The sequence below is a fragment of the Myotis yumanensis genome, unplaced genomic scaffold (genome assembly GCF_028538775.1).
Source record: "Myotis yumanensis isolate MYYU_CA2020_CCGP unplaced genomic scaffold, mMyoYum1.0.hap1 SCAF_2, whole genome shotgun sequence".
Taxonomy (NCBI): domain Eukaryota; kingdom Metazoa; phylum Chordata; class Mammalia; order Chiroptera; family Vespertilionidae; genus Myotis; species Myotis yumanensis.
The window spans coordinates 67,313,904-67,385,992 of record NW_027223753.1 but is presented as its reverse complement, the minus strand read 5'-3'; the positions used below and the strand labels follow the sequence as shown (position 1 = coordinate 67,385,992).

Below are 72,089 nucleotides of genomic sequence, written 5' to 3'. Positions count from 1 at the left end.
TTAAGTATGAAATGGGCCGTGCAATACAAATATATACATATTGTTGTATACAATTGCTTCTTAAACCAGTTAAGAGGAGAAAGGAGAGAAAATCTGTATTTATACTGTCTTTTATAATTACACAATTCCCTTACTGCTGCTCTTTGTTTTTCTATATGGATTTGCATTACCATCGGGGGTCACTTGCTTCCTGCTGAAAACCTCCTTTTGTGTCTTTTCTAAAGTCGATTTGCTAAATAAAAGTTTCTTCAAGTCCCCACACTGTTTCAAATAAAGTGAGTTCTTTGGGGAAGAAATTCAGAGATCTCTGTGATTATGGGCTGCCTCTCTCCCTGGGAAAATATCTCTGAGCCACTGCCTCTCCCTGGACAGGGGTGGTAGCCTCTGGTCTACTCTACTTGCCTCTACCAGGTTGGAAACACCTTCCTAAAAGTCAGACAAGGGGAGGATGATCAGGCCAGGTGATCTCAGTCCCCAGCCTTCTTCCCACCTATGCATCAGCTAGAGCCTTCACTCTATGAGTGGGGCTGGGTGCAGGTGGGGAGCCCCAGCCTCCAGGAATTTGGTCTCTGCAACTCAATGCTGGAGGCCATGAGAAATACTGATGGCCTGCCTCTCCCAGTGACACACCTTATCCTGCTTGAAACAGGGAAGAGGGAGCCACCTTTTGTTGACCACACCCACCAGGAGCAGAGCTTTTGTCAAACTGAACTAGTTAAGAAATTCTGTGAAGTCCAGGTACCCTTCTGTTTTTTTACAACTTTCAGAAATTCCTTTGATGGTTGTTGAATCAGTGCTCTGTACTCAGTGCTTTCAGTTTCACATTACTCTAAGTCCTTCACTTCTAATTAATGGGTCTTTAGGAATTCTGGAAAGTCACATGACATCAGAAAGGTGAATAAAAGCCCAACCATCTGGTGAAAGACAGAGAAGTGACAGAAACCACTCCGACCTACACTGAGGAGAAAAAACAGGTAAGAACTTTATTTCAAATACACCATTCATTTTAGTCACACATATGAGCTTTATTTTAGAGAGGATTTCTTGGTTTAGAAGTAACCCAGGTACTGGTTGCCAGGTGGAGGAAAGATGGGGCTGGGTGAAATGGGGAAGGGATTAAGGATACAAATTGGCAGTTAGAAAACTGTCACAGGAATATAAAGTACAGCCTAGGGAATGTAGTCAATAATATTGTGATAATTATGCAGACTGCCAGGTGGGTACTAGACCTATTTGGGGTTTCACTTCTTAACTTATAGAAATGTCTAACAGCTATGTAGTATGCTGAAATTTATACAATATTAAATGTCAACTGTAATTTAAAATAAACTCTTAAAAATAAAATAAAACATCGCCCAGATCCACTAGATCCAATTTCTTAGTGCCAACTGTTTTCTTAAGCCTTACAAGTAGAATTTGGTCCCACTATGTCTCTAAAAAATTTATCTTTAAAGAACTCATTGTGGTGCATCGCTAAAGCCAACATTTTGTTTACCTGACCTCTCTGTGCTCTCAAGCAGTTTTGTTCCTGCTTTCTGGAAACGCTGCCTCTGAACTCCTTGGCTTGGCATGAATTTCATTCCTCACCTACTTCTCTAACAGCAAAAAAGCAGCGTCCTTTCCATTTTGATTTGGGTTCTAATCAACCTGACCCTTAAATGCTTGGATGTAATATCTTCATTATTTTTAGTTTCCAGTGAGAACAGTCATTATGGGAAGGAGCCAGATGCAGGAGGAGTGAGGGAGGGAAGAGCTAGGACTGCTGAGAACTTGTCCCCTGTCTGCAGCACCCAAGACATGTAGGTTCCCACTAAACTAACTCTTCCAGGCCCATGTTCATTAACAACAACAACAACACATGCCCAAGCATTAGCCTCACACTGGAAGTGCAGGCTTGGCACTGAAGGGCAGGGGACAGTGGGAGGCTAGTATTGGGCCTGGCTACCAGCAGCTCAGAGTCTCTGTTTGGATCAGAGGCCTCTCTGTGAAGCGACCAATGCTCATCCACCTTGTCTCCAGGGTGAGTTGTGCCTCTGGCACCCTCCCAGGGCAACACAAACAGCCCTCCATGGGGAGAGGAGGAACCCATAGTCTCTCAAATGCCAAAAAGGCTAAGTCCTTCCTGGGATGGATGGAGTAAACCCCATCTACTTGCAGAGGCTCCTGGTGGAGTCTCTCCCCCTCCATCTCCCTGTCCCTTTTCAGACTGTCCCTGCACCACAACCATCATCTCTGCCCCATCTCCAGGCACTGGAGAAACTGAGAGAAAAGGTGGTCCTTATCTTACAGACAATTTAATTCCTGAAAGGTTGACTCTGATTATTTTTGTATTTAATAATACTTAATATTCCAAAGAGAGCACAAAGCTCTGTGATATAGAATAACTTAATTAATCACCAACTGTTAGAAATAACTATAAGATCTAAGATTGTTTGTTTACCAGGCATTGTTTCTCATGTGTGGTCTATACAAGAACCATCTCAGAATGTCCCATCATACTTGCTGAGAAGTCATGGTTTGGGATAGTTTTCACCATCACTTCAGATGACTGATTCTCCTGAGGAGGAACTTTGGAAACCAACTAACTCCACACAGGAGAACTATTTCATTGTACTTATTCATTTGAACTTAACAGTTTGGGATTGGGTATTACAGTTTACTTACATTTTTTAAAAATTGTGTTAACTTATCTATTCCTACCCAAAATTTTAAATATTTAGTTTAAGGAATAATCTCTGTAATTCCTCCTGCTTATGTCACAGCGCTAGAAGATTAATGATTTATTCCCCAACTCTGTTCCCAATTACTTTAGAAGAAAAAAAAAAAAGAGAGAGAGAAATAGTACAGAGAAAGTGTGTTAAAAAATTGTTATTTTCGGAGAAAAATATTTTAGACACCTTATTATTTGGTGGCAATTTGCAGCTTACTGAACATATAAACACATTTCAACACAATGCCTAGCACTATATTAATCATTAATTTTTGAGACCCTGTGTGTTACCAGACCCTACAGGAATGAGTCAGACAGGAATTCTTGCTTTATCTATCTCACTAAAAAAATGCAGGCTCACAGAGGTAAGTTCCTTTTCCAAGGTCTCATTGACAGTCAGTGATTTGAACCCTGGTGGCCACTCCAGAATCTGTGCTTCAACATCCCAGGACTGCTCTGGATCAAGAAATGTCACTGTTCAGTCCAAATCCACACCTTCATTTAGAACTTTACCTCCCTACCCTCATAGACACTCACTTTTTAATTAATACTAACATAGGATTCAGCATGCAACACAATGATTTTAAGAGCAGTATAAATTTTATCATATATTTAATCTTTCTAATGACCTTAATGACCAATACATTGTGTTTGTTTATTTGTTTGTTTTAGTGCTGCCATTTTATGGAAAACAAACTAAGACAGAGAAATAACTTTTTCTAATGCACAGCTAGGAGAGCAGGGAACACATGAATGTTGTTTAGGATTGTCTTTGAGAAAGTGAAGGGACAGTCAAATCACTTTGCTTTCTGTCCCTTGATTGCATGAAACACCCACTGTGATGGAAACAGTAAAGTAGGACCTTTCTCAGCTGTGGGACTCTGGCAGCTCTGGGTACACCCTAAAACATCCTGATTACAGCCTCTCTTCCCTGCCAGCCTAGAAACAAAAAATGTCTTTTTATTCTAGATTAAATAAACAAATTCCTGCATTCATAACTGTATCTGGGTCCTATAAAGATCTGTATTGTGGTGTTTTGAGAGGGAATCTCATTCTTTGTCTTCTTCTTCCTCTCAAAGTCTCCCATCTTCCAACTGCAACAGCTTCCAGGATTTACTACAAATGTCCTCCTCAAGGTCACAGAACACATTTATTTCTCTTTTTCTGAGAGGCCTTTCCTGACCATCCTCTGTTTAAATTCAGCCCCTGTGCTCCCTATCTCAGTTCCTGTTTGATTTCTCCTGAGCACTTTCCATCATCTAATACACATACCACACATGCTGCTTATTTGTTTTCTGTATTGTCTGTCTTCTCCCACTAGAATAGAATCACTCTGGAACTCCACACATACCACACATGCTGCTTATTTGTTTTCTGTATTGTCTGTCTTCTCCCACTAGAATAGAATCACTCTGGAACTCCACGTATCTTCTCTGGCCACTTCTCATCTCCTGCATGTCCCATTCTGCCTCTACTTACCCTCAAATGTTAATGTTCTCAAAGCTCCATCATCAGTGTTTGTTTTGCTCATTCTATTCCTTTTATGCATTACATGGGCAAGGTTGTATTAGGGTTTATTTAAATATCAATATGATAATGTACATAAGGAATCTGTGCCAGGCCTTGACACACTAGGCTAAATACTTATCTTTTAGAAACATACAAAATGTAGAAATCTGACTTATAAGTTGTACACACACTGGTAGAGAGCTGACAAGCATGTGACTTGTGTATTAGATATGACTTCAGGACCTTGTGTTGTACTGAGTTGTTGCTCTGGGTTACAGCTCACCATGGCCTCTGGAAACACCATGATGGACCCCATCTGCCTGGTGGAAAATCAGAATAATCAGCTGACAGTAAATCCAACAGCACTGGAGATTCTAGACAAGATCTCTCAGCCTGTGGTGGTGGTGGCCATCGCAGGTCTGTATCGGACAGGAAAATCCTACCTGATGAACCGCCTGGCAGGACAGAACCATGGTGAGTGTTGTTCTGGGGCGGGGGCCATTAGCTTGGAGACTATGATAACACAGACTGATCATGCCTCCTTCAGGGTAATCTTTAAAAAAGCCTAACTTCTTCCACTGAAAAAAGGTTCTAACAGCCCAAATAAATATCCTAAACCCCACTGTTCCACAAAATCCCACTCTTTGAGCCAGTAACAATGGGTGCCCCAACTTAATCCAAATATCCACCCATTATTCTTGATGCCATCCACTCTTTCTGCTGAGGAGCTCAGCTCCAACAATTATTCCTTTCTCTCTCATCACTTTTGTCCTAAACTTCAGGGCCTTTTCAACTAGGACACAAATATTGTTCAACATGTCCTGTTTTTAAAAAGGGATGGAAGGAACAACAGACAGCAGTATATTCTATATATGCCATCTCTCACTTGTTCTAACCTCCAGTTTTTTTCATTGCTAAGCAAAACTTTGCTAAATAAAGCCCTCTTTTCTGTATCTAGTCTTTTCCAATATGTTAACTATACCACAGAAGAGTGCACAAAACATACACATATACAAAGTTAATAAACATAAAGTGATCCTCTGTGTAATCACTGTCCATATCAAGAAATAAAACATCACCAGCACCCAAAAGCCCTAGATGTACCCTCTGACACCTCACTAGAGCTCACCAATGTTTTGATTTTCATGGAGCATGCTTTCACTCTTTCTTTTAAAAGTGGTTTTACAAGCTGTGTATGCATTTGTAAGAATAGCTTAAATATTATATAAAGGAAAGTCCAATCAGATATTCTTTGGAATCTTGATTCTTTTGCTCAACAAAAAATTTAAGTTTTATCAAGTTTGTTATATGTATCTTTAATTTATTTATTTTCACTATTTTATAGTATGCTATTGTGAGAAGATACTATAATTTATTTATCCATTTTTTGTTGATGAACATTGGTTTTGTTTCTAGTTTTTTACTTTTTTGAATGATGCTGATATGAACCTCCTCAATTGTATATCCTGGTGCACAAATACACAAACTTACCTTGTGTGACAGACCCAGAAATAAAATTGCTCAGTCATGGAGTATATATGTTGTCAGCCTTTCTAGGTATTTTCAAACAGCTTTTCAAACTTTATATGTAATGCATACGTTTATTAGCAGTAATTGAGACTTCTCCACCATGTCATAAAAATTTAGTAAAAGACGTTTAAAATTTGATGATCTGGTGACTTATATAGGTGCATAATATTTTCCTTATTATAAAAAAGTTTGAGCATCTTTTCACATATTAATTTACTCTTTGCAGTTTCTATTTCTTAAAGTCATTTTTCTTTCTTATTAGCTTGCCCCTTTTGGTTCATACTGGTTTTTAGAGTAATCTGCCTATAACTCATTCCTGTACTTCATTTCTCTTTTTGAAGACCACACACCATTTTTAAAAAATATATTTTTATTCATTTCAGAGAGGAAGGGAGAGAGGGGAGAGAGATAGAAACATCAATGATTCAGAGAGTCATTGATTGGCTGCATCCTGCACACTGCCCCCCCTACTGGGGATCGAGCCCACAATGCAGACATTGCCCTTGACTGGAATCAAACCCAGGACTCTTCAGTCCTCAGGTGGATGCTCTATCCACTAAGCCAAACCAGCTAGGGCTACACACCATTTTAATTTTCAAATATCTTCCTCTGTGTCTCATAAGCTCAGCACCATTTTGGGTTAAACCTCAATACACTGAACTCCAACGATTCCTAGAAATATCTCTCATTGTCTTTCTCTCACTGTGTCTCTTTTGTTTCGTCTCACTCCTCGCCCTTTCCTTTTTTTCTCCCTCTCTCCTTTTTGCTTTACAATCTTTCCCATTTATTTCTCCTTTTCCCCCCATTTGTTTCTAACAAAACATTTTGTCTTGGTCTTTCCTATAGAGAAATTCTAGACCAATCATCAGGGGAGAACACTTCCCCATTGGAGGAAACATTGGCCTATAGCAGATGTTAAAAATGTTGAACTGTTAAACAAGATATATCAGGCACAGGTTCTTGGATATACCAATTGCATGCTCTCCACCTGTTGGTTTAAGCCTTTTGAAAGAGGAGCTAGCACCTTTCACAGTTATTTTCTGCCTTCACTTCCATTATATCCCCATCTGAGGCGGGGGGCGGGGGGGGGGGGGGCGGGTAGGGAACAAAACAAAATTCATCATTTCCTTGAAAAGGAGAAAAGAAATAAGAAAAATACAGGAATAAAAGGGAAAGAAAATCCAACAAAGCTAATTATTGATCTATGTCCTAGCAGGAACACAAGAACCTCTCAAGGGGTAACTGAAGAATGTTTAATAGAGGGATTCATACAAGGTCATAAGCAGGTCACAGAGAACTAATTAGAGATGAGGAAGCAATGAGAGGGTGGCAAAAGCAATGGCCAGAGAACTATAGTCACTCCTATAGCCTGAACAGCCAAGCAAAAAGTGAAACCAGACTGTGGCAAAGACCAGCACTTGTGGATGGAGCTAAATGAAAGGGCTGTGACCCACTGAGAGGCACTGGGACACCAAAGCTCACCAAGGAGAAGTGAGAGGACCATATTCCTGACCTCTAGTCTCATGTTGGCGCCTCCCACTGGTGGAACTCTACCAGAACCTGAAGGACAAGGGAACTCATGTCAGAAAAAAATACAAAGGTCAATAGAGGTTATAGTAATTCTGAAATGTGACATTGCTTGAACCATTGATAGTTTGAAGTGAATAGGGAGCACAGAGTGTTTCTTGAAAAGGTTCTGAACATGTATAAAGGTTGGATAGGCTGTCCTTGCTGAAATGAAAGCAACCTTCCTTCCAGCCTGGCACTCACACTCTGATAATTTTAACCAATGTAACCTATGGGAAGCCTGGACTATCTGCTGTTACTCTATACGCTTTCTCCTCTAACTTTGCAGGATTCTGTCTGGGCTCCACAGTGCGGTCTGAAACCAAGGGCATCTGGATGTGGTGTGTACCCCACCCTTCCAAGCCCAACCACACTCTGGTCCTTCTGGACACTGAGGGCCTGGGTGATGTGGAAAAGGTAAGGCAAAGAGTCTTATTTGTTTTTGATAATTCACATACATTTTAATTTTCAGCCTCAATTCATCTTTTATAAAATATTTCTGTAAACTACAGATCCAATTAAGAATAATTAGGTTAAATTTTGTTTTCTTGAATTTACTTTCTTGGAAACTCAATACTCTCCTTATTAGGTATAGACATTCTGATTTTTATAGTTGTTTAAAAGGTACAAGATAACAAACACTTACTGAGCATCTAAATTCTAGGGTTTTGTGTTAACCACTATAGATATGCATGATTGGAAAAGGCCCAGAGCCTTGTTGTGAGATAAGAAATAAGCAGTGTTATCAGTACCAGATACCACGGATACAAGGAGTGACATATTTAACCAGCCTTCAGGATACAAAAAATATCCAGGCGGTAGAAAATAAGTCCACCTATTGGTCATTGAAGTTACAGAAAGATGCTAAGCATTATTACTAAACTAAAAATACGACTTGCTCTCCTCTAAGTCAGCAAAGGAGAGTTGAAGCTGAGCCGGCAAGCAGCACTCACACTACCCTGTGCTCTTCGTAGAGATGCAAAGCACCTTGAAAGTGCAGAGGTTTGGTGGGATTTCTTCCCTTCTTTTCCCTTTTTCCCATATAAGGAACCTCTTGATGTTTGTGATTGATTGCATTGCCCAAATGCTGAAATATTAACGACCTTCTCGGACTGAGGACCCAAAGAAAGGAAACTGAAACCGATTCTGTCATCACAATTAAAGACTCCCCTGGCTTTAATTAGCCTGACCTGGGGTATATCTCCCCGTTGCTTGAGTTAAAGAGAAAAGAGCCCATTATAGTCCAGTCTGAGACCGATAGCTACTTAATTGAGCACCTAAAGCCTCGAGTCTTTTAAATCAAACACTGTCCTGGACAGTCCCCCTGGTTAGATAATTAACTCTCTAGTGCACAGAAACGTTGCTATAGAGAAAGAAAAAGAAACAACTTTTCAGAAAAAGGGTTGAATTTTAATGGTAGCCTTCGCCTCTGGTGAAGGGGATTAAAATGTATATAGACATGTATGTAAGTTGTTCTGCTCTGAGGCAGCCTTGAAGCTGTAGACATGGAAAGGTCTTAAACTCCATTAATAATGTCCAATAGCACATCAGTCTTAGGTGGATCTGGGTCATTTTCAAACTTTGAAACTGTAATTTTTGACTCTTTAGGAATGCCCTGATTTTGTGGCTGAATGTTCCCTGAAAGGTTATTTAAGTGGCATTGGAGAAAATAAGCTATATAAAAAGCTTTCGGATTACATACAGCTACCCTGATTATTAAAATACACTTAGATGTTGAAGACATACAGCTGACTTTACTCGGGGTGAATTGTTAAATAAATGAATACTTTTGGCTGGGTAATCAGATCGATACTGTGAAAGGGTATTTTTGAGAAGACGTGTCACTGTGTGTACCTGTTGGTAGTGGCAGCCATAATTACAGATTCCTATCCATTAAAATACTTCTGGGTTGCTGTAAGAGGATATTTGGTCCTTAGCTCTGGCAAGATTCTGTTGCCCACCCCTATTCTCTACACATACACCCCCCTTTATCCTCAGCATGTATTTGGCCACATTGACAGGTTTTTAACTTTATTTTTACCCAAATTATTTGAACTGGGTACCCCTCTTGGGGCTTGGACTAGCCCTGCATAATTCTACAGCACATTATCTGTATACTATATTGTGAGTTTACGATTTCAAAGTCAAGTGTCTGTCCATCATCATTTATTCCCCCTATACCCTCCTCCAAATTCTCTCAACCCACTCCACTGGCAATCACAACACTGTTGCCTGTCCATGAGTTATTTCTCTTTTTTTTCTTTTTTGCTCAATATCCTCATTTTTCTCAATACACCCCCCCCCACACACACACACACACACAAACACACACTCCTGTCAGCCTGCTCTCTATCTATGTGTCTGTCTCTATTTTTATATGTTTTTTTAATTGGTTTTTAGAGAGAGAGGAAAGGAGAGGGATGAAAGAGAAACTTCATAGACCGGTTGCCTCTTGCATGACCCCTACTGGGGGATTGAACCCGCAACCCGGGCATGTGTCCTGATTGGGAATCAAACCAGTGATCTCTTGGTTCCTAGGTCAATGCTCAACCATGAGCAATACCGACCAAGCAGTCTGTTTCTATTTTGATTGTTAGTTCATTTTGTTCATTACGTTTCACATAGGAATGAAATCGTGTGGTACTTGTCTTTCTCTGGTTGGCTTATTAGCATAATTCAAGTTTAAAGTACTCAATAGTCACCTCAGTGTAAACCCAAGATGATATATTGATTGCTAACACATTATAGTTTACATAAACATTCTTCTTTTTAGCTAATTACATTTTAAAGGAGCCAAAGTATAACTACTTGTCATCTGATAGAAGCCAAAGTACATACTGTCCTTGGAACTCTAGTGTTTTTAGCAGTATCCAATTCTATTGAAACATCATTCATGATTTACCCTGTATGTTATGTTCAGACTCATCATCTATTCCTACCACATACATAGCCAATGTTTCAATCAAATAAAATAACATGTTATACCTTTGTATGAACACACTTTCTGACTATTCTGATTGGCTTCTCTAGATCCTTCCATCTACATGATCTCTTTCTTTACACAGTTCCACATTCTGCACATTCTTTAAAGCCCAGCTACTTTCAACCTAATAGAATTGTATCTCATTCAGACATAATCCCTTCTTGCCTGAAATCAGAGAGTACATTTTCTGGGTTTTACATTCCCCCTTTGTATTTTATATTATAACATTGGGTTGTACTCCTGGCAGAGCTGATCACCTTGGATGCATTTACATGTTACCATGTATATTTGCACCTCTAGGAAATCATCTCTGGAGGTCAGAGATTGCCCTATGAAACTTTATATCCACAAAACTAAACATGGTATCTGGCATTTTTTAGATGCACAATGAGAAGTTAGTGAATTTAATTGACTAGCATTTGTGTCACCAATAAGCTCATGGTCAAGAGAAAGTTGCAAAGAAATCATTATGCACTTATCATTGCACACATGTATAGTGTCATTCACTTCTTTTAATTGCTAAAGAACTCAGACCTTGAGAGGGGTCAATGTAAAAACCCAAAAATGAGGTTTAAATTTAGCACTGTCATCACAGTATATGTTATTTGCCCTATTGTTCAGTTGTAGTATTGCTGACATAGTGCATGAACAACTGAATGGGTGATTGAACAGTAGGTACCTAATACCCTGCTGTAATACACTTTCTAGGGCGACTCAAAAAACGACTCATGGGTCTTTGCCCTGGCTGTGCTTCTGAGCAGCATGTTTGTCTACAACAGCATGAGCACCATCAACCACCAGGCCCTGGAGCAGCTGCAGTATCCTTCCAGGAACCCAACCACCATGTGTCATGGAGGCTATGGGAAAATAACTGGGACTCTTTTGTTGTTGCTTTTCCTTGTGTCAATATTCATGATTGAGGAAAAAGGGACACAGAGTGAATGATAATGTTAATAAAAATGATTTCTGGGTGAGATCTGGAAATTTTGGCATGGTGCATTTCTCATTCCTTAGCTAAGATCTCAGCTATGTGACTGAACTAACAAAGCTAATCAGGACAAAGTCGTCTCCCAGCTCTGGTGAAGTAGATGACTCAGCCGAGTTTGCAAGTTTCTTTCCAGACTTTGTTTGGGCCGTACGGGATTTCACGCTGGAGCTGGAGTTAGATGGACGCACCATCAGTGAAGATGAGTACCTGGAGAATGCCTTGAAGTTGGTTCCAGGTACCAGGGGATGGTCTGGGTGGTAGAGGGCTCAATAGGAGGTTGGATTAACTTAGCCCTGTCATTCAGCACTTAAGGTCAATATAATCTTTATTTTTTATTGCACTGAGGCCCATGCTAATGCTATTATGTGTATGACAGATGGGTATGGTTTCAATTGTTATTATTACTAAAAATTGTCCAGTGACCAGGATTTAAGCTGGCTGAGGAAAAGGAGAACCCAATATTAGACCAAAGATTTTAGGAAATTTGACACCATGAAAAAGTTTTGATGCTAACAACCAGTGCTAAGACTTCCTAAGGCTCAAATACTCGTGTTTCCGATTAAGTTTAGTGCTCCTTTGCTTCTATTTATAGAAAAATGCCCATCACTATGGATGATGGTTAATTCAGAATCACAAAGTTATCAAGTGACTTCATTTTGTAAATATATTTTATATAGTCTCTTTTAATAGCCTGTATAGTTACATCAAATGTATATATGTATGTGTTTCCCAAAATTTAACATATCCTTCCAGTAAGACTGCCAAATCCTTCCTTATCTCATTGTTATAACATCACTCTCTTCATTCCATAGCCTATTATCATGTTCATATAACACATTCATTATACAGAATACATTTAGCCAAGACGAAAATGAGTGGTACCTAGAAGCATGTCCATTTTTGCTAATTTAATCATTTATTTATTCATTCTAAAATCATTTATTGAACAGTTGATATATGCCCAGAATTACTCTATGTGACATTATCATGACCAATATAATCTGATATAGAGAGCAGGTGAAGTCTCCAAGTGACATTAGGTTAACCTTACTTGTTGATGTTATCTGCTAAAAAGTCTCTGAGCATAGTTATATTGTACTAGAGGCCCAGTGCACAAAATTCATGCATGGGGCAGATGTCCTACAGCCCACCCTGCCCCCTCTCCAATCTGGGACCCTTCGAGGGATGGTCAACTGCCCGTTTAAGCACAATCCTGGTGGAATCAGGCTTAAACAGGCAGTCAGACATCCCTCTCACAATCCAGGACTGCTGACTCCCAACCGCTCGCCTGCCTGCCTGCCTGATTTCCCCTAACCACTTCTGCCTGCCACCTGGTCACCCCCTAACTACTCCCCCTGCCAGCCTGATCGATGCCTAACTGCTCTCCTGCTGGCCCAATTGCCCCTAACTGCCCTCCCTTGCCAGCCTGGTCATCCCCAACTGCCCTCCCCTGAAGGCCTGGTCAGCCCTAACTGTCCTCCCCTACAGGCCTGGTCACCCACAACTGCCCTCCCCTGCTGGCCCAGTCACCCCTAACTGCCCTCCCTTGCCAGCCTGGTTGCCCCTAACTGCCCACTCCTGCCGGCCTAGTCATCCCCAATTGCCCTCCCCTTAAGGCCTGGTCCCTCCCAACTTCTCTCCCCTGCAGGCCTGGACACCCACAACTGCCCTCCCCTGCAGGTTTGGGTCCTTCCCAACTGCCCTCCCCTGCCAGCCTGGTTCCCCCCAACTGCCCTCCCCTATAGGCCTGGTCCACCCCAACTGCCCTCCCCTGCAGGCCTGATTACCCACAATTTCTCTACCCTGCTGGTCATCTTGTGTCCACATGGGGGTAGCCATCTTTGACCACATGGAGGTGGCCATCTTGTGTGTTGGAGTGATGGTCAATTTACATATTACTCTTTTATTAGACAGGCTTTTTTTCCTCATTCAAATCCATTTATTGGAGATATTCTGAACATTTGTGTGATCAAAGATTCCCTTGAAAACCATATAAATTCTCTCCAAGCAAATTTGTAATGCACACTCATTCTCTCTCTCTCTCTCTCTCTCTCTCTCTCTCTCTCTCTCTTCCCTCTCTCTCTCTCATATGCACACATCATGGAGTTTATGGGAGCACATAATTTTATCTGTCAATACCAAGTTAGGAATTTCTGCTTTAGTTTTTCTAATCTTTATTGTTGAAAGTATTACAGATGTCCCGTTTGTTTTTGTTTGTTTGTTTTTGCCATTGACCCCCTCCACCCCACACCCACCCCTCTATTGCCTTCACCACTCTATTGTCTGTGTCCATGGGCTATACATATGTGCATGTATGTAAATTCCCTGGTTAATCTCTCCCCACCCAAGCCCCACCCCAGTTGTGTGTATTTTTACTCTGATTATTAGAAGTTGTTCTTATTGTCTGTCCTCATCATCATATTTTTCCTAGCAATATAATAAATTTTCATATGTCTACCAGAAAATATTTTACTCTTACTTTAGAGCCCGCATTATATTTCTGACATAAGGACTATAATATCAAGAGTATTTCTGGCAATTTTAGGGATTAACCTATCATTCAAAAATATATAATAAATAGTCAAGCCATTGGAAATCATGGAAGTGCTAAGAAAAGCAATCATAAGTTTCTTCAGATGGAATAACTGCTTCCTCTTCTTCCTCAGAAGTACTTCTTTTAGTCCTGGTTCTGGATGGACACACACACACACACACACACACACACACTCACAAATCTATGTTTTGGGAAGATTATCATTATGTTGATTTTGATGATTAAATAGGAGATATGCAAGCACCATGGAAATGAACGTTTTTTTCTGAAGACTGTCTCACCAATCACTGTTCTTTTTTCTTCTCTACAGGGGAGGATCCCAAAATCCAGCAAGCCAACATCCCTAGAAAGTATATCAGGAAGTTCTTTCCAAAGCGAAAGTGCTTTACCTTTGACCGGCCTACAACTGACAAAAAATTATTACACCGTATGGATGGGGTATCAGAAAACCAACTAGAGTGCAGTTTCCAGGACCAATCCAAAAATTTCTGTAACTACATCTTCACAGAAGCAAAAACCAAGACTCTCAGAGAGGGAATCATTGTCACTGGAAATCGTGAGTCTCATTTGTTACAGCATGTTTCTCTGCAGTTCATTGTGTGTGATTGTACTCGAGGTTTTTCAGCAGTTTTGTTTCCTTCTCTATGTGATGTGAAAAGGCATAGATACATGCCACACATAAAAATGCATGTTTTTTCATTAAAGTTTCCCAATATGAAGGATTGTTGAAGCCTACTGTGTCTCATGAAACTAATACACCAATGACATAAGCACACGCTGCTGTTAAGGACAGGAATCTGCATGATGATGAGAAAGCCAATGAGATGAGTGTGTCCTGTTGAGGATACACAAGATATTTTGAGAATTTACACCAGATAGAAAAAATATATAGCAAAACATAAGGCTCTGAATGCTCATCAGAGTTTGAGAAGAAAAGTTAACTATAGCCTTATGTGCAGGACTAGCTTCACAGATATTCCACCTGGGCAGACATACAAATATTAAACCAAATATAGGGCTGAGATTCCTGGAATTCTTGAGGATTTTTTTAAATAAATTTTCATTGGAAAAATTTTCCCACAAATTATCTATTAACCTGTAAAATAAACTCTCTTTAATTTTATTTCAATTGGGAAATGTATCTAGGAGACTCTTGAAAATATTGGCTGAGATCTTTAAGTTTATGTTATCCTGTGATAAATGTGAGAACCATAAAAGGGAAAGTGTATAGGAGACATAGTGATGTTATTATAAAGAAGTGGATTTGTGGAAGAAAAAGGAAGAGGAAACAAAGATGAGGGTAAGGAAGAAGATAAGGAGAAAAAGAAAAAGAGAAGCCAGAAATTTTCATTTCAATAACATTTTTGTTACTGTTAGAATGCTGATCTCTAAAGTTTGTAAAGCATGAGTGAGAACCTCCTGTCCATTTCCTGAATATCATGTATCATTCAGGGCTAGGGATTCTGGGAAAGGCCTATGTGGATGCCATCAATGGTGGAGCAGTGCCTTGTTTGGAAAATGCAGTGACAACTCTGGCTGAGCGTGAAAACTCAGCAGCCATGCAGAAGGCAGCTGACCACTACAGTGAGCAGATGGCCCAGAGAGTGAACTTCCCCACAGACACGCTGCAGGAGCTGCTGGACCTGCATGCAGTTTGTGAGAAGGAAGCCCTTGAGATCTTCATGGAGTGCTCCATTATGGATGAAAAGCAGGGGTTCCAGGAAAAACTTATGGTAATATGCCTTAACATATATCCTTCCTAATTCCTGTTCTTCTGGATTGATGCCAGATAGTCCTTTTTTGACCCATAGTTCATGTATTTTCCATTGTAAAAGAGCTTAAATTCATGTGATTGACTGTAGTCTATAATGGTCTATAGACTAACATTCATTCTTTTTCTGAACAATTGGCTCCTTATTTCTATTATGGCAAAACAAATTAATGTGTGCTTATTAGCAGTTTGCAAAAAACACACATTTTTAAAAATATATTTTATTGATTTATTACAGAGAGGAAGAGAGAGAGATAGAGAGTTAGAAACATCGATGAGAAACATCTATCAGCCACCTCCCGCACACCTCCCACTGGGGATGTGCCCGCAACCAAGGTACATGCCCTTGACTGGAATCGAACCTTGGACCTTTCAGTCCGAAGGCCAATGCTCAATCCACTGAGCCAAACAGGTTATGGCAAAAATACACATTTATTAGTTCACAATTCTTCAGTTGAGTTTCTGTCACAAGATGTATGGGTGCTCTGCTCTGTGTATCAAAAGCTGAAAACAAGATGGAAATGTTATACACCTGAAACTAACATATCATAAGGAGACTCATGGGAACTGCTTGTACATATTCAAAGCAGCAATGATGCATTGTATCCTTATCTTGTTTCTAATATCTTTGACTATCTCTCTGCCACCAACTGGAGAAAACTTCTTTTAAAGAGCTGATGTATTTAGGTGTGCACACTTGAGTAATCTCCACTTCTTAATGTCAACCTGTGCCATATAATAATCTAATCATGGATCAATATTCAGCATATTCACAGCCCTAGGGACTGTAGTGTATGGAAACCAGGATAGAGAACTCTTGAGGACAACATAATTCTATTTAACATAAGCACATTCATCTTGTCTTTGAATTTTTCATTGACCATCCTATAAGTTACAAAACTCTCACTTCCCACCCTAGTCAGTCTGGCTCAGTGGATAGAGCATTCGTCCATGGACTGAAGGGTCCCAGGTTTGATTCCCAATCAATGTATCTTTCTAACATTGATGTTTCTCTCTGTCTCTTCTCCCTCCTTCCACTCTCTTTTTAAAAAATCAATGGGAAAATATCCTTGGGTGACGATTAACAAAAAAAAAAAAACAACGAAAACCTCTCACTTCATAAGAAGAAAACCAACAGGATTGTAATTTTTCAAGTATAACAAAAAAATTACTGTCCCTATAATTTTGCACAATTAAACCCTCATTGAAATAATTCATGAGGAGTTCAAAACTCTGTTCAGTGACCACTTACTTCATTACTGTACAGTTTATTTAATGTGTATGTATTTTTACTTATAGTAATCCAAATTTGCAGAGGAAAGACTACTTCCAGTCATATTGAACTTTCCATTGCTCATTGTCAATGGATGGACCACTGTTAATACTATGACTGATAAAGAAACCGTTGATAATACTGGATGGCATATTTGAAATTGGCTAACAGAGTCTAACTTAAAACTTCTCGTGAAAAGAAAAATAATTTTTTTACTACATAAGGTGACATATAATAACTAGACACTGGGGTGATCATTTTGCAATGTATGCAAACATCAAATCATTATGTTGTACATCTGAAATTAATATAATGTAATATCTCAATTATAACTCAATTTAAAAAATAAAGGAACCATGGAGTTTGTGTCTACAAACCTCCTCATCATTTCATAAATTTTCAGCCTGAACGCAAGAGAATTAAGGAAATTCCCACAGGTGACCCAAAGAATTGGTCTTAACTGAGACTAAATTAGTTTCTTGATGCTGCTCTATGATTCCATGCTCCAGACCACCTGTTTCTTCCAAGAGGATCAGAGTGGGGTCTTCTCTTTTAAGAGCCTCTTTTCTTTGTACTTCTCAATATTCCCTGGCAGGGCATCATAGAGAAAAAGAAGGAGTATTTCTTGCTGCAGAATGAAGATGCATCTGGAAAATATTGCCGGGCTCAGCTTAAGCAGCTTTCAGAATCCCTGATGGAAAGTATTTCAAGAGGAATGTTCTCTGTGCCTAATGGATACAAGCTCTACTTAGAAGCAATAGAAAAACTTGAACAGTCCTATAACATGGTGCCCAGGAAAGGAGTGAAGGTGAGCAATAAAAAGAGGGGGGAAGACCAGCAGAGGAGGTCACAGAGTGTTTGTGTATCCTTTTGAAAATCTAAGATCACAGGGCCATTTGTGAAGAGAGAGCAAAGCATGGTGATATCTGTACATCTTTATCTTCTATATCCACAATTAATTAAATACCTAAATAAATAAAAAGTCGTTTTCCCATATATAATATTTATTTTCAGGAATGTAGATAAAAGAGAACATGCCTTTCTTTAGGAAACAATATAATAGTTTTGCACTGTGTATAACAGACACATAATTTAAAAAACAATATTCTCAAGTAGCTTATGATATTACCTAAAAAGGAAATATAAATAGTCAATTGGATGTGGGGGATAATGGCTATCACACAGGAATACACTAATAGTGATAAAAATGCTGATGATGATGGCAAGTATATATTGAGCACACACTTTTTAAACCAAGTATATTCTTAGGTGCTCTGTTTTGATTATCAATTCAATCGTCAGAATAGTATGATTTTAGGTACTACTGCCATCCCTATCATACAATTAAGAAAGGATATGCACTGAGAAGCTAATAAGTGACCTAAGAACACACAGCCAGTAAGTGGTAGAGATGGCAGGGTAGGTATATGTACGTAGCATCCAGTCAAATCTCAGAAGGAAGTTTAGCAAAGCTTCCTGGAAGAGGTGGTAGAAGCTACAAGTTGAAGTATCAATAGATGATATGAGTGAAGAAAGGGTAGATGAGCATCCAGTCAGAAGAAAAAAAATGTGCAAATACTGGGAACAATTGAAGAGGAGTGTTTGTAGAACTGCACATAAACCTGGTCGTCTATAACCTGAGTTGGGTGGTGGCAGACATCATTAGGTCAGGACTGTAGAGCTGGGAAAGAGGTTGCCAAAAAGAGTTTTATTCTAACTAAAGTGATTGGATTTCTTACTGTGGCCATGGAATGAAGGGAACCATTGTGGGATCCTAAGGAAGATGAACACTGAACAGAGTCAATTTTTCAGTTTTGTTGAACAATAACTTCCCAACAAGAAGTGTCTGTGCTCCTTATTTCCTCAGGCAATGGAGGTCCTCCAGAACTTCAAGCAGTTACAGGCTGCAACAAAGGAATCCATCCTGCAGGCTGACAAGGCCCTCACTGCTGGGGAGAAGGCTCTAGCAGGTACAGGGCAGGGCTGTGATCACAGTGGGCAGGGGGTTTCTGCAGTGCCCCTCAATGTGTGAGAGCAAATCCTTCTTGAAACAAGGTGTTTCCACAAAAGCATTAGAATAACTAGGCTAAATCTAAAAATAACCAGGAGAGTTTTAATTGCTCCCTCAGGCAATCAGTGCCTTTCCATCACATTCTGAAACATGTTTTGCTGGTATTGTTAGTAAGAATATTCATAGATTCCTCTCTGCCATTATAAAACCATTTTAGGCTTAACCTTTGGAGGGTGCAGCTAGGTATACTTGTTATTTTCTTCTCTCTGTAAAACCACTGTGGAACAGCTGAGCAGGCCAAGACGGAGGCAGTGGAAAGGGAACAGGAGCTTCTAAGGCAAACACTGAATGAAACACAGCAAAAAATGGAGGCTCAAGAGAGAAGCTTCAAGAAAAACATAGCCCTACTGAAGGACAAAATGAAGATAGAAAAAGAAAATGAACAGAAAAACCGGGAAAAAATGGCGGAGTACATGAAGAGTGTAAGTCTGGGCGTGAGGTGGGCAAAGTCTAAAGGTAAATAACATGGTTTCTCATGAAAGGAAGAGCAAAAGTTTTAACTAAAGTTACAAATGATTCTGTGAAGTGTCGAGTTAATTGAATCATTCTAAAGCCCTAAGTCTTTAAGACTAAGCACCTTTTGTGGTATTAGAGTTTTGGGAGGTCAAATAACATGCTCCAGGCTTCCGAACTGCTGTTTGTGGTTATTATAGAGTTTCCTTGTGCCCCCAAGTGACTATGACTTCAGTTCTTAGGATGTTTGGTACACCCATCAAAAACACCTGATACAGTGCTAACTGGTCTCTAAGTCTCAGATTACACATGATATGAAATATGGGATGCTGTAAATTCTAAAATGTGCTGCATTAGTTTCCACATCAGCCTGCTTCTTTCTACATGTCCAGAGTAAATGCATTTTTTGTCCCTACCTGGAGTTTGCTTGCCAGTGTTCTCGAGTGTCAGCAGTTCCCATTATGGATAACATGTGTGTAGCCATCCTACTTCAGAGGAATTGAAAAATAGAACTAAACCTCCATCCTTCCCAAAGAACATTTCTAGGACTGAAACACATTCCTGGCATAGTTGTCAGGCCTGACCCAGCACCAACCCCTCTCCACTCCCAGTCAGATCCTGCTAAGGGCACATAAGTACAAACTCCTACTATCAGGACCAAAGGTTTAGAAATACCGGACAAAAACATCAAAGAGCTATTTGAATTTCACAATGATTGTTATTTGGGTGATAAAACTAAATTGAATTCATGCATGTATTGCTGGGTTTTGCTTAAACTCATAGTCTTTATTTCTTAATTCTAACTTCTGCTGCATCACTAGGTTGAAGAGTTATTGAGGAAACACCAGGAGGAAGAGATGCAACATGAGATTGAAGGTGAGAACAGCTAAAAACACCCTGAATATAAAAATAATAAATTGTACTTCAAAATTAAGAACTCTGCTCTTTGAAGCAGCAGATTTTTCATTGAATGAAAAGGCCAGACACATATTGGAAGTAGCTATTTTCAAATCACACATCGGATAAAGTACTTGTATCCAAAATATTTAAAGAACTCTTAAAATTCAGAAAATAGCTCACTAATTGAAAAAGCAAACATCCAAAGTATGAGGAAAAAATTATATAATTTGAACAGATACCTCATCAAAAACGTATATTTGGATGGCAATAAGCACATTAAACAGCATCATTAGTTATTAACATCATTACTTATTACAAAAGTGGAAGTTCAAGCCACAATGAGATACCACTGTGCACTACTAGAATTGCTAAAATTAAAAGGACTAAATATCTCAAGTGTTGGTGGGAATGTGGAGCAACTGGAACCCATATACCCTGCTGTGGGAATGTAAAATGGTAAATTGCTCTGGAAAAGAGTTTGTCAGTTTCTTAAAAAGTTTAACAAATACCTACCATGCCATCTAATCATTTGTTCCTAGATATATCCTCAGTAAAGTTGAAAGTTTATGTACATACAATATCTTGTTTGAAAATGATCATAACTGCTTTCTTGGTAATAGCCAACAACTGGCAACTAGCCAATGTCCATCAACAGGTGGAGAACAAAATTTAACATATCCTTACCAAAAATACTACTGAGCAATAAGATGGAATAAACTATTGATACATAAAACAATGTTACAAAAATAAATATGCTGAGTGAAAGAAGGCAGACAAAAAGTCTACATAGTGTATGATTCCACTTATGTAAAATTCCAGAAAAAGCAAACTATTCTCTAGTCACAGGAACTGGCCAGTGGTTTTGCCTAGTGATGGGGATGAGGTTTTATGTTCAGGAGGAGAACCAAAGGGCATGCGGAGATGTTTCAGTCATAGATATGCTCCTAACTTGATTGTGGTGGTTTATCAGGTGTACACATGTAACATAGATAGATAAAAATATATTTGGCAGTAAGTAGTGTTACCATTATACATCAGTAAAGCTGTTCAAAAAAATAAAATTCCAGATAGATGGGAAACCCTTGAAATGTTGTCAACAACATTAATGCACTGGAAATCATCACTGTCGTGCAAATAATAGCAAGTATACTTCATAATTCAAGAGGCTTTTTAACTGTTGTTTACAGCTTTCTTTTGCTTCCTCAGTGCAAAAGCTATCACAAGAGGTTTTCTCTCTGAAATAAGAATAAAACAAAAATGATGGGGTGAAAGGCAAAATAAGCCATAACTATTTCATCCTCATGTTTCTCTGCTTATTTTTCTTTGTCAGTGCAACGTATAAAGGCTGAATCTGAAGCAACTACAAGAAAAATATTGGAGGAAGTACAAAAGAAGAATGAACAGAAGTGGGAAGAGAGAGAAAAGAATTATCAGGAACATGTGAAAAGACTTGAGGAGGTGGAGAAGGAAAGGGCAGAGGAAGCGTGGAATGCAAAACATAAACTTCAGGTATTCAATTCTGTCATCACCATTTTAACTTCAACTGTACAGAATCAAAAACATTGCTTAGAAAGTAGAGCATTATGTCACTTTTCCAGCCCAATCACTAGTAGACACTACATTCTCTTACTGCTTCTACCTGTTATCATCTTTGGTTACTAAAGGGTAATACTTTCAGGATAAAATCTCATGGAATCCTTTATTATTAGGTCACTAATAAACAATAATTATTCATTACCAGGCACTGATCAATGACTTTACAGTCATTCTGTCATCTAATTGTTATATTATGTTGTAAGTACTATTATAATCTTATTTTTAAATGAGAAAATTGTAATATCATGAGAGATAAGCATCGTGTCTGAGTCCTGCCTTGTGGAAGTATAGCTGGTCTGTCTATCTGACTGAGTGGAGTTGAAGGTATTTTTGTTTCCTCAGTACCTGGTATAACTTTATCTCTGCAGGCAGCCTAATGAAGTAAGACTCTGTGACCAGCTACAGAATTAACCATGTAATTACATACCTAGGCTGCCTGTATCTTGCTGTTCTCCAGGCTCTACTATGAGTCATTGTTGAGTCCAGATGTCCTCCCAGAAATACAATATGGACTGGCACAGGCCCTGATCTCTTCAAATTATTTCTGTTACCTTGCCACCAAGTTTTGGAGAGTTGTATTAAGTTCCCTGATCAATCATCTGCCATGATTCTGAATTATGTAGGAAACTTCCCAATGGAATTCACTAATCTTTTTCACCTTCTTAGATATATATTTGAGAATCCATACCACCTAGATCAGAGGTGAAGGAAAAAATGATATATTTTCCAGGAACACTATGATGCATGTGGGTGAAGAAAGCCAAGAATAGGAACTGGGTCACTAATATTTTAGAAATTATAAGAAAGAACATTTCTGTAGCTAAATAAATCCCAGAAATATTATTGGTTGGCATAGGAGAAAGTGATATGGAGAAGTTAAGACAGGCACATAGTTAAGAATAAATTTGAAAAACTCATAACATAGTTTGGCAGGGGAAATAATTTCGCAAATGTGGGAAACATTTTAAGTTGTGTGAGTTCACTCTCCACTTTTTCTTTTAGATATCTGATCGGGAAATTGAGCGGCTTCTCGAAAAGAACAAGAAACTTGAAAATGAGTTACAGTCCAAGGGGTCATGTAACATATCCTAAAAATCCCAGGATCATAATTTCCTAACTGGCTCCCTCCACTCCCCACCCCCCAGAGGGAACAACTTGAATGAGCAACCTCTGAACGTCAAAACAGTTGCCTCTCAACTAAAATTAGAAGCATGATGTTTGCAATTTTTTTTTTTCTTAATCCTCACCCAAGGACATATTTACCATTGATTTTTAGAGAAAGCGGAAGAAAGAGGGACAGGCAGACAGAGAAACATCAATGTGTCTGTGAGCCAGTGCTCTATCCACTGAGCCAAATTGGCTAAGGCTGATGCTTGCAATTTTGTTGAACCATAAAGTTTGTAAAGAAGAAATAAACTGTTAAGACAATGTTTGTTTTTTTTGACCAAGTGATTCAATTTGTGCTTAATTATAGTAAGAGTGATTAGCATGATTCTTAACTGGATCCAATATTTGAAATCAGGCATATTGAATCTATAGACACATTAAATTGTATAATGGGATGCATTTTAAAATGAGGAGATTGCAGGCAGGTTCTGTTGAGGATAGACTTGCTCTCTCTCTCACATACCTCACCCTTCCAAACACCCTCAGTCCTATACTATTGCTCAAGGGTTTGCTTTGGTTTGGGGATAGGGTTGGGGTATTGTGAAATTAGGGCAGTGATGGAGAACCTATGACATGCGTGTCAGAGGTGACACGCAAACTCATTTTTTTGGTTGATTTTTCTTTGTTAAGTGGCATTTAAATATATAATATCAAAAATATAAATCTTTGTTTTTACTATGGTTGCAAATATCAAAAAATTTCTATATGTGACACGGCACCACAGTTAAGTTAGGGTTTTTCAAAATGCTGACACCCCGAGCTCAAAAGGTTCGCCATCACTGACTTAGGGCAAAGATAATGGAAGTGAACAAAGCCATGGGACACATTGATCATCATTCCTGCCAAGTAGCCTATTGCTCATGGGCTGGCTACAAATAAGGGAGACCTGGGACAATTGACTGAAAGGTGCAGACAGAGCCCAGTTCTTGGTGGCTGTACTTGATTGGATGGTGGCTAATGGTCTGTGGACACAGATGGGACTCTGGGATACTGGTAGAAGAAGTACTTGCCTCTGTGCAAAATGGATTTATGTGTGGATGCTTCACCCTCCCTCCCTACAAAATTTTTCTGGGTAATTACTGTCCTCTCCACAGGCCACTCATCTCTTTCTCTTCTACTCTCCTTCCTTAGTCTATTTTCCCTCCCACAGTACACAGAGTAGCTTCTACAGTCATACAAAGGGAAGTATTATCTCAAATTTGAAATAAATTTATTTTTATTCCTCTGACAACCTTAACTATAATCCTGTAAAACTGAAACTAGACTATTGTTCTCTCTGCCTTTCTGATTTTTTGTTTGAACAATATTTTGAGGGGAAAATTGAATGTTGATCCTCAATTCACACCATATTCAAAAATAAAATTGAGATGAATCATAGTCTTTTTAAAAATATATTTTTATTAATTTCAAATAGGAAGGGAGAGAAAGAGAGAGATAGAAATATCAATGATGAGAGCCTGCAACCTGGGCATGTGTCCTTGACCAGAATCAAACACAGGACCCTTCAGCCCCCAGGCTGACACTTTATCCACTGAGCCAAACCAGCTATGGCTGAAACATAGTCTTAAATGTTAAAGTTAATATCTAAAAGAAAGCTAAAAGAACAGAAGAAATTTTTCATCTTGGGGAGATAAAAGTTTCTTAACACCATATAAAATGCACTCTACATATAAGAAAAACAATTGTTAAATTAATCTTCATCAGATTTAAAATATTCCATGGCTATTATCAACAGTACAAGAGATAACAAATGCTGATGAAAAGGGAACCCTAGTGCACTGATGATGAGACCGAAATTGATGTCGCCACTATGAAAAACATGAAGATTCCTCAAAAATTAAAAGTAAAGCTACCATATGATTAAGCAATTCCACTTCTTGGTATTTATCCAAATAAAACAAAACATTAACTCAGAAAGATATATGTACTGTTATATTCATTGCAGCATTATTTACAATAGCCAGGGTATGAAAACACTCTAAGGGTTCATCAACAACTGAATGGATAAAGAAAATGTGACCTGACCAGAGTGGCTCAGTTGTTGAGAATTAACCTGTGAACCAGAAGTTCACAGTTTGATTCCCTGTCTGGACACATACCCAGGCTGTGGGCTCAGTCCCCAGTGCAGGGCTGCGGGAGGCAGACAATCAATGATTCTCTCTCATCACTGATGTTTCTATCTCTCCTTTTCCCTTACTCTCTGAAATCAATAAAAATATGTGTGTGTTTTTAAAAGAAAATGTAGCATCCTCTATTTAATAAAGAGCAAATATGCAAATTGACCATCATGCTGTAACACAAGATGGCTGCACCCACAGTGGAGGCTGATTCCCATAATGAGTCTTTTTTTTTTTTTTTAATATATTTTATTGATTTTTTACAGAGAGGAAGGGAGAGAGATAGAGAGTTAGAAACATCGATGAGAGAGAAACATCGACCAGCTGCCTCCTGCACATCTCCTACTGGGGATGTACCCGCAACCCAGGTATATGCCCTTGACCAGAATCGAACCCGGGACCTTTCAGTCCCCAGGCCGACGCTCTATCCACTGAGCCAAACCAGTTTCGGCCCCATAATGAGTCTTAACAAACAATCAGCAGGGACCTGAGGCTGTGCCCCCACCCAGTGGGACTTGACAGGGGACCTGAGGCCACGCCCCCCCGCCCGGCAGGGCTTGACAGGCACCTCCGGCTGTGCCCCTCACCCAGTGGAGCTTGATGGGGGACTTCAGGCTGCTCCCTCAACCCCAGCATTGGGGGACCTGAGGCTGTGCCTCCCCACCTGGCAGGGCTTGACAGGGGACCTGAGGCTGCACCACCCTCCGGGCACCAGGCCAGCAGACCCGAGGCTGCACCCCCCCCCCCTCCTAGCATCAGGCTGCAGGACCTGAGGCTGTGCCCCCTGCCCGGCAAGGCTTGATGGGGGGTCTCAGGCCACGTTCCCCACCCAGCGGTGCTTGACGGGGGATCTCAGGCAGCATCCCCCACCTGGAAGGGCTTGATGGGGGAACTCAAAGTGCAACCCCGCCCTGGCCCAGGCTGGGGAACCTCAGGCCGCACCACCCCCACCCGCCACTCCCGCCTTATGGGGCTTGACAGGAAACCTCAGGCCATGCCCCCGGCCAGGCAGGGCTTGCCAGGGCAGCTCAAGGTGCACTGCCTGACCTGGTGCCAGGGCAAGGGACCTCAGGCCGCACCCTCTGCCCCGGCACTGGGCCGGAGGACCTGAGGGTGCACTGGGGGACATAAGGCTACACCTCCTGCCTGGCAGAGCTTGACAGGGAACCTGAGGCTGTGCCCTCAACTCGGCGGGTTTTAACAAGGGTGGGGCCAGCTGGGTTTGGGTCTCACAAGATTTTGAGGCTCCATGGGTGGGCGAGGACTTGACTCTGGATTCTGCAGCATGCCCCAGACTCTGACAGGAGGAAGATTTTTCATATATATTTTACAAATTTTCTTTCATCTCTGACACTTCTATTATAGAGAAAGGGAAAATAGCAATATTAACATATTTCCTCTAATTAATCTCCTTTTGATGTGCATGAATTTCATGCACCGGGTCACTAGTCTAATCTAATAAATGACAAATAGGGTAATTAACTGTACCTCTGATATGCTTCCCACTGGCTAATCAGGGCGATATGCAAATTAACTGACAATCAAGATGGCGGCTGGCAGCCATGCAGCTGAAGCGAACAGGAGGCTTGGTTGCCCCGGTGATGGAGGAAGCCAAGGTTTCCCGCCTGCCGCAGCCGGCTCTGAGCTGCACTCTCAGCAAATATGTTTCAATTATAGAAGCTAAACAAATCTCAGATACCTACTTTCAGCAGCCGAGGTCTCAGAGCTGAAGCCGGGCCACAGAGCTAAAGCTGGCTCTCAGCTCCAGTGACAGCCATAGAAGGTAAATAAATCCCAGAATAAAAAAAAAAAGAAAAAAAGGAGAGGTTGGGTACTTCAGTCATCCACCAGCCTGAAAACGGCCCTCAGACCATCACCCAGACTGGCCAGGCACCCCAGTGGGGACACCCACCCTAAAGGGGGTGCAGGCAGCCTGAAAACAGCCATAAGCCCCTCACCCAGGCTGGCCAGGCACCCAAGCGGGACCCCACCCTGATCCGGGACACCAGTCAGGGCAAACCAGCCGCCCACCCCCACCCACCATGCATCAGGCATCTATCCTATATAGTAAAAGGGTAATATGCAAACTGACCCTAACATCAGAAAGACAGGGAATGATTGGTCACTATGACACACACTGACCACCAGGGGGCAGACGCTCAATGCAGGAGCTGCCCGCTGGTGGTCAGTGAGCTCCCACATGGAGGAGCTCTGCTCAGCCACAAGCAAGGCTGTGGCTGCCAGTACAGAGGTGGTGGTAGGAGCCTCTCCTGCCTCCTCAGCAGCGCTAAGGATGTCTGACTTCAGCTTCGGTCTGCTCCCCGCTGGCAAGTGGACATCCCCCAAGGGCTGCCAGTCTGCCAGAGGAATGTCTGATTGCCAGCTTAGGACCAATCCCCTGGAGAGCAGGCCTCAGCCAGCAGATGGTCATCCCCCAAAGGGGTCCCAGACTGTGAGAGGGCACAGGCCGGGCTGAGGGACCCCCCCCCCCCCAACTGAGTGCACAAATTTTTGTGCACCGGGCCTCTAGTACATATATAATAGAATATTACTTAGTCATAACAAAAAAAGAAAACCTTGCCACTTGCAGCAATATGGATGGACCTTAAGAGCATATACTAAGTGAAATAAGTCAGAACAGAGAAAGATGAATACCATATGATCTCACTTACATGTGGACTCAAAAAACCCAGCCAATTTTTTTAAAAACATATTTTATTGATTTTTTACAGAGAGGAAGGGAGAGGGATAGAGAGTTACAAACATCCATGAGAGAGAAACATCGATCAGCTGCCTCCTGCACACTCCCTACTGGGTATGTGCCCACAACCCAGCTACATGCCCTTAACCGGAATCTAACCTGGGACCCTTTAGTCCACAGGTCAATGCTCTAACCACTGAGCCAAACCGGTTAGGGCCCCAGCCAATTTATTTATTTTTTTTTTTTTTTTATTTTTTTTTTTATTTTCCTCTTAAAGTATTACAAAGGGTATTACATAAGTATCCTTTTTCCCCCCCCCCCGCCCTTGACAAACCACTACCCTCCCTTACCCCCCAGTGTCTTATGTCCATTAGTTATGCTTATATGCATGCATACAAGTCCTTCGGTTGATCTCTTACTCCCCTCCCTCCTGCCCCCCAACTCTCTCTGGCCTTCCCACTGCAGTTTGACAATCAGTTTGAGGCAGCTCTGCCTCTGTATCTATTATTGTTCAAAAGTTTGTAATGGTCTTTATTATCCATGAATGAGTGAGATCATGTGGTATTTTTCCTTCATTGACTGGCTTGTTTCACTTAGCATAATGCTCTCCAGTTCCATCCATGATGTTGCAAATGGTAGGAGTTCCCTCTTTTTAACAGCAGCATAGTATTCCATCGTGTAGATGTACCACAGTTTTCTAATCCATTCATCTACTGATGGGCACTTAGGCTGTTTCCAGATCTTAGCTATGGTGAATTGTGCTGCTATGAACATCTGGGTGCATATATCCTTTCTGATAGGTGTTTCTGGTTTCTTGGGATATATTCCTAGTAGTGGGATCACAGGGTCAAATGGGAGTTCCATTTCCAATTTTTTGAGGAACCTCCATACTGCCTTCCATAGTGGCTGCACCAGTCTGCATTCCCACCAGCAGTGCACAAGTGTTCCTTTTTCTCCACATCCTCTCCAGCACTTGTCGTTTGTTGATTTGTTGATGATGGCCATTCTGACAGGTGTGAGATGGTACCTCATTGTTGTTTTGATTTGCATCTCTCGGATGATTAGTGACTTTGAGCATGTTTTCATATGTCTCTTGGCTTTCTGAATGTCCTCTTTTGAAAGGTGTCTATTTAGATCCTTTGCCCATTTTTTGATTGGATTGTTTATCTTCTTTTTGTTAAGTTGTAAGAGTTCCCTATAAATTTTGGAGATTAAGCCCTTATCCGATATGACGTTGGTAAATATGTTTTCCCACGAGGTGGGTTTTCTTGTTGTTTTGTTGATGGTTTCTTTTGCTGTGCAGAAGCTTTTTATTTTGATGTAGTCCCATTTGTTCAGTTTCTCTTTAGTTTCAACTGCCCTAGGAGCTGTATCAGTGAAGAAATTGTTTTGGCATATGTCTGAGATTTTGTTGCCTTTGTATTCTTCTAGAATTTTTATGGTTTCCTGTCGTACATTTAAGTCCTTTATCCATTTTGAGTTTATTCTTGTGTATGGTGTAAGTTGGTGGTCTAGTTTCATTTTCTTGCATATGTCTGTCCAATTTTCCCAACACCATTTATTGAAGAGACTATCTTGGCTCCATTGTATGTTCATGCCTCCTTTGTCAAAAATTAATTGAGCATATTGGTTCGGGCTAATTTCTGGACTCTCTATTCTATTCCACTGATCTATATGTCTGTTCTTGTGCCAGTACCAGGCAGTTTTGAGAACAGTGGCTTTGTAATACAGCTTGATATCTGGCATTGAGATCCCACCTACTTTGTTCTTTCTCAGGATCGTTGCAGCTATTCGGGGTCTTTTTTTATTCCAGATGAATTTTTGGAGAGTTCGTTCTAGATCTTTGAAGAAGGCCATTGGTATTTTAATGGGAAGTGCGTTGAATGTATAGATTGCTTTGGGTAGTATGGACATTTTAATGATGTTGATTCTACCAATCCAAGAACATGGTATGTTCTTCCATCTGTTTATGTCTTCCTCTATCTCTTTTTTCAACGTCCTGTAGTTTTCTGAGTAGAGGTCTTTAACCTCTTTAGTTAAGTTTATTCCTAGGTATCTTAATTTTTTTGGTGCGATGGTAAATGGGATTGTTTTTCTGATCTCCCTTTCTGAAAGTTCACTGTTGGTGTATAGAAATGCCTCAGATTTCTTGGGGTTAATTTTGTATCCTGCTACATTGCCAAATTCATGTATTAAGTCTAGTAGCTTTTTGATGGAGTCTCTAGGGTTTTGTATGTATAATATCATGTCATCTGCAAATAAGGACAGTTTTACTTCCTCTTTTCCAATTTGGATGCCTTTTATTCCTTCTTCTTGCCTAATTGCAATGGCTAATACTTCCAGTACTATGTTGAACAGGAGTGGTGAGAGTGGGCATCCCTGTCTTGTTCCTGTTCTTAGGGGAAATGGTGTTAGTTTTTGTCCATTGAGTATGATGTTGGCAGTGGGCCTGTCATATATGGCTTTTATTATGTTGAGGTATGATCCTTCTATTCCCACCTTTCTGAGAGTTTTTATCAAAAATGGGTGTTGGATTTTGTCGAATGCTTTTTCTGCATCAATTGATATGACCATGTGGTTTTTTTCTTTCAATTTGTTTATGTGATGTATCACATTTATTGATTTACGGATGTTGTACCATCCTTGCATCTCTGGGATGAATCCTACTTGGTCATGGTGTATGATCCTTCTGATGTACTGCTGGATCCGATTTGCTAAGATTTTGTTGAGGATTTTGGCATCTATGTTCATGAGGGATATTGGCCTGTAATTCTCTTTCATTGTGATGTCTTTACCTGGTTTTGGTATTAGGGTGATGCTGGCTTCATAGAATGAGCTTGGAAGCGTTCCTTCCTCTTGAATTTTTTGTAGTAGTCTGAGGAGGGTAGGTTTTAGTTCTTCCTTGAATGTTTGGTAGAACTCCCCTGTGAAGCCGTCTGGCCCTGGGCTTTTGTTTGCTGGAAGCTTTCTGATGACTGCTTCAATTTCTTCCATAGTTATTGGCCTATTGAGGTTTTTAGATTCTTCCTGATTGAGTTTTGGAATGTTGTATTTTTCTAGGAATTTGTCCATTTCCTCCAGGTTGTCCAGTTTGTTGGAGTAGAGTTGCTCGTAGTATTGTTTAACAATCATTTGTATTTCTGTGGGGTCTGTTGTTATTTCGCCTCTATCATTTCTGATTTGGTTTATTTGGGACCTCTCTCTTTGCTTCTTGGTGAGCCTGGCTAGGGGTTTGTCAATCTTGTTTATCCTTTCAAAGAACCAGCTCTTGGTTTCATTGATTTTCTGTATTGTTTTTTTGGTCTCTATTTCATTGATTTCTGCTCTAATCTTTATTATCTCCTTCCTTCTGCTCACTCTGGGGTGTTCTTGTTGCTCTCTTTCTAATTCTTTGAGTTGTAGAGTTAGATGATTGACTACCATTTTTTCTTGTTTTTTGAGATAGGCCTGTAGAGCTATAAACTTCCCTCTCAGGACTGCTTTCATTGTGTCCCAGAGGTTTTGGATTGTTGTGTTTTCATTGTCATTAGTGTCCAGGATGTTTTTAATTTCTTCTTTGATGTCATCGGTAACCCAATCAATATTTAATAACATGCTATTCAGCTTCCAAGTGTTTGAGTATTTTGGGTTGTTTTTATTGTAGTTTATTTCTAACATTATGCCATCGTGGTCTGTGAAGAAGCTTTTTATGATTTCAATCTTCTTGAATTTGTGGAGACTTTGCTTGTGACCCAATATGTGGTCTATTTTTGAATATGTCCCATGAGCACCTGAGAGGAATGTATATTCCGCAGCTGTGGGGTGAAGTGTTCTGAAGATGTCAATTAAGTCCATCTGATCTAGTGAGTCATTTAGGATTGCTGTTTCTTTGCTGAGTTTTTGTCTAGCGGATTTATCCAGTGATGTCAGTGGTGTATTAAAGTCCCCTACTATGATTGTATTGTTGTCGATCTCTCCCCTGATATCTTCCAGAAGTTTTCTTATGTATGTGGGTGCTCCTGCATTGGGTGCATATATGTTTACCAGGGTTATATCTTCTTGTTGTATTGATCCCTTTAGTATTATGAAGTGGCCTTCCTTATCTCTGGTTATGGCCTTCACTTTGAGATGTACTTTGTCAGATATAAGTATTGCTACCCCAGCTTTCTTTTCCTTTCCATTTGCGTGAAAGATATTTTTCCATCCCTTCACTTTCAGTCTGTGTGAGTCCCTTCTAATGAGGTGGGTCTCTTGTAGACAGCAGATGTATGGGTCATGTTTTTTTATCCATTCAGCCACTCGATGTCTTTTGGTTGGAGCATTTAGTCCATTTACATTTAAAGTTATTATTGAAAGGTATTTGTTTGTAGCCATTTCTTTTTGTGTGTGTGTGTGTGGCTGTTTTCTTTCTGAGCTTGATATTTCTTCTTTTTACACCAGTCCCTTTAGCATTTCTTGCATGGCTGGCTTGGTGGTGATAAACTCCCTTAGCCCTTTTTTGTCTGTGAAGCTTCTTATTTCCCCTTCAATTTTGAATGATAGCCTTGCTGGATAGAGTATTCTTGGATTCAGTCCTTTGCTTTGCATCACTTTGTAGATTTCCGTCCATTCTTTTCTGGCCTGATGTGTTTCTGTTGAGAAATCATTTGATAATCTAATGGGAGATCCCTTGTATGTTACTTTCCGTCTCTCTCTTGCAGCCTGTAAGATTCTCTCTTTATCCTGAACATTTGCCATGGTAATTATGATGTGTCTTGGTGTGGGTCTTTTCGGGTTCACCTTGTTTGGGACTCTCTGGGCTTGTGTGACTTTTTTCTTCCCCACCTCAGGGAAGTTTTCTGATATTATTTCTTCGAATAGGTTTTCTAATCCATGTTCATCTTTCTGTTGTTCTGGCACCCCTATTATTCGTATGTTGTTTCGTTTCATGTTGTCCCAAAGCTCCCTTAGGCTCTCCTCCTGTCTTTTAATTTTTTTCTCCATTTGCCGTACAGTTTGAGTGTGTTTTGCTTCCTTGTCTTCTAATTCACTAATTCGGTCCTCCGCTTCTCCCAGTCTACTGTTGATACTTTCAATGGAGTTTTTTATTGAAGCTATGTCACTCTTCATTTCTTCTTGGGACTTACTTAAGTTGTTGATTTTTTCATCTGTTTCTTCTAGCTTCTTGCATAAGTAGTTGAGTTTTTCATCTGTTTCTTCTTGCTTCTTGAACATGTGGTGCATGTACTCTAGGAACCTTATTCTGAATTCTTTTTCCGTCATGTTGCATATCTCTGTCTCACTTAGCTGCTTTTCTGGCGAGTCCTCCTTTTCTTTCCTTTGGGGGTTTCTTTGCCTACCCATGTTTGATCTCGCTGACATATGTAGGTGTTGAGGTGTTCAGTGGCTGCTCCCTGGGTGGCAGGGGCTCCTTGGGTTGTGGTTGCTGCTCAGACGGTTGCGGTAGCAGCTGCTTTCCAGTTGGCAGCAGCTCCTCTGGTGGGTGTTGTTCACAGCTGTGTTGGCTCTTCTGGCTGGTGGGGGGAGGCTTCACGTACAGTTGCTGTTCCACAGACAGAGGGTGTGGTGATCAGGAGGCTGTGGTGATCAGGAGGCTGCGGTGATCAGGGGGCTGCTGTTGCTTGGATCTGCTGCGTTGATTTAAAGGCACAAAATACAACAGAGCAAGGCACAACGTACCAGGCACTGAACACAAGTATATTCACAATATTAATAACTCCAAATAAAGGTGACCACCCGAATTAAGAGAATTAGGGGATAAGGGAGAAAGAAGAGAAGAAGATAAAAGAGAGAACAGAAAAGAAAAATAAGAAAAAAACAAACAAAAAAGGAGTGCAAAAATAGAATTGGGAAAAAAGAGGGGGGAAAAAAAGAGAGCGAAAAAAGAGAATGAAGTAGAAGTGGGGAAGAGACTCCCCGTATGAGGAGCAAACTCCAATAGAACTGCCACTAATCTCAACAAATTCCAGCAACAGATCCCTGGAGATGAATGCAAACTACATACCACCAATAATATCCAGAGGGGTAAGGGAAAACAGAAGCACAAAAATAGCTGGGGTGGGGTGGGGGAGGGAAGGGAAAAACCAGCAGAAAAAAAAAAGAAAAAGAAAAAGAAAAAGAAAAACAACCTCACAACCAGTCCTAAAAAAGAAGAAAAAACACAAAACAAAACAAACAAACAAATTAAAAAAAAAAAAAAAAAAAAAAAAAAAAAAGCCCAATATATTCAACAATCAAGAAAACAATAGAAAGATAAGAGAGAAAAAAAAATGGTTGGAAAGTGAAGAAGGATAAAGAATAGGTGTATAAGGATTTAGAGCAGTAGATTGGAAATAGGATATATAAGTAGGGTGGAATTAGACAGGGGGTAAAAAGAGGGAATTGGGAAAGTCTGGAGCAGGAATAGGGTAAGAGAAACAGGACACCAAAAGGGGAAAAGTAAGGAAGAGGGTTTTAGCAAAGAGGTGGAATTGAGATAGGGAAAATTAATGCTAAAGGAACGATGAAAATAGAATGGAGAACACTAATCCCAAAAGAAAATAAAGAGAAAATAAAATGGCACTTTAAAAAATGGTAAAATGGTAGGAGTAATAATACTGGTTAAAAATAAAAATGTGGTAATTGAAAGGGTAAAATCAGGTGATGGAAAAAGAAGAAAAAGAGAAAAAAAAATTGGTTTCTTAGTAAAAAGGTGAAAAAATTAAAAAGAAAAAGAAAAAGAAAAAATTTGCAGTAGTGATGGTCTTTCGGTTCTTCTACTCTTCAGCCTGGTTCGCCTTGGTCCTGCCAGGTATTTAGGAGAGTGTTGCCTGCATTACACTGTTCCTCCGTGTTGTAAATCACAGTCCTGATTTTAAAGCAGGCCGTATTTGTGATCCAGTCTGCCTTAATTTGTATTCCCCTAAGAGTCAGTTTGTGGCTCAACCTCTGGGTGGCAGTGTTTTTGGGTTGGCCTCTGAGGCTATACAGCTTCTCTATCCTTTTTTAATCCTTACCCTGCTCTGTGTTGTTGGTGGGACTGAAAATCCCTCTATAGGCCAGACCCTGGTAACTCCCAGGGACTAATCAGCTTGTTTTAGTCCTTTATCTCATACAGGGTGGAATCTGGGTGTGGCTGTGCTCCTTGCCTGGGGGGCTGGGGGGAGGAATTCCACCCTCTGGAGGAATGGCTGCCCCAGTCCTGGGCCCAGGGGGGTCTCAGCACTCAATTGGCTGCCACCTCCTCCGGCTCCCCCTCTTTCCTCAGCCTCTCCCCAGATTCCCCTCGTCTGCACCTTCACCCTCTCTTCAGCACAGGTGAGTGTCTGTATCCGAACTGTCCTATGAGCAGGGTTCAGTGAAAACAAAGAAACAAACAAACGCCGGCCGGCCGCGGAAACGCTCCTCTTACCGGTCTGGGAAACGCTCCTCTTACCAGCACTGCATGGTCTGGGAAACGCTCCTCTCTTATGGGCACTGCACGGTCTGATCAGTTCCTCAGGATGCCCCCTTTAGTCTCAGTTCTCCGCAATCACAAAATCCAAATCTCAAATCTCCTGGCGCCAGCAAACCCGCGGAACTCCTTACCCTGGTCAGGGTCTGTGTCTGTCCCAAGAGACGCGGCTGTCTGCCATGCGGTCTCCCTCCGACCCTCTGGGCTCAGGTCTGGCAAACTTTCCTGCCCAGATCCCTGGTTTTTAACCTTTCCAGGGGAGGTCTGCCCTTCCAGGCTGCAAGCCGTCTCACCAGCTGAGTAAATTTGCCAATTCGGGGTGGGTGTTATTAGTTTCAGCTGCTTACTCCGTTTGCTCCGGGACAAGACCTGGGACGCGTCTGCCTATATCGCCGCCATCTTCCAATTTATTAATAGAATAGATTGTGGGTTGCCAGAGGCAGGGGGTAGAGAGTAGCATAAATGTGTAAAGTAAGTCAAAATTTCCCGGCCATCATGGCTCAGCAGTTGAGTGACGGCATATGAACCAGGAGGTCATGGTTCGATTCCCGGTCAGAGCACATGCCTGGGTTGTGGGCTCCATCCCCAGTATGGGGTGTGCAGGAGGTGGCCAATCAATGATTCATTCTCATCACTGATGTTTCTATCTCTCTTTCATACTCCCTTCCTCTCTGAAATCAATAAAAATATTTTTAAATGATTTTTAAAAAATAATTCATTAATTCAATGATTTTCAACCTTCTTTTCTAAAGGCATACATAAACTAATAACTAAGAGTGCTCTTTAAGTAATTAGTTTATGTGTGCCATGAGAAAAGAAAGATGAAAATCGCTGCCTTGCCCTGCTGGTGTGGCTCAGTGGTTGAGTGTTGACCAATGAACCAGGAGGACACTGTTCAATTTCAGATCAGTTGTGGGCTCAATCCTCAGTGTGGGCATGCAGGAGGCAGCCAATCAATGATTCTCTCTATCTCTTTCTCCCTCTCCCTTCCTCTCTTAAATCAATAAAAATATATCTTAAAAAATAAAATCATAGCCTTAAATCAATTTCACATACTGAAACTTTATGACCTTAAATAATATCTCAGCCAACCCTCCAGCCCCTGGCAACCACCAATCTAATCTCTGCTTCATTGACTTTCATTGTTTCTCATTCCTCATAAAAGTGGTATCATGTAGTATATGCGTCTGGCATATTTTATTTAACATAATATGAACCAGGTTCATGCATATTGCCACAAATTGCAGTATTTATTTTTTTAAGGCTGAATTACATTCCATTGTATGTAAATGCCAGGTTTTCTTTATCCAGTCATCCTTCAAAAGATGTTTAGGTTACCTCCAAGTCTTGGTCCTTGTGCACAATGCCTCAGCAAACATGAGAGTGCCGATCTCTTTTTGATGTTTTCATTTCCTTATATACATATCAAGAAGTGGGCTCACTGGATCATATGGTAGTTCTATTATTTTAAAATTATTTGTTGGGAAAACTTCATACTGTTTTCTGTAGTGATTGCACCAATAATCAATCCCACCAAGAGTGTAAAAGAATTTGCTTTTCTCCACATTCTTGCCAGCATTTGTTTTCTTTTTGTTTTATAATACACGTCTGGAAAGTGTGAGGAGATATCTCATTGTGGTTTTCATTTGCATTTCCCTAGTGATTAGTGATGTTCAACGCCTTTTCACATACCTGTTGGTCATTTGTATGTCTTCTTTGGAGAAATGTCTATTCAGTTACTTTGTTCATTTTTAAAATTGGTTTATTTGTTTTTTGGCTATGGAGTTGTAGAAGTTCTTTATATATTTTGTATATGAACCTTTTATCAGATAAATGGTTTGCAAATATTTTCTGCCATTCCAGAGGCTGCATGTTCATTTATTGATTGTATCTTATGGTGTGAAAAACCTTTTTATTTTTATAATCCTAATTGTCTGCTTTTGTTGTCTGTGCTATTGGTGTCAGATCCAAAACGGCATTGCCAAGGCCAATGTGAAGAACCATTTTCCCTGAGTTTTCTTCTAGCAGTTTTAAGATTCAAATCTTACATTTAAGTATTTGATCCATTTTGAGTAGTTTTGGGGTATGGTGCAAGATAAGGGTCCAATTTATTCTGTGGCATGCAGATATCCGGTTTTCCCAGCACTATTTGCTGAAGAGGCTACTTTTCCCCATTGTGTACTTTTGACACCCTTGTCAAAGATCGGTTGACCATATATGTATGGATGTATTTCTGGGCTCTCTATTTTGCTCCGTTGGTCTATCTGTCAATTTTCATGTAAGCATCAAACTGTTTTGATTACCATCATTTTGTAATATATTTTGAAATCAGTAAGTGTGATGGCTCAAGTTTTGTTTTTCTTGCTCAAAATATCATTGGCTATTTAGGATCTTTTGTGGATCTATGTGAATTTTAGAATTTCTTTTTATTTCTGTAAAAAAATATCATTAGGATTATGACAAGAACTACATCAAATCTTTAGGTTGCTTTGTGTAATATGACTATTTTAACAATTTTCATTCTTGAACACAAAATGTTCTTTCATTTATTTGTGTCTGCTTTAATTTCTTTCATCAGTGTTTTAGTTTTTATTGTACAAATCTTATATCTCCTTGGTTAAATTTAATTCTAAGTATTTTATTTTTGATGATGCTACTGTAAATGGGATTCTTTGCTTAATTTCTCTTTTGCGTAATTTGTTGTTAGTGTACAGATATGCAACTGTGTTTTTTTGTATGTTGATTTTGTATCCTGCAAAATTATGAAATTCATTTATTAGTTCTAACAATTTTATGTTGAGTTTTAAGGATATTCTACATATATTGCCATGGGCTTCCATTCTCTTAACTGGTAACTAATATTCACAACTCTCTCTCATGTGCTAGTTCATGATGGACATACTTTGCTGGAATCGCATATTCAAATAAAAACATTTCTCTAACTGAAACATGACATCTAAACTACTTGTTCTCCCCACACAGAAATGCAGGAATGATTCTCATGGTTTTTCTGTTACATTTGAGTGGTTTTCAAGGGCTAGCTGAGACCATGCTGAGTCATTGACTGATTCCTCCCAGCCATGACTTGTGAAGTCATGGCAAGGTGATTTCTCAATTTGGGGATGAAAATGCAATTAGAGATAGAGCTGGTTATAAAACCTCCTATAACACCCATGTGCCAATGCAAGACAATCCAAAAAGCACTTGTGAGTGTAGTAGATTTTACTGAAGATATAGGAGGCAGAAGATACCATTGTTAGTGCATCTTTGAGGTGAACCACAAGTCATTAACTCCACAGTAACCCAGTCCAGCCTTTTTCTACCTTGTTGGATACCCACTCTCTTCTCTAGTATTCTACTTTATTTATTTTGTGACAACTTTGCTTTTAAAATCAAACAAAATTTCTTTAACAAATAAATTGAGTGCTTTCTATTGCTTATGTGTGTGTTTGGGTTTTTTTTATAATGTGGAGTTTTTGTTAGGCTAGAAAACATAATTTACTTCATAAAAGTTTATTTTGTTACAATAGGAATGCTAACTGCTATTTATAGGTTGTAGTTTACAAGATAAACAGAGGTGAAATTAGGGCCATTCCTGCAGTTGTGTATCCCTCAGACATATAACCATGTCCACGGTCCAGGCAAGAGGTTCAGCCCTTTGCCCCCAGGAGAACTGCTCTCTGACCCCATCATCCTGAATCACCTTCCCTCAGAGGACCTGCAAGGAACTGACTCAGCTGTCTAGTTGCTGAGGGAAGAGGTACCAAAGGGCCCTAGGTCATCCAGGAGATGGGGAGGGTTAGCATGCCCTCAGAAGGAGCCTTTCCCCGGCTTCTAGATCCCAGGGCACTTGAAGTGAAGACAGAGGGAGAGTCACATAGAAGATACACCAACTGACCCTGTGAACTCAGAGAGGGCAGAAAACCAACCTCTGGATGTCTCAACTTTGGTCTCTAGGAAGGCATACTCTCACACAGGTGGGCAAACATTTCTGCAGGGGAACTTTGATGCACCCTTATGTGAATAAAAGCACACACACAGAGCACATGCACACACATACAAGCACAAACACATCCCAGAAATGAGAAAGAGAGAAACACCCATGTGAGAGCCATACAGGTCTGTAGCAGTACCTGACCTGCTGCTTTCAATGTACATGGGCCATGTGGGGCTTCTTCACAGACCCACATAAGAGAATCCTCAGTCCCACCTTAAGATAGTGTGGGGTCCTGTCTAGAGCATGCCGGATGGTCAAGGCCAGTTAGAGTATAGAGGCCTGGTTTAGAGTACACCGGATGTCCAAGACCACTCTGAACATGGAAATCTTAATCAGAATGTTCAAGGCTAAGATGCTATACACAGGTGCAAGGGTGCAGTAACCTATGCACTGGGCAAACATGCCCTTCTCTAACCCAAATGATTGATGTCACTATCTGGAATTGTCTAAGTAGTATAAAGTTTTACTGACCAGCCAGTACAGGGCTGCTCCTATGTAAGGGAGGCTGCTATTATGTGGGGCTGCATTATGGGGAAGATGTATTATTGACCAGCAGGTGTGGCTGCTCAAATAATGGCTGTAGGTACAGAGGCTGCTTCTGCTGTGTAGGAAAGACATATTGTTTCCTAGCTGGTGTGCACTTATCTCCTGTATAGGACTTTGATTTGAAGAACTGTTTTGTCTAGTGACTCCTTGTTAGCAATGGCTACATGGCTGCTGGCTCCTACAATTAAGATTCTCTTATACACCTACAACTTTTCATGGCTTCTCCTTCTACCACCAGCGTCCAAGAAGGTCCAGCCCCTGGCAGAAGAGCTCAGACCCATGAGATGGTAGGACAGAATTAGGACCTGTGCTTCCAACAATGATGCAGCAAGCAGAGGATAAAGGAGGAGCTAAGTTCTCAACAGTTAGTACAGTGAGCAGGGTTCAAGGAGGAACTTGCTCTGACACTTGGCCCTGTGAGCAGGATTCAGAGGTATGTGAAGGTTTGAGGAGCCAGTGCTCCCAGAAGTGGGTAGTGTGTGAATATAATCACAGCAGCCTCAGTAAATAGTTGGAACCAGTAAACCCTTTCCTGACTTTTCTTACTAAGCTGGACAGTCTGAAACTTTCCTAGGAGGCTCCAGCCAATTGATACTGTGCTCCAGGCCCTGGTACACAATTTCTAGAAATCAGATTAGAAATGGCTGACATGGCCTCATCCTCAAGAAGCTCTTCCAGGCCCTGAGCAAGTAAGCTATTGAGAGCGGGACAGGCAGACCATGGTAACTTCTACCCACTAGGGTTCCCACCCATGGTGTGCCCAAACCCAAGTGACCTTAAAGAGCAGCTGTGGGGCCTTCTAAGTATAAAAAGGAAATGAGGCCAAGGAAGGCAGTCATATGCCTGAGGTCACACAGTTTAATGGCAAAGCTGAAGACTGGGTGTGGCATTCCAGGCTGCCTGTGGGCATTTTAGACCCTGTGATGAAAATGGCACAGGAAAAGCACCTGGTGGCACTGGGTATACTGCCCTCAACTCCATTTATCACACAGGGCCCCATGGCTTGGGCTATGAGTGAGTTGGGAGGCTGAACCCCTGTCAGCAGAAACTGCTGACATGGGAGACTCACTGCCTTTTGCCTGAGACAGCATCCAAACAGGCACTGTGGGAGGATCTGAGGTCTCAGTCCCAACAAGGAAACAGTGCTCTTAAATGACACACTGCATTTGATATTTTCAGAGCATTTCACCCCAAAGCAGCAAAATATACATTATTTTCAAGTACACTTGGAACATTCACTAGGATAGACCACATGTTAGGACACATAACATGTCTTTACAAATTCAAGGTGATTGAAATCATATGAAACGCATTTCCCAACCACAATGGCAGAAAATTAGAAATCAATTGAAAGAAAAAAATTGAAAACCACAAACACATGGAAGCTAAGTAACATATTATTAAACAATAAATGGGTCAACAATGATATCAAGGAAGCAACTTAAATTTACCTTGAAACAAATGAAAATGAACACTCAACAACCCATACTCTATGGGCCATAGCAAAAGCAATCCTGAAAGAGAAATTCATAGCAATACATGCCTGTCTCAAGAAGCAAGAAACATTTCAAATAAATAATCCAACCCTACACTTAAATGATTTAGAAAAAGAACAACAAACAAAACCCAAAGTAAGTAGGAGGGAAGAAATCTAGGAAGAATTGTAACCAAGGAGGTAAAAGATCTGTACTCAGAAAATGATAAGAAACTAAAGAAAAAAAAACTGAAGAAGACACAAATAAGTGGAAGCATATATTGTGTTCATATATAGGAAGAATTGAGATAATTAAAAAGCCCATACTATGCAAAGCAATCTATATATTTAATGTAATTCCTATTAAGACATCAATGGCGAGGAGAACCAAGATGGCGGCGTAGGGAGCGGACCTGTGTGTGCTGCTCTCTCACAGCATCATTGAAACTATCAACTATGAAGTAAACAACCGCCACTCAGAACCATGGGGAAGTTGGCCCAGTGGGAGATCTACAACCGGAAGAAAAGAAAGAAGCACAGTGAGACTGAGTGGGAGCTACGGAGGCACCAAAACCAGAGGTACACAGTCACACGCCACGCGGGCTGCAAATGGATTCTCGGTTTTTTACAAACCCTCGAATCCTCTGGGCTTGCTCGGGGCGGGTCTCTGAGGCCCCAGATCCCACAGGGAGAGGCGGCCACGGCCTTGCAGTGGTCGGAGAGCGAGGGAAGCTCTGACACGCGGCTGCTCGCCGGCACTGAGGGACAAGAAGTCCTGGTGTCCCGGGGAGGCGAGGGGCGCGGAGACGCCGCCATCGCTATTTCCTCCATGCTGGCGACTCCCTGTGACCCCGCCCTACCCTCAGGGCTGTGCCAGAGGCACAAGAGGGAATGACTGTGCTTTTACAAACTCTCAAATCCACTGAGCTGGTTCGGGCGGGTCTCTGAGGCCCCAGGCCCCAAGGCGAGAGACGGCACAGCCTTCCAGCGGCCAGAAAGCGAGGGAGGCTCTGGCGCTCGGCTTCTCGCCGGCACTGGGGGATGCAAAGTCCTGGTGTCCTGGATAGGCAAGGGGCCGCTGAGTCTCCGCCCCAGCGACTCCCTGTGACCCCGCCCTACGCAATTTACATTCCCATCTGGGCTGTGCCAGACTCACAAGTAGAAACGCCTTTGCTTCTGCAAACTTTCAAATCCACTGAGCTGGTTCAGGCGGGATCATGAGGCACCAGACCCTACGGGGAGAGGCAGCACGGCCTTGCAGCCATCAGAAAGCGAGGGAGACTCTGTTGCACAGCTGCTCGCCGGCACTGGGGGACACAAAGCCCTGGCAGAGATTCAAGGGGCCGCGGAGACTCAACCAGTGCTATTTGCTCCGCCATGGCGACTCCCTGAGACTCAGCCCTAATCAATTTACATCCCCATCCAAGCTGTGCCAGGTGCACAAAAAGACCCACCTGCGCTTTTGCAGCCTATCCCAACAAATTGCAGACTTCAACTGCTCACAGCCATGGGAGACACACTCAAGAAGCAGACCCAGGAGAACCAAGATGGCGGCATAAGGAAGAGACCTGTGCGAGCTACCTCACACAACAACATCGAAACTACCAAATATCAGACAAACACCTATCATACAGAACCATGGGAAAGTTGGCCCAGTGGAAGCTCTACAACTGGAAGGAGAGAAAGAACATTGAGACTGAGTAGGATGTGACACCAAGTACAGAGCCCAACCCAACAAACTGCAGATTTCAACTCCTCGCATAGAAAGAAGCGCATTGAGACTGAGTAGGATGTGCAGAGGCACCAAGTACAGAGCCCATCCCAGCAGGCTGCAGATTTCAGCTCCTTGCATCTGGGAGGGACGCAATCGGGGGGCAGAGTCGGGTCCGGGGCCGGCCAGGACTGGGCCTGACTTGGCCGGCACTGTGGAACTGCTGTACCAGCAAGCGCACAAACATGCCCACTGGTCCCAGTCTCTTGTGGGGTGCTGGGGGACAGCAGACAGGCAGTCTGTGCACTTGGTGGAGGGCAGGAGTGCTGGATGTTCAACCACCAGGAATGCCTGGAGATTTTGTCTGGTGGGGAGCCGCCGGCAGGGGACAGAGGGCCAAACTTCCTGTTTCCCCGGTAAGGCTGGGATGGCCCCGGTGAGGTCGGGATGGCCCCGGTGAGGTTGAAACGGCCCCGGTGTTGTAGGGACCACCCCGGTCAGGTCGAAACGGCCCTGGTGTGGTAGGGACAACCCCAGTCAGGTTGAAACGGCCCCCGTGAGGTAGGGACGACCCCGGTCAGGTCGAAACGGCCCCGGTGTGGTAGGGACAACCCCGGTCAGGTTTAAACAGCCCCGGTGTGGTAGGGACAACCCCGGTGAGGTTGAAACGGCCCCCGTGAGGTAGGGACGGCCCCGGTCAGGCTGAAACGGCCCCGGTGTGGTAGGGACGACCCCGGTGAGGTTGAAACGGCCCCCGCGAGGTAGGGACGACCCCAGTCAGGTCGAAACGGCCCCGGTGTGGTAGGGACGACCCCGGTGAGGTTGAAACGGCCCCCGTGAGGTAGGGAAGACCCCAGTCAGGTCGAAACGGCCCCGGTGTGGTAGGGACAACCCCAGTCAGGTTGAAACGGCCCCCGTGAGGTAGGGACGACCCCGGTCAGGTCGAAACGGCCCCGGTGTGGTAGGGACAACCCTGGTCAGGTTGAAACGGCCCCCGTGAGGTAGGGACGACCCCGGTGAGGTTGAAACGGCCCCCGTGAGGTAGGGACGACCCCAGTCAGGTCGAAACGGCCCCGGTGTGGTAGGGACAACCCCGGTCAGGTTGAAACAGCCCCGGTGTGGTAGGGACAACCCCGGTGAGGTTGAAACGGCCCCGGTGTGATAGGGATGACCCTGGTGAGGTTGAAACGGCCCCCGTGAGGTAGGGACGGCCCCGGTGTGGTAGGGACACCCCGGTCAGGTTGAAACGGCCCCGTGAGGTAGGGACAACCCCGGTGAGGTTGAAACGGCCCCCGTGAGGTAGGGACGGCCCCGGTCAGGTCGAAACGGCCCTGGTGAGGCTCAGACGGCCCTGGTGAGGTTGAGACTACTCCAGTGAGGTTGGGACAAATAAAGGGGACCAGTATGGACTGATGAACAGGGGTAGATACAGGAGCAGAGCAACATTGAACAGAATGTTAAACTACAGTGGGAAGCCTGGGGAGGGTTGGGGGGGGATTAAGAGACCAACTGAAGGACTTATATGCATGCATATAAGATTAACCAATGGACACAAGACACGGGGCGGAGGAGGCGGGGGGTAAGGGCCGGGGGAATGTCAAGGGGTGGATACTTTAAGAAATAAAAATTATTAAAATATTTTTAAAAAAATAAAAAAAAAACAAAACAAAATAAAAAAAATAAAATAAAATAAAAAAATAAAAAAAATAAAAAAAATAAAAGAATAAACATTGTAAAGATATATGCCTTTCTCCTCCTTATAGTTAAAAAAAAAAAAAAAAAGACATCAATGGCATATTTCACTGAACTAGAATAAATATTGCAAAAATTTATATGAAATCACAAAAAACCCCAAATACCCACAGCAATCTTGAGAAAGAAGAACAAGGTTGGTGGTATCACAGTATCTAATAATAAACTATATGACAAGGCCATAATAATCAAAGCAACATGCATACAAACAGAAATACAGAAACAAGCATAGAAACAAAAATACAGATCAGTGGAATAGAATAGAGAGCCTAGAAATAAATCCACACCTTTATAGTCAATTAATATTTGAGAAAGAAAGTAGGGATATAGAGGGGAGTAAGGAAAGTCTATTCAACATATGACATTGAATCATTTGACAGATAACGAAAAAAAAATTGAAACTGGACCACCTTCTTGTACCATACACAAGAATAAACACAAAATGGCCTATAGACTTAAATGTAAGACTCAAAACCATAAAAATCCTAGAGGAAAACATATGCAGTAAAATCTTTGACATTTCTTATAGCAATAGGTTTCAGATAAATCTCCTTGAACAAGGGAAATAGAAGGAAAAACAAATGGGACTACATCAAACTAAACAAATTTTGCACAGAAAAGGAAACCATCAACAAAATTAAGAGAGAACACACTGAATGGGAGAATATATTCAATAATTATAAATCTGATAAAGAGCTATTATCCAAAATTTATGAAGAACTTAACCAACTCAACAGCAAAAACAAACAAACAATTGGCAAATGATGTGAACAGATACTTCTCCAAAGAGGATATTCAGATGGCCAATAGACATATGAAAATATTCTCAACATCAATAACCATCAGTGAAATGTAAATTAAAACCATAATGAGTTATCACATCACACTTCTCAGAATCATTATCATCAATAAATCAACAAACAACAAATGCTGGCCAGGATGAGGAGAAAAGGAAACTCTCATCCACAGTTGGTGGGAATGCTGATTGGTGCCACCACTGTGGAAAACAGTATGGAGTTTCCTCAAAAACTTAAAAATGGAACTGCCTTTTGACCCAGGAATCCCTCCTCTGGCAATATACCTGAAGAAATCTGAAACACTGAATCAAAATAATATATGCAGCCCTGTGTTCACTGCAGTTATTTACAATAGCCATGAGTTGGAAGCATCCCAAATGCTCGTAAGTAAATGAGTGGATAAAAAAGCGGTGGTATATTTACACAATGGAATACTACTGGGCCATCAAAAATAAAGAAACATGGATGGACCTGAGAGTATTATGTTAAATGAAATAAGCTAGTCAGAGAAAGACAAATAACATATGATTTCACTTATATGTGGAATCTAATGAACAAAATAACCAAACAAGCAAATCAAAACTGACTCATAGATATAGAGAACAGACTGACAGTGGACAGAGGGGAGGGGAAATGGGGGTTGTGTGAAAAAGGTGAAGGGATTCAGCCAAAAAAATCAAGCTCACAGATATAGACAACAGAATGGTAATTTCTAGAGGCAAAGGGGGGTGAGGGAAGGAAGAAGATGATAAAGGGGGAATAAATGGTGATGGAAGGAGACTTGACCATGGTAGTGAACACACACATTACAATATACAGATGATGTCTTATAGAGCTATACATTTGAAACATATATAATTTAATTAACCAACTAGAGCAGTGGTTGGCAAACTACAGTTCGCGAGCCACATGTGGCTCTTTGGACCCTTGAGTGTGGCTCTTCCACAAAATACCACATGCCAGCACACACATACAGTGCGACTGAAACTTCGTGGCCCATGCACAGAAGTTGGTATTTTGTGGAAGAGCCACACTCAAGGGGCCAAAGAGCCGCATGTGGCTTGCGAGCCTGGTTTGCTGACCACTGAACTAGAGGCATGGTGCACAAAAATTTGTGCACTCAGGGGGGGTCCCAAAGCCCAGCCTGTGCCCTCTCGCAGTCTGGGGCTGCTCAGGGGATGCCCACCTGCTCCCTGGAGGATCGGGCCTAAGCTGGCAGTCAGACATCCCTCTGGCAGCCCCGGAGCACTCAGGGGATGTCCACTTGCCAGCGGGGAGCAGGCCTAAGCTGCAGTCGGACATCCTTAGCACTGATGAGGAGGCGGGAGAGTCTCCCACTACCACCGCTGTGCTGGCAGCTGGCAGCCTGGCTTGTGGCTGAGCAGAGCTCCCCTTGTGGGAGCGCACTGACCACCAGGGGGCATCTCCTGCATTGAGCATCTGCCCCCTGGTGGTCAGTGTGTGTCATAGTGACCAGTCATTTCCAGTTGTTCTGCTGTTAGGGTCAATTTGCATATTACCCTTATATTATACTAGAGGCCCAGTGCACAAAAATTTGTGCACTCGCGGGGGGGGGGGGGGTCCCCCAGCCCGGCCTGTGCCCTCTCGCAGTCTGGGACCCCTCAGGAGATAACGACCTGCTGGCTTAGGCCTGCTCCTGGGTTGCAGAGGGCAAGCTCAATCCCTAAGTGCAGCCCCTGGTCAGGCTCAGAGCAGGGCTGATTGGGGAGTTGCAGCACCACCCCCTGTCACGCACAGAGCAGGGCCAATCAGGGGGTTGGGCGCTACCCCCTGTCATGCACAGAACAGAGCCCATCAGGGGGTAGGGGAGCTCCCCCCTGTCACACACAGAGTAGGGCCGATAGGGGAGTTAGGGCACCACCCTCTATCACCCACAGAGCAGGGCCAATCAGGGGGTTGGAGCACAGCCACTGTCACACTCAGGGCAGGGCTGATGGGGAGGTTATGGCTCTACCCTGTCACACACAGAGCCACAGTGCGATCAGGGGGTTTGGGCGCTGGCCCCGTCACGCTGATCCGGTGCCAGGAGGCCTCGCGGCTCTGCTGATCCCGGTGCTGGGAGGCATATTACCCTTTTACTATATAGGATAGAGGCCTGGGGGCCGGCTGGTTTGCCCTGAAGGGTGTCCTGGATCAGGGTGGGGGTCCCCACTGGGGTGTCTGGCCAGCCTGGATGAGGGGATGATGGCTGTTTGCAGCTGGTCACACACCCTTCAGGGTGGGGGTCCCCACTGGGGTGCCTGACCAGTCTGGGTGAGGGGCTGAGGGCTGCTTTCAGGCTGGCGGTTGTTGATTGAAGCTCCCAACCGCTCCTTTTTTTTATTTTATTCTGGGCCAGCTTTAGCTCTGGCTCTAGCTCTGAGAGCAGGTATCTGGTTTGTTTTGGTTCTATAATCGAAACAATGTATAACTCCAGCTTTGAGATCCCTGCCTATATTTGTTAGAATGTTTCAAACTGCCAGCTCAGAGGCTGGCAAGTCAGGCGGGGAACATTGGAGTCTGCAGTCCTGGAGCAAGCAAGCCTCATGTTCGCTTCCAGCTGCCTGGTTGCCGGCCGCCATCTTGGCTGACAGTTAATTTGCATAAGGATATGCTGATTAGCCAATGGGAAGGGTAGCGGTCGTACACTAATTACCATGTTTCTCTTTTATTAGTGTAGATAGGATAGAGGCCTGGTGCACAGGTGAGGGCTGGCTGATTTGCCCTGAAGGGTGTCCCGGAACAGGGCAGGGTGCTTCTGGGGTGCCTGGCCAGCCTGGGTGAGGGGCTGATGGCTGTTTGCAGGCTGGCCAAACCCCCCAACAGGGACCCTCACCCCATGGGGGTATGACCAGCCTCAGTGAGGGGCTGAGGGCCGTTTTCAGGCTGCCCACAGCCCCTCAGGGTGGGGGGTCCTGCTGGGGTGCCTGGCCAGCCTGGGTGAGAGGCTGAGGGTCATTTTCAGGCTGGACATGCCCCCTGGTGACCCAAGCTCCAAACCCCTCCTTTTTTTCTTTTTTCGTTTTTATTCCCAGCGCCTCCTTTAGTGGAGGCCAGGCCGGGCTGGAAGCAGGTATTTGGGATTTATTTATCTTCTATAATTGAAACTTTATAGCCTTGAAAGGAGCCCAGGGCCGGTCAGGGCAGGCAGGAAGCTTGGCTTCCCCCATCGCCAGGGGCAACCCAAGCCTTCTGCTCGCTCCAGCTCGGTGGCTGCAGCCATCTTAGTTAAGTTAATTTGCATACTCGCTCTTGATTGGCTGGTGGGCTTGGCTTGTGGGTGTAGCAGAGTGGCAGAATGATGAAGTGATGTTTAATTTGCATCTTTCTCTTTTATTAGTGTACATGTCACTTCAATAAGTTCAATATTTTTAAAGAAAACAGACAACATAAATAGTAAGAATGAATAAAAAATTGATCATTTAATTTCACTATAAGTTTTTGCAGAGTCATTTTAACATTTAAATTATAAATTTGTCAAAGACAACTTTCTGATGAAAGTGTGATTGGTAGTATCAGGTCACATATCAAAGGAAGAAAGGAGGATTCAAAGTTTTCAAAATGAAATTTCATTTTCTGATGTTATTTCATTTAAAAGTCTCCTTTATGTAACATAATATAAATCCATTTTTGTTAGTGTTGTAAATATTAAGTCTCCATAATCTGTTTTTTGTATTTATCACTGTTATTATCAAAGAGACCATATCACAGAAATATATTGGCTAAAATGAAATTGACACTCAAAGAATTGATACAATTTTTATTCTATAGTTCAGTACAATGGAATGCTTTTTTTTAAGGTAAATGGAAATTTCCCTGATAGTCAACTAAAATATATAAGCCAGCATTCTAGCTCACACCGAAATTCAAATATGATAGGAGTACCTTAACCGAAAGGAACAAACCGATGAGACAAAATGTCTGTAACATTTGTCAGCTTTATAGAAATATTAGTACATCTTTTTGGTCATTTTGAATGGGGGTTTTTTTGGATTTTTTTGTTGTTTTTTAAATTTTTTTTTTTTTTTTTTTTTTTTTTAGAGAGAGAGGAAGGGAGCAAGAGAAACATCAATGAGAGAAAAACATGATTGGCTGCCTCCTGCATACCCCCTAATGGCAAGCAATCCAGGTATGTGCCCTGACCTGGAATCTAACAAGTGACCTCTAGGTGCTTGGGTCCAAACACTGGACTGCTGACCAGACTGAATATTTCCCTTTTCATTTGTGTTTTTCTGTTGCTTTATTTGAAACAGACTCTCAAATTATACTGTCCTCACTCCCTCCCCCACCAAATATGGATCCACCCTTGTATAAGCAAGAAACCAACTATATGTAACAAAAGAATAGTGAGTTCGTCTGGGTTATAAAATCAAGAATTTTGTACACAGTGTTTTTTATGTGTTTGCTTGTTGTTGTCTTGCTAATGAAACAAAGTTATGTTGAACAAAAATAATTGAACAAGTGAAAAAATTTAAGGAAAGGAGATTTAAAAACATGCCTCTTTCTTCACAAAACTACCCCTGCTGTCCCTTGGCTCACATTCAGCCTGCTGCTCTGTATTTCTTTTGTGTTCAGGAAACACAAGCCACCTGAGGAGGGACCAACCTGGAATTCTGAGGACAGGTCTGGAGAAACCTCAACTTTCTTCTCAGGTCACCTGCTCTCCTGCCTCAGTTAAAAAAAAAAAAAAAAAAAGAGGGTGAGGTAAGGGAGGGCCGGGGGAGACCCAATGATTCAGTTCTCAAAGAAGCACATGGCCTTTTGATTTGGGTTCTTATCAAGCCGACCCATAACTTCTTGGCTGTAATATCTGGCATGACTTTCAGCTTTTAAAGAGAACAGTCAGTATCTGGAGGAGCCAGACGCTGGAGGAACACGCGAGGAAAAAGCTAGGACAGCTGAGAACTTGTCCCCTGTCTGCTGCACAGGAGTCACAGAGACAAGTAAGTTCGCTCCTACACTTGCTCTTCTAGGCCCATATTCCTTAATATCAACAACAACAGGTGCCTAGATGCACACCCCACACAGGCAGCCCGGGCTTGGCACTGAAGGGCAGGGGAGAGTGGGAAGCTAGTACTGGGCCTGGCTACCAACACCTCAGTGTCTCTGTTTGGATCAGAGGCTTCTCTGTGAAGCGACCAGCCCCCATCCACCTTGTCTCCAGGGTGAGCTGCCCCTCTGGCACCCGCCCAGGGCTACACAAACAGCCCTCCATGGGGGGAAAAGAGGGGCAGGAAAGCATCCTCCCTCAAATGCGAAAAGGGGTTAAATCTTTCCTGGGACGGATGGAGTAAACCCCATCCACTTGCAGAGGCTCCTTGGAGTCTCTCCCCCTCCATCTCCCTGTCCCTCCTCAGACAGTCCCTGACCACCACCACCTCCTCCCCGACCCCCACCTCCAGGCATTGGAGAAACTGAGAGAAATAGTGGTCCTTAATTTACAGACAATTTAAATCTTAAGAGATTGACACAGATTCTTTTTGTATTAGTAATACTTAATATCCCAAAGGTAGCACAAAGCTCTGTTATATAGAATAATTCAATTTCATGCTCACTGATCAACTGTTAGAAATACCTATAAGATCTAATAGTGCTTGCTTACCAGGCATTGTTTCTAACATGTGGTCCATACAAGAACCATCTCAGAATATCCTGTCATACTTGCTGAGAAATCAAGGCTTGGGGTAGTTTTCACCATCACTTCAGATGACCGACTCTCCTGGGGAATAAACTTTGAAAACCATCTAATGCCACACAGAACTATTTCATTTTACTTCTTTATTTGAACTTACCAGCTTTTGTATTGGATATTCCAGTTTACTTGCATTTAAAAAAAATTTTTATGAAGTCATCTATTCCGACCAAAATTTTAAATATTCATTTCAAGAAATAAATTCTGTAATTCCTCCTGTTTATACCCCCTATGATGAAAACAGTAAAGTAGGGACTCACCAGCTGTGGGACTCTGGCAGATCTGGGCACACCCTAAAACATGCTGGCTACTGACTCTCTTCCTTGTCAGCCTAGAAGTAAGGAATAATGTCCTTTGATTCCAATTAAATGAATTCATGCACCCATTAATTTATCTGGGTCCAGTAATGCTTTGGCCTATTGTGTGTTTTTTAATCTTTATTGTTGAAAGTATTATATAAGTTCCTCTTTTTCCCCATTGACCCCTTCTGGCCTGCACCTCCCCCTCCCCCAGGCCCTCACCACACTACTGTCTGTGTCTACTGGTTACACATATAAGCACAAGTTATTTGGTCAATCCCTTCCCACCCACCCACTCCCACCTTCCTCTGAGATTCCATAGTCTATTCTGTTTACATGTTTCTGTATCTATTTTGTTCATCAGTTTATTATGTTCTTTAGATTCCATATATGAGTGAGATCATGTGACACTTGTCTTTGTCTTATTGTGTGCTTTTAAAATATATTTTTATTGATTTCAGATAGGAAAAGAGAGGGAGAGATAAAAACATCAATGATGAGAGAGAATATTGATTGGGTGCTTCCTGCATGCCCTCACTAGGGATTGAGCCCATAACCTGGGCATGTGACCTTGACTGGAATCGAACCCGAGACCCTTCAGTCTGCAGGCTGATGCTCTATCCACTGAGCCAAACTGGCTAGGGTTGTCTTATTGTATTTTGAGAAGGAGCCATATTCTTCATCTCTTCCTCTTCCTTTCAATGTCTTCCCTCTGCCAGCCCTCTCCTGCTCTGGGATTCACTAAACCTGTCCTCCTCAAGGTCAAAGATCACATCTATTTCTCTTTCTCAGAGAGGCAGACTTTCCCTGACCACCCTCTATATAAACTCATCTAATATACATATACTATGCATGTTGCTTATTTGCTTTCTGTATTGTCTGTCTCCTCCCACTAGGATAGAGTTTCATGAGGCAAGAATTGGTATCCATTTTGTTCACCACTTGATACTGAGCATATAGACCAGTGCCCAGCATATGGTAGTTACTCAGAGAATATATGCAGTTAACAAGAAAACAAATAACCATGGAACTCCTGGTATCTTCTCTGGTCACTCCTCATCTCCTGCCATGTCCCATTCTGCCTCAACTTGCCCCCAATATGTTAACCTTCTAAAGGCTCCATCATCAGTGGTTTGTTTTTCTCATTATAATCCTTTTATGCATCACATGGGCAAGGTTGTTTTAAGGTTCATTTATAGATCAATATAATAATGTACATAAGGAATCTGTACCAGGCCATGACACACTAGGCTAAATACTTATCTTTTAGAAACATACAAAATGTAGGAAACTGATATATGCTCTCCAGGAGTGTAAAGCTGATATGCAAATGACCTGTATAACCATTAGATAATGACTTCAGGATCTTGTGTTGTACTGAGTTGTTCCTCTGGGTTACAGCTCACCATGGCCTCTGAATGTACCCTGATGGACCCCATCTGTCTGGTGGAAAATCAGAATAATCAGCTGACAGTAAACCCAACAGCACTGGAGATTCTAGACAAGATCTCTCAGCCTGTGGTGGTGGTCGCCATTGCAGGTCTGTATCGAACAGGAAAATCTTACCTGATGAACCGCCTGGCAGGAAAGAACCAGGGTGAGTGTTGTTCTGGGGCAGCGCCATTTGCTCGGAGATAGTGATAACAGAGGCTGATCATGCCTCTCTCGTGGTCATCCTTAAAAAAGGCCTCATTCCTCCCAGTGAAGAAAACTTTTAAGTTTAATTGCTAGATTTATAACTTCAACCCCATCTGTCCACAAAATGTCACTCATTTCTTCAGTAATAAAGAGTTCCCTATCAAAGAACCACCCATTAGTCAGCTCAGCACCAGAAAGTATTCCCTTCCTTTCTCCTACATTACTTCTGCTCTAAACTCTAGCATACAAATATTGTTCAATAGTTGCTTTTTCTAAAAAAAGGGTAGGAAGTAAACAAATAGCAGTGTATTCTGTATATCCCATATTTCAATGGGGCTACCATCCAATTGTTTGCTTCATTTCATAGCAAAACTTTGATGAATTAGAGCCCTCTCTCTCTTTCTCTCTCTCCCTCTCTCTCTCCCTCTCTCTCTCTCCCTCTCTCTCTCTGAACTCTCTTTCTTTGTTGACAACTTGTTTTACCTCCCAAAGCTGAGACCAATGACCTCCAATTATACCCTGCCTTTCCTTGCTGGGGTAATGGGAACTTCAGATTACTATGGATTAGTCAGAAAGCAATCAAACACTATCACATGTAGAAGAATGCAGACCACCTCAGGCTTTATATTCTGTCTGTGGAATATACTCTGGATGTAGAAATTGAATGACTTCAGCCATGCTGACTCAACCTCCCCCAGGTATTTTATCAAGTTCATTTCCATTCTTCATTGAAGGAGACATTGGAAGATGGGAGATGGTCAAAATTCTAAACTGTGGGACAAGATATATCATCAGTGGGTTCCTTGGCATATACCCCACACTCTCTCCCACTGTGTACTTAATTTCTGCCTTTGGAAAGAGGATCTAGAAAATATCACAGGTTCTTTCTCTTTCCCCCTCCATTTTGTCAGCACGTGAAGCAGTGAGCAAAGAACTCATCATTTTTTAGAAGAGAAAAAAAAAATTGAGGAAAATAGAGGGATAAAGGGGAGGTAAAAATCCAATAAAAGCTGCTGTATTATCCAGGTCCTGGCAGGACTCAGATTACCTATTTGGGGGTACTGAAGAACATTTAATGAGGGATGATTTACGAGGGCATAAGCACAGCACAAAGAACCAATGTGGGATGAGGATGCATACAGAGAGTGGCAATAGCAATGGCCAGGTAGACTCTAAAACTACTATTTCAGATGTGGCAAGCAAAAGTAGATAACAGAATGTGGCAAAGACCAGAGATATGGCATGGAAGGGGGAGTGACCAAAGGTAAAGGAACAGAGGCACTAAGACACCATGGCTCACTAGGAGGAAAGTGAGGAGAACACGTCTGACCTCTGATCTCCTTTTGATGCCTCCCACTGGGTGAACTCCTCCAGAACCTGAAGAACAAGGGAGCTCTTCAGTGTCAGAAAATAATATAAAAGTCAAGCCATGGCTGGGTGGGTGGGTCGAAGTTGGTTGGAGCATTGTCTTGTACACCAAAAGGTCATAGGTTTGATTCTGGGTGAGGGCACATACCTAGGTTGCAGGTTCAGTCCCAGGTTGGAGCGTGTACAAGGGGCAACAAATCAATGTTTCCCTCTCTCATGTCAAATTTTATCTCTCAATCTATCTACCTGCCTAGCTATCTCCCTTCCGCTCTCTAAAATCAATAAACATGTCCTCGGATGAGAAATATATATATATATATATATATATATATATATATATATATAATCAGTAGAGGTTATATTAATTATGTAATGTGACATAGCTTGAACTATTACTGATAGTATGAGGTAAATAGAGAACATAAAGTGTTTCTTGAGAAGGTCCTTAATATGTATAAAGATTTGGATAGGCTGTTCTTGCTGAAATGAAAGCAACCTTTCTCCCAGCCTGGCACTCACATTCTGACAAGTTTAACCAATGTAACCTATGGGCAGCCAGGACTATCTGCTGTTACTCTATAGGACTTTCTCCTCTTTCTTTGCAGGTTTTCCTCTGGGCTCCACAGTGCGGTCTGAAACCAAGGGCATCTGGATGTGGTCTGTACCCCACCCCTCCAAGCCCAACCACACTCTGGTCCTTCTGGACACTGAGGGCCTGGGCGATGTGGAAAAGGTAAGGCAAAGAATTTTTTGTTCTTGATACTCCACTTACATTTTAATTTGACACCTCAACTTTCACGATGTATTTCTCTAAGCTACAAATTTAATTAGGAATAATGAAGCAAACTTCTATTTTGTAGAACTTACTTTCTTGGCAAACTCAATACTTTGATTAAGAATAGATCTTTTTATTTTTACACTGGGGCAACAAGTACAAGTTAAATACTTATTGGAAAGCTGCATTCAGGGCTTTGTGTTAGGTACTACAGATATGGCAGTGAATGAAGCAAAGACCAAGAGCATAGTTGAGAATTAAGTAATATGCAGTGTTGTCAGGGAATATAAAAATTGGGATCCTAACCCAGTCATTCCCAGAGGAAACTATAGTCCATGGGACCTACTAGTTAAGTTGTAAGAGATTAATGGGGTTGGAGGTAGGACCCATGAAAATGGATTACAGTGAAATAATCTACTTAAAAATCTCCAGAAAAGCTTCAGCTACCAGGAATATGTATTTGTTAAAGATGAATTTTGCACTGACTTCTCTAAAAACACGAATTAGACCCACAAAAAGCACTATTATGGGATCATATAAGTATTTTGTATTTATAGTGTGACTTGCAATTCAATATTTTCTCCTTATTTATGTTAGCATGAGTCAAAGTTGAAAGTAGCACTAATGCACTTTTGGTTTCCATTACTGAGAAGGAAAAAAAAAAAAAGATGGGGAGGGAGAATGAATTTAGAAAATCTAAATTTAAAAAGCCTCTAGTTCTGTGGATAGTTTTCTTTCCTCAGGGGCTAACAGTCCTGCCTCTCTGGTTCACATAAGCATATTTCTAATTTACTATAATTTTACTGGTGAACTCACTGACTTGCTCAGTCCTACAACATTGGGGAAGGCTTGATCCAGTCCATCTTCCACAATTGCTTCTGCCATCCAAGTGAAAAGCTACAGTGACCACATTTCAAATGTCTTAGCTCTTGCTATCTGGGGTGATTTTCTTGGTGTGATTTACAAAGTGCTGTCAGTAAAGGAGTGCTTGAGTTGAAGAGGGATCTGATTCAAGGACACATCTTGTGTAACTTAAACTTTGACCAATAAATACTTTCTTGATCTCTATTTCCCAGTATAGTAAGTACTTGAGTCCATCATCCATGTACTGGGACCTAGGTGAGAAAAACCTTTGATTTAAGCTGGCTGGGTTACTAACCTTGGATTGTAAGAGATGGTTTTGAGTGTACAATTTATAATATACAAACCTAACTTTTAAAACAGTTTTTGAACTAGTCAGTTGTAGTTGTAGCTCAATACCCTTGTTCTGTTTTTTTTTTTTAAAGGAAGTAGTAGACCTAGGGAAATCCAAATCTGATGTATTCCTACAGAGTTAGAAGAGGGTGCAAGGGCACTCTTTGACACCAAGGTCTTTTGATAAATGAGGTTTTATCACACTTCTTCAAGAACTACAGTCTTCAATTGTGCATTCCAATTCTCTACATACTAAATGCTGAATAGTTTTTAAATGAGCTCTTCACTGACATATTTCTTATGGTCTTCTATGTTCCAGGTTTGCTTATAAATGAGAGCCCTCCTTTGTATTATAAAACAACAATATTCGCCATGTTATTTTCCCAAAGTCATCCAATAAAACTACAAAATGGTACTGGAAAATATTCAGTAGGTCAAGGAAAAAAATGACAAAAGGTTTTACTCAAATGTTTTAATCACATTTAGCATTGACATCCCTTTGAAGAAACATGAAATTTGTTTTTTACCTAAATGATGAAGATTTGTGTTTTTTTAAAATGTAGATAATATTTAAAACTAGAGGCCTGGTGCATGAAATGTATGCACTTGGGTGGGGGTGGGGGGGCAGTGTTCCTCAGCCTGGCCTGCACCCTTTTGCAGTCTGGGAGCCCTTGCGGGATGTCCAACTGACAGCTTAGGCCTGGAAGTGAGCCTAAGCTGGCAGTCAGGCATCCTTAGTGTTGCCATGGAAGTGGGAATGCTCCTGCCACCGCCACTGTGCTCGCCAGCCATGAACCCAGCTACTGGCTGAGCAGTGCTCCCCCTGTTGGAGTGCACTGACCACCAGGGGGCAGCTCCTGCATTGAGCATCTTCCCCCCTGGTGGTCAGTGTGCATCATAGCAACCGGTCATTCCACTGTTCGGTCGATTTGCATATTAACCTTTTATTATATAGGATAGCATTATGATAATTCTGTACGTGAACTGGTACTTTTAACAACAGATCTGGATTGTTATCCTTGGCTTACTGTGTAACTAGTATTGTGTGGTTCACACAATACTATGACTTTGAATAACTAAGGGTTCCATTAAGTTAGCACTTTATTTGGATAAAAAAAAATTAGCCAGTCTCTGTTTTTCTTCCATGCTTAATTAGAAGTGAAGGGTAGAGGCCCTCCAGAGTCAGCAGTTCATTTAAAGGTCCCTTTCTTAAAGGATGTCTCATGCTCTCAGGTTTTTCATGCATTTATTTCTAAGTACCTCTCAGTCACTTGAAGTGAAATGCTTGGAGTAGCTTTTCCACATTGGAGTTCCTCAAACCTAAAGTTTTTACTAGTTCCTAGTGTTTGGAACACTAAAGCTGTTGCAGAGAGAGTACAATTCGTACATCACAGGCCCGAGAAGGCTTCATGGTTTCTGACTGAAACACAAGTCAGCTTCTGTAGCTTAAGGTTTCATTTCCTACCATTGTTCCACTTGTTTTAGATCACTTATTACACTGGGATCCCTTCTGGTTTTATTTTCATTGTTGTTTATGTGATGAAAAACATAATCCTGTAATTTGACTTGAGCCATAATACACAATTTAATATTAGCTCATCTTTTAGCTATCAAGCTTGTTTTGTGGGGGAAAAAACAAACAAAAAAACAGACTAAAACCTAAGTAAGTCTAGATTTAGCCAGTTTAGGTGTAATTTTTATGGTAATGATGGATTATATTGTAAGATGAGAGATAAGTTGGGAAAATGTGCCTGTTGAGGGAAAGATCAGTGCATTTATACACTTAAACTTTTCATTACTGTGTTTCCATCTTAGAATACAGGCATCATTTACAGTTTGGCTTTGAGAATGTTTCTTTCATTAAGTTTATAGTAAGTGTATTTTTTAAAAGAAAAAACTCTTTAACATTTTCATTTATTTTTACGTCTTTAAAGTAAAAGTTTGATTAAAATGGTAATTTTTTGCCCTGGCTGTTGTGACTCAGTGGTTAGAGCATTGGCCTGCACACTGAAGGGTTGAGGTTTCAATTTCCTGTCAAGGGCACGTACCTCGGTTGCAAATTCAATCCCAACCCTGATTAAGGTGGGAGCGGGTGGCAACCAATGGCTCTGTCTCTCTCACATCTATGTCTCTCTCTCTCTCTCTCTCTCCCTCCTCCCCTCCCTCCATTTCACTCATTCCACTCTCTATAAAAAATCAATGGGAAAAATATCCTCAAGTGAGCATTAGCCAAAAAAAAAGTACTTTTTTAATTTTTAGTTTTCATTTTATTTTTTGAAAATCAAAACAAACAAAAACAATAGACACCTAAGTCCCCTACTGTAATGCACTTTCTAGGGCGACCCTAAGAATGACTTATGGATCTTTGCCTTGGCCGTGCTTCTGAGCAGCATGTTTGTCTATAACAGCATGGGCAGCATCAACCACCAGGCCCTGGAGCAGCTGCAGTATCCTTCCAGGAACCCAACCTCCATGTGCCATGGAGGCTATGGGAAAACTGAGACTATTTTTGACATTGTGGTTTCCTCATGTCAATAATCATGGTTGAAGTAAAAAGAACACTGGGTGAATAAGAATGTTAATAAAAATTGTTTCTGGGTAAGATCTGGAAATTTTGATGGGGAGCATTTCTCATTCCTTAACTAAGATCCCAGCTATGTGACTGAACTAACAAAGCTAATCAGGACAAAGTCCTCTCCCAGCTCTGGTGAAGTAGATGACTCAGCCGAGTTTGCAAGTTTCTTTCCAGACTTTGTTTGGGTTGTACGGGATTTCACACTGGACTTGAAGTTAGATGGACGCACCATCAGTGAAGATGAGTACCTGGAGAATGCCTTGAAGTTGGTTCCAGGTATCAAAGGATGGTCTGAGTGGCAGAAGGTTCAGTGGGAAGTGTGATAAACTGAGTCCTATTTCTCAGCACTTAAGGTCAATCTTTATTTTTTATCAATTGAAGCCCATGTTAATGGTGGTATGTGTATGACAGGTGGGTATGGTTTCAGTTGTTATTATTACTGAAAAAAACTCAAGTGACCAGAATTTAAGCTGGCTGAGAAAATGTAGAATACATTGTTGGACAAAATGATTTTAGAAAAATTGACACCATGAAAAATAACTTAGAGGATTATAACCGGTGCCAAAATTTTTTAAGGCTAAAATATTTGTGTTACTTACTAAGTTCAGAGCTCACCTACTAGTATTTCTATTTAGCAAAAAATGCTCATTAGTATGAAAGATGATAAACACAGAATCACAAACATATCAAATGACTTTATTTTTGAAATACATTTCATGTTGTGTATTTTAATAACTTGCATGGTTACATTCTTAATATAAAAGATATTTGTATGAATGTTTCCCCCCCAAAAAAATAATTGACAAATCATTCCTATAAGACTTTCAAATCCTTTATTATTTGTTTTTTATAACATCACTCTCTTCATTCTATAGCCTCATACAATATTTTGTAATATTAAATTCCTAACACTGAGTACATTTAGCAGGGAGAATAATAGGTAGTACCTAAGAACAGATTCATTTTTGTTTATTTAATAATTTATTTATTAATTCAAGAATCATTTATTGAACAGCTGATATATGCCTAGAATCACACTGTGTGACATTGTCACATTCAGTATAAACTGATAAAGAAAATGGGTGAGGTCTCCAAGTGGCATTAGGTTAACATTACTTTTGTGATGATGTCTGCTAAAAAAATCTATGAATGTATCTATATTGCTTGTTTTTTTTAACTCTTATTTTTAGTAGTTTTTCATTACTGTTCTGAGTATTGTCTATCCTTCACATGAAACTTTTCCCAGAAGTATCATAAATATCCTTATTTCTACCAGAAAACAATTCACTGTTACTTTTGAGCCCACATTTTATTTCTGGCCTGAGGACTATAATACCAAAAGTATTTCTGACCATTTTGGAGATTAATCGATCATTCAAAAATAATAAACAGTTAAACCATTGGGCACCATGGAAGGGCTAAGGAAAATAACCATAAGTTTCTTCACTTGGGATAGATGCCTTCTTCCTGTCTTCTCCAGAAGTACTTTCTATGCTCCTGGCTCTGGAAATAATAAATAAACAAACAAACAAATAAATAAATAAATAAACAAACAAATAAATAAATAAATAATAAATGTGAAATTTCTATGCTTTGGTAGATTATTAGCATTAGGTTGATTTGCATGATTAAATAAAAGGAGACTTACAGGAACCAGTGTTACAGTGATGCAAAAATCCCTGGAAATGAATGTTTTCATCTCCTTGCCTGAAGACTGCCTCATCAGTGATTAGTGTTTTTCTTTTTTTAGGCAAGGATCACCAAACCCAGAAGTCCAACGTGCCTAGAGAGTATATCAGGAAGTTCTTTCCAAGGCGGAAGTGCTTTGTCTTTGACCAGCCTGCAAATGACAAAAAAGTATTACACTGTATGGAGGAGATGTCAGAGAGCCAACTAGAATGGAATTTTCAGGAGCAATCCAAAAATTTCTGTCAGTATATCCTCACACATGCAAAAACCAAGACTCTAAGAGAAGAGATCATTGTCACTGGAATTGGTGAGTCTTCGCTGTTACAGCAAGTTTCTCAGCAGTTCAGTGTGTGTGATTGCACTTTGAATTTGTTGGTAATTTTGTTTCCTTCTCTATGTGATGTGGAAAACCAGACATTCATGCCACATATAGACATGCATGTCTTTTCATTAAAGTTTCCCTATATGAGGGATTATTGAAGCCTACTGTGTCTCATGAAACTAATACACCAATGACATAAGCACAAGCTGCTGTTAAGGGCAGGAATCTGCATCATGATGATAAGACCAATGAGATGGGTGTGTCTTGTTGAGGATACACGAGATATTTTGAGAATTTACACCAGTAAGAAAAAATATATAACAGAACATAAGCCTCTGAAATCTCATTAGCGTTTAAGATGAAATTTTTACTATAGCTTTATATGCAGGGCTAGATTCATGGATATGCCAACTGGGCAGACACACAGTGCCCTATGCTGAGATGGACCCAGGCTTGGTTTAATGTTTGTGTCACTGTCCTGAAATTCTTGATTTTTTTAAAGGAGCCCCACATTCAGTTTGAAATAGTGCCCACAAATTACCTACTTTACTTACCTATAAGATAAACTCATTTTATATATTCAAAGGGAAATTATTCTAGGAAATTCTTGAATGTGTTGGATGAGATTATTATTTTCATACTAGAATGTGATGAATCCACAAATCAATAAAAGAATGAAGAGAATAAGCAATAATGTCATTATTAGAAAATAGACACATAAAAGTAAAAGGAGGAGGCAACAAGGAGGAATATGGGGAGAAGAAAAAGGAAAAAGAACCCTTCATCTCAGTAAAGTTGCTGCGATTTTTAGAATGCTGATCTTGAAAGCTTGTAAAACAGTGAGTGAGAAATTCCTTTTAATTTCCTAAATATAATGTGTCATTCAGGGCTGGGGACTCTGGCAAAGGCCTATGTGGATGCCATCAACAGTGGAGCAGTGCCTTGTTTGGAGAACACGGTGACAACTCTGGCTGAGCAAGAGAACTCAGTGGCTCTACAGATGGCAACTGACCACTATAGCGAGCAGATGGCCCAGAGGGTGAGCTTCCCCACAGACACGCTGCAGGAGCTGCTGGACCTGCACACAACCTCTGAGAGGGAAGCCATTGCAATCTTCATGGAGCGCTCCTTCAAGGATGACGACCAGGTGTTCCAGAAGAAGCTTATGGTAAGATATCTAGCATACATCCTCCCTGAAAACTGCCCTTCTATAATGATGCCTACATTTCCTTTTAGTGACTCCCCAGTTCATGTGTTTCTAACTGTAGAATGGGCCTGGATTGTTGTGAGTGACTGACCTCTATATAGGATACTGTACATGCTTTTTCTAAAAAATTATTTTTTATGTTCTATTGTTGCAAAACACATAGTTGTTTAGGTCAGATTCCAGAACAAGATATGGGTTTCCTGCTCAGTGTACCACATGCTGATAACAAGGTTCAAATGGGTTTATATGATCAAATGAAGGTTCTGGGAAACTCCCCTCCATCTTCAAGCAAGCAATGATTCATCATATCTTTTTATATTGTTTCTAATTTCTGTGACTACCTACTCTGCCATCAACTGAAGAAATCTTCTTTTAAAGGGCTCATGTAGTTAGATAATGCCCACCAGAAATTTTCCATCTTAAAGTCAAGCTGGGTTGTATAACATAATCTAATCATAGGATTAATACTCCTCATACCCATGGGTCCAAGGACTATGTAGGGAGTGGACACCAAGGGAGAGAACTCTTAGAAGACATCAAAATTCTACTCACTATCAGCACCTTCACTGAAAGTTTGTCTTTGAGTGTGCCTTTGACTATTTTACAGGTTACAAAAATCTCTCAGTTCATATAGAATAAAACCAACTTCATTAAAATGTCAAAGTCCAGCAAATACATTTTCTTTCTATATTTTTGCACAATCAAACCCTCATTGAAAAAAACTAGGAGTTGCTTAAAACTCTGTTCAGAGACTGTTGAACTTATTAGTGGGCAATTGATTTGCTATGTATATATTTCATCCATAGCAACCCAAGTTTGTAGAGGACAGTCATATTGAACTCTCCATTGCTCATTGTTGGTCAACCCTACTACCGATAAAGGAACCATGCATAAAACTGGGGTGCATATTTGAATGATAATAGGGAGTAAATCCTAAAACTTCACATCCAAAGAAAAATAAATGTTTATAACTATACTAGTTTCCCAGTGCATGAATTTGTGCACATTGAAAGAAAATTAATTAGAAGAAATAAATCAGTGTTCACCCTTTCTCTATAATAGACGTGTCAACCAAATTCATGATCAACAGTGACAGAGCAAAACACACAAACACACACATGTGATTGATTGGCACCAGTGAGAGCTTTATATGTATTGCACATGTGCAAGTCAACTTGGCTATATATATATATATATATATATGGTGTGTTTAATTAGACCTGCTTTCTGTGATGTAGCTAAAATTTTTCCAGTGCACCCCAACTTCTCTTTCAGGTAATTGTCAGCAACATAGCAGTAAATATCAACATGAAGTAGATTATTGTTGTAGATTTTGCAGGGAGAACAAAGGGTAAATAAACGATTTAACTGCAGCAATGTTTGACTATATTCTGTGCAGTGAGAAAACCTAAAGTCATTTTCAAGGTCCACCATTTCTTACTTCTTTTCAGTTGGGTCAATTTTCTAAGCTTTCTAAATCTCCATTTTCTGGCTAATGAAAAGAAAATAGGATTCCACCAAGTCTCCTATCTACCTACTCCAGGACTTCTGGGAGTATCAAATTAAATAAAGCATGGGAAAACACTTCACAGACATTTGGTTAAAGTTTGAAATGTTTCCACCTGGCTGTAAAGCCTGGGCTGAAGAAACTGCATGGAGACTAGTTGTTGCTAGGGAGAGGAAGCTGGGTATTGCTGAGTGATGTTGTTACCTGGATGGACACTTAGCATATTAGCCTTTTATATAGATAGATAAAGTGAGGATGTTAATGACTTATTGTGGTGATCACTTCACAATGTATACAAATAATGATTCACTAAGTTGTATACCTAAAACTATTATAATGTCATGTGTCAATTATATGTCAATTTGGGGGAAAGGCACCATGTCTACTGACCTCATAATTTCACAGGGGTTGGACCTGAGCCAAAGTGAATAAGGGACTTTCCATATGATGCCTGGCATTCCAATTCCCAGTCCACCCTGATGCCATCACACTGCTTCTTTTAGTTTTCTTTTTAATTTTTTCAATTACAGTTGACATACATTATATTAGTTTCAGGTATACAATATAGTGATTAGAAATTTATATAACTGACAGAGGTATCAACCCAATAAGTATAGTACCCTTCTAGCACCAGACAAAGTTATTACAGTACTATTGGCTTTATTCCCTATGCTGTACTTTAAACCCCTGTGACTGTTTTTATAACTGATAATTTGTACTTCATAATCCCCTTTCTTGTTTCCCAAATCACCCCAAACTGCTTCCCATCTGGCAGTCATCAACTTGCTCTCTATATTTATAAGTTTGTTTCCATTTTGTTTTTACATTTCCTTTGTTTTTTAGATTCCGCATAAAGTGAGATCATATGGTATTTGTCTTTCTCTGTCTGCCTTCTTTCATTTAGTATAATACCCTCTCAGTCCATCCATGTTGTCACAGATGGCAACATTTCATTCTTTTATATGGCTGCATAATATTCCTTGTATATATGTACCATTTCTTTGCCAATTACCTATTGATAGACACTTAAGTTGCTTTAATATCTAGGCTACTGTAAATAATCCTGCAATAATGTAGGGTGCATATATCTTTTCAAGTTAGTGTTCTGGATTTCTTCAGATAAATACCCAGCAGCGGAATTGCTGGAGGAGTTCTATTTTTAATTGTTTGAGGAGTCTCCTTACTGTTTTCCATGGTGGCTGCACCAACTTAAAATTCCACCAACAGTGCATGATGGTTCCCTTTTCTCCACATCCTTGCCAACACATGTTGTTTGTTAATTCATTGATGATAACCATTCAGATGATATCTCATTGTGGTTCTAATTTGCATTTCCCTGATGACTAGTGATACTGAGCATCTTTTTATGTCTTTTGGTCCTCTGTATGTCCTCTTTGGAAAAGTGTCTATTCAGGTCCCCTTTCAACATATTAATTGGATGTGTGCGTGTGTGTCTGTGTGTGTGTGTGTGTGTGTGTGTGTGTGTGAAATTGTATGAGTTCCTTAAAAATTTTGTGTATTGACCCCTTATCAGATCTATCATGTGTTATTGGTGAATACATTCTCCTGTTCACTGGGGTGTTTTTTAGCTTTGTAGATGGTTCCAAACAATTTAGTTTGATGTAGACACATTTCTTTTGTTACCCTTGCTTAAAGAGATATACGCAAATATATATATATATATATATATATATATATATATATATATATATCACTAAGTGTGATGTCAAAGACTTTATTGCCTATGATTTCTTTTAGGTTTCATATCTTACATTTTAGTCTGTAATCCTTTTTGTGTTTATTTTTTTGTATGGATCTGTTTGGTTTTCTTAATACTATTTACTGAAGGGACTGTCTTTACCCCATTGCATATTCTTGCTTCCTTTGTCGTACATTAATTGACCAATATAGGGGGAGGTTTATATCTGGTATCTCTATTCTCTTCCATTGACCTTATGTGTCTGTTTTTATGCCTGTACCATGCTGTTTGGGTTACTATAATTTACTGTATAGTTTCATATCAAGTAGCATGATACTTTCAATTTTGTTCTTCTTTCTTAAGATTGCTTTGCCTATTCAGTTCACTGCTTGTACCAGACTTGGAGTTGCTTAGCAAGAGGTACAGGGCATGCCAAGGCCAACCACTGCTTTGTGGGGGTTTCTAGGCCTTTCAAAGATTTTAAGACAGTGTTGGTGTGAGCTAAGACTGGCCACTTGTGTGGAAAACCTACTGGAAGCAATTGGACCAGGTAAAAACTGGAGTACTGTCTCAAGAAATTTCCATTGTAATCTACATATATAAAAGCCCAGTGACTGAAGAGTAGAATGACCATAATGACCAGAACGACTAGTCGCTATGAGTTCCACTGCAGCAGCCAACTGGCCCGATCTAGGACCTAATCAGCCTCCCCAACTGCCTGTGGCCCCTCTCCCTGGCCACCTTGCCCCTGATCAGGCCCCTCATCCCCGATTAGGGGCAGGGCTGTCCGGCCCCCCCTTGATTGTCCCCCCCAACCCAATCAGGGACTGGGCAGGCAGGCCAACCACCTGCAGCCCCTTCCCTTGGCTGGCCAACCTCCTGTGGTCCCTCCCCGCAGGGCCAGCCCCTTGATAGGCCTGGATTGCCGGCCAGGCTGAGGAACCCCACCTGTGCACAAATTCGTGCACCAGGCCTCTAGTATAAATTATGTTAGCCATGTTATTAGAGAGCTCAAATTTGGTTCCCATTTGTGCCTGCCAGCTGGGTGGGGAGAGTGCTTATCAAAGGAGCCATGGGCACCTGCCCCCACTTTTCCCCAGAGAGGGCCACCCTGACCTCTGCCCCTGCACCATAGCCCTGACACTAGTCAATTACATTTCTCCCTGTATAGCCCTGGAGCCTTTCAAGCTGCTTCCCTTGCAAGACTAGGTCAAGTGAGTCATTTCCTAAGCCCCTCAAAGGGAACACCTGAGACTCCTGAAGCCCTCCTCATTCATTCACAATCCCTCCAGGTTTTCACAGACAGACATTGGAGGAATTTCTCTTTCTGGTACTGGTTTCTTGAAGTGGGAAACCGAGTGTGGGCTGGGACTCATCATTCCACAGGAGGACTCTCAGCCACTGAGATATCCCTCCGATTCTTAATGGCCACACATAAGTGTGAGACCTGCGGGCTCCAGATCTCTGTGCCTCCTACCAGTTTTATTGTGGTGTCTCCTTATATGTATCATTACAGGACTTCTTTTCAGCTAGTCTACAGATAGTTCTTAATGGTTGTTCTATGATTTAGTTGTAAATTTAATGTGGTCCTGGAGGAGATGAGCACAGCAGTTACCTACTTCACCATCTTGACCGCAAGTAAGACAGCTTCTTACAAAAAGATCACAGTTAGACCTTCCCTTCTAACAACTTCTCTCCTTTGGGTTTCTCCACATTTCCCTGCCAGGAAACCATAGCCATGAAGAAGGAATATTTCTTGCTGCAGAATGAAGAGGCATCTGGAAAATATTGCCAGGCCCAGCTTAAGCAGCTTTCAGAGCCCTTGATGGAAAGTATTTCTAGGGGAACTTTCTCTGTGCCTGATGGATACAAGCTCTACTTAGAAGCAATGGACAAGCTTGAACAATCCTATAACATGGTACCCAGGAAAGGAGTGAAGGTGAGGAATAAAAAGAGGGGAGAAGGATAGGATATTGGGGTCAGAGGGTCTTGTGGATGCTTTTTAAAAATCTAAAACCACACCGCACCATTTATGGGAAAAAAGCAAAGCATGGCAAGACCTACATTTTTCTCTTTTCTATCCATAATAAGTTAGAGGCTTTTACATAAACCAGAAATATTTCTTCCTAAATATGGGATTTATTATTATCCAAAGTCTAGATGAAATACAACATTTGTTTTATTTAATAAACAGTGTAATAGTTTTGTGCTAAGTATAGAAGATATATACTTAAAGAAACAACATTCTCAAAAAGCTTATGACCTTACTGAAAAGGAACATATAAATATTCAATTGGATATGATGGGATATGGTCATCATACAAGTATACACTGATAGTGATGCTGCTGCTGCTGCTCATGATAATGATAGTGATGCCTAACATATATTGAGCACTCACTTTCTACTACACGTATCATCTTAGGTGCTGTGTTTGGATTATCAATTTATTAGAATAATATCATCTCCATTATACACTTGAGGAATGAGATGCACTGAGAAGCTAATAAGTTACCTAAGAGCAGACAGACAGCAAGTGGTAGAGCTGGTAGAGCAGGTCTGTGTACCTGGCAGCCATTCAAATCTCAGAAGGAAGTTTAGCAAAGCTTCCTGGAAGAGGAGGGAGAAGCTACAAGTTGAAGTATCAATACATGCTACCTGAGTAAAGAAAGGGTAGCTGAGCATCCAGTCAGAAGAAAAAGAATGTGCAGAGATTACAAACAATGCAGGATGAGTGTAGAACTACTTAAGCCTGGATGTCTGTGATCTGGGGTGGATGGTGGCTGCCATATTAGGATAGGAAGCTGGAGAGATAGGAAAGACGTTGTTATTGAGGGTTTTATTCTAACTAAAGAGGTTTGATTTTTTAATGGCTTTTTTTTTTTAATTTAAGAGAGAGAGAGACATCAGTTGGTTGCCTCCCACACATGCATGGATTGGGGATAGAACCCACAACCTGGGTATGTGTCCTGACTGGGAATCGATCCCACAACCATTTGGAGTAAGGGCCAAAGCTCCAAACAACTGAACCACATGGGCCAGGGCTGGGTTTTTTATTGTGACTGTGGAAGAAAGGGAACCACTGTGGGATCCTAAGAATAATGAAGAATTTACAGGGTCAAGTTTGTAGTTTTATTGAACAAGACTCCTTGCTCCTCCTCTTTTTTTTTTTTTCAGGCACATGAGGTATTCCAGAACTTTGTACAGTCACAGGCTGAAACAAAGGAATCCATCCTGCAGGCAGACAAAGCCCTCACTGCTGGGGAGAAGGCTCTAGCAGGTACAGGACAGGGCTCTGATCACAGAGGGGAGGGGAGGTTCCTGTAGTGCCTGCAACAGGTGTGAGAGCAAAACCCTCCTGAAACAAGGTGCTTCCGGTCCTGTTAAACAAGTCAAATGAACTGAAGCTAACCCTGGGTGTTCTGGTAGCTCAATCAGCCAATTACTGCCTTTCCATCACATTCTCCTTACCATTTTAAAATCCCTTTAGTCTCTGAGCTCAGGAGGGTACAGCTGAGCATAAATTATTTTCTTTCCTCTGTAAAACCCTTGGGGAACAGCTGAGCATGCCAAGAATTGGGAAGCTGAGAAGGAACAGGAGCTGCTAAGACAGAAACAGAAGGAACAGCAGGAAAAAATGTATGCTCAAGATAAAAGCTTCCAGGAACACCTAGTCCAACTGAAGGAGAAGATTAGGAGACAAAGCGAAAGGCGCCTGAAGGAGCAGGAAAGAATGCTGGAGCACAAGCAGAAGGTAAGTCCGGGTGCGGTCTGGCCAGTGGATAGAGGACATTCAACAACCTGGGTCCTCGTGAAGGGGAGGACAAAACATTTAACTGAAGTCATAAAACCTGAAGGAAACCCAAAGGCATATGAGTCAGTGAAATGCCAAATTAATCGGGTCATTCTAAAGCCCTAAGTCTATGATTCGACACCTTCTGTGGCATTAGAGTCTGCAAGGTGCCAATGACATGCCCCAGACTCCTGAACTGGCTCATTGTGCCCCCAAGTGAATAGGACCTTAGTCCTGTAGTCCTTAGGATGTTTTCTACAACCATCAAAGAGACTTCATGTAGCTCTATCTGGTGGAAGATGTCAGATTGCGCCTGATATGCTATAAAATATGCAGAAAGCTCTAATGTTTGCTGCATTCGTTTCCAGATCTGTCTGATTTATTCTCTGCACCCAGAGTAAAATGCATGCTCTGTCCTAATCTGGAGTTTGATAACCAGTGTACTATAGAGAGTCAGAAATTCCCATTATGTGTTACATGTGTTACATGCGTGTAGTCATCCTACTTCAGTGGAATCAAGAAATCATTTGAATTGAACCTCCAACCTTCCCAAAGAACATCCTCAGGGCTGGAACAGTTTTCAAGCATAGTTGTCAGGCCTGACCCAACCCAGCTCTTCCCCACCACCAGTGAAATCACACTGAGGGATCTTAGAAAGGCTTAAAGAATGGATACTCCCACTACGAGGTCCAAATATTTGGAAATTTTTGGTCAAATGTATCAAAGAGCATCTAAGTTAGTAGAAAAATAGAACATGTGCTTAGCTGTTACAGTTGTTAAATACAAAGTGCTGCTAATTGGGATTTTCAAAAGGGAATTCTCTCCTCTTCTACAGATTCAAGAAGAACTACTTATTGAGGGATTTGAAAACGAATCTGAGAAGATGAGGAAAGAGATAAATCAATTAAAAGAAGAGATTCAAGAAACTGAAAACATCTGGCCTTCAATATTTGTAGAGCTCTTTTATATGGCAGCCAGCGTACTACTTGACCACTCCCTGGCCCAATGAAGAAAATAGGCCAGTTTTCTTTTTTAGATAGGCCGAGAATGTTTAGGAGAGATATTACACAGGGCTCCTTATGTTATAGTAGCTCATTTTATCAGTATGTGTGCCATGATAGTTTTGTCCAAGAAAAGTTTAAAAATAAAGTGTGATTACCAAAAAATACCAGGGTCTGATGTACAAAACAAAACTAAACAAAACAAGCTCACTTTTGATTGAATTAATTAATTTAAAGAAATGAAAAACAAGGTAAAAGATGATTTATTCATAGTAAATGTTTAAGTAAGGCAGAAAGACAAATGGTATGATGAGGAAAATGTTGGCAATCTGTATTATTATTATTTCTTTTATTTCTTCAGCTATAATGATCCTTATGAATGTGAGAGCAAAGAGCAACAAAGATATTTTTTAAATGGGCAAAAGTATAAGAGGTAAACATTTAACTTTACTGATTATAAAGATATGCGAAGTAAAAGTAGAAGGTACTTGTGTCATCTGTCAGATGCACATTTTGATAGGACATTAGGTTGGCAAAGATTTCAGGAACCTGGCAGTCTCTCCTATTTGCTAGGGACAATGCAAACGGTGGCAAATACACATCAAAATTTTAAATGCTCAACAGAAAGAGTGTACTTATTACAGCAAGAAACAGAAGTTACAGGATGTGCATCTTAACTTTGTTGTCCTTTGGGCATCTCAATAGGTCCTGGAATTTCTCCCTAATTTATGTTCAGGTATAAAGTCTACTGGGATGTCCATTGGAATCATCTCCAAGTTTCTGCCCCACATTTATAAAGATGGTGAATTAGAAGGAAATAATTTTTTCAGGGTCAGCTCAACACTTTAAGAATTCTTTTAGCGGTGTAGGGCTTAAGACCTTTGTGGTTAGAACGGACTGCTTGTAACTCCACACGCTGTGTGTAGTCTCTTGACTCTGGACCTTTGCACACAGGACACAGACTTCTTAAAGACCCGGCTGCTCATCCTGCTCCCTTTATTTGCCAGCTTCTGTCCCTCCTCAGCCACTGCTATTTCCTGGTTTCCTGAGATTGCATCAGGTTTCTTCCTTGGGCTAAACATTGTGCTGATCTCCCAGCTACCACAGCACTTTCATACAATTGCAAAATTAAAATGACCTGTTTACAGCTGTCTCCGCTACTACCTCGTGATCTCATCTACTTGATAATCTTCGTCACTGTATATTTGGCTCCCACCACATACACACCAGGTGTTCAAAAAATAGAGGTGATTCTATGAGCTTCCATCCAACAGGGCCCCAACTAGCATTTTCTTACTATATTTACTGCTCTCTAGGTTCTCAGAATAAAAGACACAGCTTTAGGAACTAGTGAAGTATGGACTTAATGAGGCAGAAAGGATATGAACACCCATCTGAACCTGCTGCCCTGCTCTTTCTGGGTTCTGGTTTCTTCAAGCTTCTCTCCCATGACAATTTCCCAGCAATGAGGTCAGCACCTTTGACTCAAGTGCAGTTATGATATTTAAAATAGTAAAGAAAGAGGCAGTATTTTGTAATCTTATTTGCACCATAATTCTTGTGTGCCTTTAAGGTGCTTCTGTTGAAACAAAACTATGCTTTTGCTATGAAGAGAAATTTCTCATTGAATATGATGCCCACAGCTGACAGAGGGGTGGAATCTACAAGCATAACTCTGCTTTCTTGAGGGTCGGGAGATCATGCTCAGTAGCCTTTCATTTTCCCTATTCAAAGCCACTGGAATCAGAAACCCTG

At 41.2% G+C, this 72,089-nt stretch overlaps 2 protein-coding genes across 3 annotated transcripts; both read left to right on the top strand.

The window, feature by feature from the left end:
• The first annotated feature begins 894 nt into the window (after window positions 1-894).
• Window positions 895-23,348, top strand: LOC139003535 (guanylate-binding protein 3-like). The gene is made up of 13 exons (XM_070405538.1): window positions 895-974; window positions 4,498-4,693; window positions 7,605-7,732; window positions 11,007-11,116; window positions 11,325-11,521; window positions 14,151-14,396; window positions 15,293-15,573; window positions 17,480-17,692; window positions 18,752-18,854; window positions 19,184-19,377; window positions 20,230-20,284; window positions 21,639-21,817; window positions 22,907-23,348. The coding sequence occupies exons 2-13, from the start codon at window positions 4,504-4,506 to the stop codon at window positions 22,994-22,996; spliced, it is 1,986 nt and encodes a 661-aa protein (XP_070261639.1). The 5' UTR covers window positions 895-974; window positions 4,498-4,503; the 3' UTR covers window positions 22,997-23,348.
• A 27,061-nt stretch (window positions 23,349-50,409) lies between these two features.
• LOC139003536 (guanylate-binding protein 7-like) lies at window positions 50,410-71,497 on the top strand. Of its 2 annotated transcripts, XM_070405539.1 has the most exons (11): window positions 50,410-50,520; window positions 52,970-53,165; window positions 55,180-55,307; window positions 58,881-58,990; window positions 59,198-59,394; window positions 60,869-61,114; window positions 62,017-62,297; window positions 67,269-67,481; window positions 68,718-68,820; window positions 69,101-69,294; window positions 70,169-71,497. In XM_070405539.1, the coding sequence occupies exons 2-11, from the start codon at window positions 52,976-52,978 to the stop codon at window positions 70,340-70,342; spliced, it is 1,836 nt and encodes a 611-aa protein (XP_070261640.1). In that variant the 5' UTR covers window positions 50,410-50,520; window positions 52,970-52,975; the 3' UTR covers window positions 70,343-71,497. The 2 variants fall into 2 exon arrangements, with proteins under 2 accessions (XP_070261640.1, XP_070261641.1); XM_070405540.1 differs by lacking the exon at window positions 52,970-53,165.
• Window positions 71,498-72,089: the final 592 nt, after the last annotated feature.

Bases quoted from the DNA above. Each gene is read 5' to 3' on its own strand.
- LOC139003536 (XM_070405539.1), top strand. From the start codon at position 52,976: ATGGCCTCTGAATGTACCCTGATGGACCCCATCTGTCTGGTGGAAAAT. The intron at 53,166-55,179 runs GTGAGTGTTGTT...CTTTCTTTGCAG, and splicing joins CCTGGCAGGAAAGAACCAGG to GTTTTCCTCTGGGCTCCACA. The intron at 68,821-69,100 runs GTACAGGACAGG...CTTGGGGAACAG, and splicing joins TGGGGAGAAGGCTCTAGCAG to CTGAGCATGCCAAGAATTGG.
- LOC139003535 (XM_070405538.1), top strand. From the start codon at position 4,504: ATGGCCTCTGGAAACACCATGATGGACCCCATCTGCCTGGTGGAAAAT. The intron at 17,693-18,751 runs GTGAGCAATAAA...TTATTTCCTCAG, and splicing joins TGCCCAGGAAAGGAGTGAAG to GCAATGGAGGTCCTCCAGAA. The intron at 20,285-21,638 runs GTGAGAACAGCT...TTTCTTTGTCAG, and splicing joins GATGCAACATGAGATTGAAG to TGCAACGTATAAAGGCTGAA.